Raw genomic sequence first — 72,089 nt, forward strand, 5'->3', positions numbered from 1 at the left:
CTGACATGCCTACCAGAGTCTTTTAGACCAAGATTTCATTTTAGACTTAAACAGCAGTGGGACAAGCTGCACTGAAGCTGATCTCACAAAGAAGTTCTGGACACAACATATATAACATTTGTTCTCAATGTTTCGCCAGTTGTACTGTTTCGAATTTAGAAGAGCTCAGGTGATGTTCTTCTGAGGCTGCAACTTTATTTTCTACTACAGAAAACTGCCATTCCCCTGCAAAGTTTCAGAGGGGATTGGATGTCACTTGCAAGCAGTGTAAAAGTTGATATTTTATCTTACAATCTTTTCTGGTCAAGAGACTGGTCAAGAGAACTAGGCCATCTTTTATCGTTGTTTTTTATCAGTTTTATCACTGACTATTGATCTCTTGTAAAACTAGTAATGAAAGATAATTGACAAAGCAGGCCAGAAGCCTTTGAGAGTAACTTGGAAATTTAAATACAGAAGAATATAATCCAGCAAGGTCCTGTGTTAGACAGTTCAGATGGGACAGAATGGAGATTCTGGGTAGGATGAAATGGAGATTTGTTTAAGAGTTAAACATACTGCTTTTGTTTGATGAGTACATTTTTTTCCTCTATCAGTTAAGATGGCACTATTAACTCCCTACAATATAATCACAGTTTAAGTACAGGACACACAGAGAATTGTACAATAATACCTGCTTTGGACTGAGCTAAGCTCTGCAATGTAGCAGTGCATCTAAGGTGGAGAAGAAGGTAATAAGTAAAGGGAGAAATGATAGTTTTTCTCCACTAAAGAAACACCACAAAGACAAAGCTAAGAAAATCTGCAGCACTACAGAATGAGAAAAAGGAACAGATAAATGGCAGCAAATGCACTTGAGGGGATGAAAACCAGGTTGTTTTAATTCTGCTTCTGTCACAACTCGATGTAGGAGTTGGGGAAATGACTTCTCCCATGACTCAGTTCTCTGCTGTTCAAAACCAGGATAGGAGCACCTCAGAAGTAAGCTCTGCTGCTGGATTGTGTGTCCCACTGGCCTTCCTGGTAGTAGCAAGTTAATGATGGATAAAAGTGCACAAGCTTTACACTGGGGCTTGCAGCTGACAAGAGGGGACACAGTGCCTGCAGTCTTCAAGTTCCCAGCAAGAAATGTAACACCTCCCATACAGCAGTGGACTTGATGTACACGAAGCAGCGATTTCCCCTGCTCCCTGTCCTGCACAGGGGATGCTTTTCTATCCAATGGAGTTGTGAGAGCTGACAGACACTCAGGGCCAGGCAAGATATTGGCAAGCACAGAGAAGCAGCAAACACGAAATGGGCTGTGACCACACTCTGGATTCACAGTGCTGGTGACACAGACACCGCCTGCGGGCCCAGGCTTGGCTGTCACCACGTGGAGCAGGCACTTAAGGGGAGAAAATGAACTGCAGTCGCTGCTGGGGAGTTTGATTGATGAAGCAAATGAGCTGCTGACCCCGGCTGTCCCTGTGAGGACGGTGGGCCGCCTCTGCAGCTCCCTGTGGCCACGCTCCTGACCGAACCGTTCCCAGGCTGCGTGCCATGGCCGGCCTTCATGAATAGTAAACAGCATCCCAAACCTCTGGTGCTACGCTGGGTATTTTGCTGCGTGTCTCCTTGAAAGCAAAAAACAAAGGCAAAAGCAAGTGTCCTCTGCAAGCTAAAGCCGAAATAAAAAAGAAGTAAAAATCCCTAGCCAGTGGAGACAGGATGTTAAGAGAAAGCTTTGTTGTAGAGCTGCGTTGCTGTATCTCTCAGCTACATACTGAAAACAATGGCAAATGACGTGGGAAAGGAGGTACCTCTGCTCCTCAGTGAAGTTTTAGACAAAACAAAAAATTTTTTCCTGCTCTTTGAGTTATTTACATTAGAAATATTGGATTTTTTTTTGTAGAAGATTTGCTAGGGAATCTGATTTCATATTTTATTCAAAATGTTGAACTGTTTTAAATAAATTAGGAGTGGGATATATATATATATATATATATATATATATATTTTTTTTTCCAATAGTAATCACTTCTTGTCCTTGGAGATTAAATGAACATGTCAAAGCCTCTGGTATTACAGCAGAGAAGGTTTTTTGTTTTGTTTTGTTTTGTTTTGTGTTATTTTTCCTAAGGTAAAATTACTGCAAGGCATCAGCATTAAGTAGCAACTTCAACATTACAAGGGGAATGAATTTGTTTTCAAGCACCTTTTATGAAACCGTAATGGGGAAAAAAAGAAAGAAAGAAAGAAAGCCAAGGTTGCTAGATTTGTTTTATTCTTTAAAGCAGAGCTCTCTGTAATCATTTCACTACACAGAACTGCCTGAATTCAGCAAATCACTTGAACTGCATGTCATCTTTAAGAAGGGATAACACAGCATTGTGTTGTTCCACTGCATAATCCAATGTGCTTGGATGTGCTTACATGTGTGCATATGTGTATGTTGAAGAAGGGACTAACAGCACAGATTTATTTGCAGCTCCACTGACATTTGTCAAAGTGTACATTATGGTGCCATGTGGTTTATGCTATAACTTGCCTTATAAGGTCTTCTCTGCTAATGTCTTTCTGTTATTAATCTGGTGAAATGCAGTTGTCAAACATTACAACCACAGCACTGACAACTCCCCTTCCTTCACGCTGCTCCAGGGGCAGTCCTGCTCATCTTCGTTATTTCTGGAAAAAAACACCGTATCCACCCCAAACAAATAATGTCTACTCTCTATGTACAGAATGTATTTTCTGGCAATTTGTAAGTAAATCCAATATTAACAAGTACAGCACTGTACTTCACAGTGTAAAGATGTAAAGATTAGTGGACAGTGAAAGACAAAAATGTCCTTTTTCCCACTCCCCCATGTCCTACTATTCGAACATACACAATATTAATGACTGAGAGCTCTGAGACAATAACTTCCAAAGGGTTAATAAAATGCATTTAACTTTCCACTGCTTTTACAAGAGATGTAATATAGATATGCACCATCCATCTCTCCCTCTCATTGCTTGTAGCAAAAGCAAACACATTTTACAAGTTTCATCATAATGATTTCTCCCTTTCCTTGCTGGTGATCATCACAGGATTGATAAGGATACCTGTAGGAACTTATTTGTCCAGTGCATAAATATAAAGTGCATTACTTGAACAAAATACATCAAAATGAAACAAAGATAGACTGATTTAAAACAATTCATTTAGTGCATGGCTGAGTTTGGTTCAGTTTTTTTTTCTTTACTAATTGTTCTTTACAGTCTACTCAAATTCTTATTGAGAGGTCCAACCAGACCAGAGGCAACAATAAAGCTACAGTAAATAAACGAAGAAAAATAGAGCACATATGTCTTTATATGTGCTCTATTTCAACTAAATCCTTTTTTCATTTACCATTGTCAATTATCATTATTTACTTGAGAAGACGTTTCCACATCTAAGCAGTAAAAATGGGCATAGGTACAATGAACAGAATGTTCCAGTCATATGAAATATAATAATGATAATGGGAAAACAGTGTGCATTTGTTAAAGCTTGTAGTTTTATCTGATACACACAGCTGTGTTCCATTAACCTTAGGCAAATGCCTCTCGCTGGATGCAATATTTGGAGACATGTAACCTCACTGGTGTGTGGTGTATACTTGTATCTGATCATGTTCTTCACATTCCATGAAGTGTTTCTTAATTGCCTCATAGCAAAGAGAAATTATGTTGCAGCTTAATGTGAGATTATTTTTTTTCCCTGACCTTCTTGATAGTTCCTCCTAGCAACCACCGTCACAGCCTTTTGCTTTTCTCCAGGATGTTAGGAGAAGGTGAAGAGTGGAGGTGAAAATCCAAGGATGTAGAAAGGAAAAAGGAAATCTAAATACAATGTTGAATTTCTGCATTGAGCAGTAGATGAAAGATGTATGTCTTCAGGAACCAGGGCTTAACCACCCTGTAACTATCTTCATCTCTGGGCAATATTTCATTACCACTTCAAATCTCAAATTTCGTCTTCTCAGAAAAACATGAAAAGAAAACAAAAACAAAAAAAGAGGTTAATAGCAAAAATAAGCCACAAACAGAAGAAATTTGCTTTCAAAGCTGTTTTAAGTTCATACCTCACAATGACACTATCAGTTTGTTTTTGTTCTGGCTGATACTGCATAATCTCCATGCATAATGCCAACTGACACTAGCAGTACCATCCATTAAAACACATCAGAGCCTGAGAGAGAATAGGATGGAGCTGTGTCAGGGGCTCACGGGGGAGGATCAGGGGACTGTTAGGGAAAAAGTCCTCACCAGAGCGTGGTGGGCACAGAACAGGCAAGTGAGCATGGCACTAGTGCCAGAGTTCTGTGAACGTTTGAGCAGCACTCTCACACACAGGGTTTGGATTTGGGGTGATGCTGTGTGCAGCCTGGAGTTTCTACTGTAGAAGAAAAATACAAGCTTGCATTTTCCTGCGTTCAATCTCTCACACTCTTGTTTCAGGAAAATGTTAAATTCATGCCTTATCAATTATTTATTAGGAACTGTGTTATTTTCAGTCCACATATGCAAGAAGTTAGTATTTAATGTAAAAGCACTAGCAAGGACCTCTGTGAGTTCACAGCAGTTACTCACTTTATTACCCTAACTGCAAAACAGGTAGTAGACATTTCCTTGTAAAATTGATTGTGCAGGAAACATCAACTGTCCATAAATGCTTTCCTGTTTGGAATGCTATTTTCAATATGTTGAACAATTTGAAAGAGTTATCTTAGTTTCTTCCCATTCCTGATGATGCTGTGCTTTCAGAAGCATTCATGACCTGTGATGATCTGGTATGAGACCTGTGTCCATTGCATGTTTTCCACTTGGGGATTCAGCACTTATTTCCAGTGCACAACAGTGGGTTTGCTCACTGGCTTTACAGGTAAGTGATTGGAAAATTACACCAAATTTCCAAGACATTGCAAGAGCAATTTTTTTTAAACCTCCTGAAATGTCATGTACATTGTGCACGATTATATGCCTGCTGTTACATGGCTATCATTTGCTGATGGAACTGCAAATCCCAGGTGGTGATTTTCTCCAGGATTCACAAGACTTAGAATTTTATTTTGCTATTTTAGATGACTTGGTACATCATATAAATTAAAATATATTAAGATTGCTGGCCAGGTCACTTTATTCAAAAGTGTTATGTGTGATTTGAGACACATCTAGCTGGCAGACATGATCTTTCCTTCAGAGGCAGGATGATTAGTGAAAACCATGTTTGACTGACAAAGAAATGATGGCCTTCTATTGATTTTAGTATGAATACATGGGACGTAAATTATCCAATAAAAAGAGAAATCAAAAGAATACTTGATTTTGCCCTCCATCTGCTTAAAGTTCAGATTTCAGGATCCTGCTGACAGTGGAATGAAGGAGTCCTTGGGGTAAAAAGCAGACGTGACAGTGTCAGAGTATAAACAGATGTGAAACACATTTCAGAAACATGGCAATATGAATTCTAATTGTAAATTAAATATTTACACATACAGGTTATAAGCACACTCGTGTATCATAGAATCGTAGAACCATAGGGGTTGGAAGGGACATCAAGAGATCTTTGAGTCCAACCCGCTGCCAAAGCAGGTTCACTACACCAGGTAAGTAGTGTAAACTTACACTTAGGTATACATCCTAGCTACAACATTTTAAACAGTAAAATAAAATGACACTCTATCCTGTACACATTTTTTCATTTATAAAATAAAAAAGCAACATAACTTCATAAATGCATTGCTGGGATAAAATTGAGCTAATCAAAACATTAGAAATATCTTAAGAGCAATCATAGACGTAAGCACACACTCGTATCTATATATAAATAAATATAGAAAAGTGTGTCAGGGATATTTATCTTAATGAAGTTGACACAAGTGCAAGTTTAACTGAACAAGCCATCTGCTTCCACTGCTCTCTCATCATAATGTCAACATTTGGCTGTTTTCTCTTATGTGCATATATGCATGGACACTGTGTATTACTTACAGTGAAAGAAGGTGCTGTGACTTACTTGTACTTGTAAAACTATAATTGCATTTAGTAATTCTGAAATTATATGGTTAATACAATCATGACAGAATTGCACCAGTTTGTAAATACACATCTCAACACTCATTCACCTACTTAATTATTTCCATAACAATAGGCTGGAGTTTATTCTTCCTTCAATACATTGCAATATACCACTGACTCAAACCTGACTTTATTGACATTTACAGCTCTCAAAAAGCATGAAGGATTTTGACGTATAAGTCACCAAAATAGCTCTTGGCTCTTTTTGAGCATCAAGCATCAGCATCTCCCTCCCGCTGCCATAAGTTGAGGTGCTGCTGCTCCACATGAAACATCTCCAGCTGAAGCAGTCGGAATTCTCCCCATTTGTGCCTTGGGTAGATGAGCTTCATAAAAACCTCCTTATCCCCTCTGATAAAGACTGTTTTGGGGATTTTCAAACACATGGGGGCCATGGTTTGGACAGTGCAAATGAGCAGTGTATTGTATTTATACCTAGGAGCACACTGCCCCCATAGCGATGCACACTAAGTTTCCGGTGGCTATGTGCAGGCATAAAGGCCACCTTTGAGGATCTCTGTGCACAGACAATCTGGATCCAGTTGATACTAAAGAGAAGAGGTATGTTAGGGGAATAAGACAGAGTCCTAGCTGTCCTTAAAATGGAGTAACTAAAAGCAGGCTTAAAATAGTATGCCTTTCAAAATTAAATATTTAAGAGGACAAAACACATTGACAACTGTGTAAAGCACACCATTGGACAGTGCTGGAGACTTTTTTCACAGGTAACAAGATGTCTCCACAAATCTACCTGTCAAATTCCATGAAGCCTCTGCCTTGTCTTCCTCATCCTTCCTGGAACATCTCCCCAGTGACGCCTCTATTACAGTTCAATCCCATAATGATGACACAGCTGGCAGGTGAAGACTGACCATTTTTATGCAAAATGCTTCTTATATGGGCATTTCAATCTCCCATCCACCTGTGCTGCACCAACCTTGCCTAATGTTTTGTGTAATCCTGCATCAGTTTATACAAGTTTATACAAGTATTAGATCCATCACAACTTAGTCTGTTTGAAATAAGAGCAGCAGTGTGGTGTTTTTCGTTCTAAAAGTACTTCTCACAATGTTCTCTAATATTTTACCAACTATTTCAGAATTTAACCAGGTCAGAATTATAAAATCCACTGTATAGGTTTTTATGAGTAACTGAAGAAAACAGATGACAAATTTAATAGCAAATAAATGCTTTTAGAAATCTGCACTGAGTAATGTTACTTAAAATTTTAATTCACTGATTTCAGTGGGAATATTGCCCTAAAAGGAGACACAAAACTGCTAGTGACATTGTTATTTTAGTTGCTGGGAAATTACCAAGGTTTTTTATTCCCTCCTGTAGTCTTCGTATTTAGTTACTGAAAGACAGATCTTTATCTGTCTCTCCACACTGAGCTATAAATCACTATCAGTTATGTTAGATGGATTCTCAGAAAAAGAAAAAAAAAGTTAATAATGATTCTGGTCATGGTTCAAAAAATATAATATGCCCATGATGAATTAATGCAGAGGCTGGAAGGCTAACACTTGGGTACCTGACACAGGATTCATTCAATAGTTTTCTAAATAGCACAGAAAAGGATGCAAGTACTTGCACATATATGAACATATTTACAATATTTTTAAGATTTTAAACTTAGATTTCACAGCATCTTTCAGCAACTTCTGCCTTTCTAAGTTATTTTCTGACATTTTGCAAAATCGGTCATTAGCTCATACATCAATTTTTCATTCATGGAGAAGAGACTTACTGTGACTCTAAGAGGTTCTGTGACTCTATATGGAAATATTTAAGATGGGTTTTGTTGTTGTTGCTTTCATTAGTCCAATGTGACATCAGCTCAGAATGTTTCAGAAAGTTTGAGGTATTGTCACTTGAGTAATGCAAATCCTGAAGGTATTTCGAACTCTTCTTCTGAAATTTAATACGCACTAGAAATTTAACTACACACTGTACATAAGTGAAATTTCAGTTTTAAAGGCAGGTTATTATTGGAAAAAACAAACAAACAAAAAAAACCTTATACCTTTACTCAGGTACCATATCTAAATTTAGATCTGTGGATTTATATCTTAGTATGCAGATGATTATCTAGTGAGCACTGAAATTATGCAGCAAAAATTATGGAAAGCTGGAAATGATCAGTACAGATATGCTTTCTTTTTTTTTTTTCCTTGAGGAAAAAAATGTCCAAAATCTATCTAACAAGCTGCATTGCAGTATGTTCTCTGTTGCACCTGTTCTTCTGATACTCTAGAGGAGATGGGGCAAGCTAGTGCTCTCTAGTGTGCTACAAACTCTGTAATAACAAGGCAAACAGAACGTTACTGCAAGTTAGCAGATCGTATGAACCTGACAACAACCTCAAAACGCAGAAGGTGGATGGGTGGGAATACAGAGGTCTGCCCTGGATGTGCAATATCATGAATTAGAAAGGACAGAAAGGAACAGTTGCTAAAAATACTGTTGTGGCAAAAAAAATAGAGAATTTTTAATTATTTGAAAATAGAAACTACTACATGAGTATTTGTTAATTCTGAAAATGATACATTCAGATGTTTTGTATTATAATTTGTGCTTGAATTATGCATAAAAATAAATATCTTCATTCCATAATGCACAGTAGAAAATATCATCTGCAGACACTTTGCAACTAACACACACTAAGTATGCTAGTAATAGAACACAGTTTACAAATAGCTTTCATCAAGTCATTTTTAGTAATAGAACAGAAAATACCTTTTTAACATCTTCATCAGTGACATCAACAGTGGGACTGAGTGCACCCTCAGTAAGTCTGCAGATGACACCAAGCTGTGTGGTGCATACAATACACCTGAGGGATGAGAGAGACCTAGACAGGCTCAAGCAGTGGGTCCTGGAGAACCTCATGAGGTTCAACAATGTCAAGTGCAAGGTCTTGCACCTGTGGCAACCTCCACAATCAGTACAAGCTGGGAGGTATAAGGATAGATCACTGCCCTGATGGAAAAAACATGGGGATACTAGTGAATGGCAAGTTGCACATTAGCTGCAATGAGCCCTTTCAGCCTAGAAAGAAGCCCAATCATATCCTGGGCTGGATCAAAAGAAGTGTGGCTAGCAGGTAGAGGGAGATTATCCTGCCCCTCTGCTCTGAGCTGGCAGGGCCTCACCTGGAGTACTCCATCCAGGTGTGGAGTCCTCAGCACAGGATAGACACAGAACTCTCCCAGAGAGGAGGGACATTATGGAGCCTGCTTTGGCAGGGGGGTTGGACTCGATGATCTCTAGTGGTCCCTTCCAACCACTATGATTCTGTGATATGAAGATGATCACTCAGAGGGCTGGAGCACCTCCCCTACAAGAACAGGCTGAGAGAACTGGGGCTGTACAGCCTGGAGAAGAGAAGGCACTGAAAGCCTTGATAGTGGCCTTTCAGTATATAAAGTGGGGCTTTTGGAAAGAAGGGGGCAAACTCTGCAGCAAGATCTGTTGTGGCAAGACAAGGGGAAATGGTTTCAAATGAAAAGAGGGGAGATTTATGCTAGATAAAAGTAAGAAGCTTTTCACAATAAAGGTCATGAGGCACTGGAACAGGTTGCCCATGGAAATGGGAGATGTCCCATTCTTGGAGACATCCAAGGTCAGGCTGGAAGGGGCTCTGAGCAACCTGACCGAGGGGTAGATGTCCCTCTTCATTGCAGGGCAGTTGGAACAGATGACCCTTGAGGATTCCTTCAAACTCCAAGGATTCTGTTTCCATAATACTAAATGATGTTCCACTCTTCTCCACGATTAGATATGCTAAATAATTCAAAGTAGTAGAGTATACACTAAAACAGCCTGAAGGAACTGTGATACTTCACAACCCTTCTGCAAGTGATGTGTGCTGTAAGAACATGGTAACCTGCATCATCCCACAGGACACATAATCACTCCTCTCTTCACCACTGTCATCAAATAGATGCAAGGTATGCCTCCTCACGTTTAAGATTCAGATGTAAAGCATTCTGAATGCACTGAAGTGATTGGGGTGCTCCTTTCCTGAAGAACTGTGAGAGAGCAGCTGTGGTCTAGAGAACAGTGGCGGGCAGGCTTGCTAGCTTAGTGCAAAAAGTAGAGCACACTCATCTTATGGCTTCTCTCCCTCTCATTCACAACTGGATTTGGTCTTGGCTGAATGAAAGGTTAAAAGCAGTGAACAAGTGTTAAAAAACAAACAGTGAATTCAAAACTAGTTAAAAAATCTCCAAGCAAGGCACCTAAGAGTCTCACTGGGAGAAGAGGAACTAAGGAAGGACAGTGGATATCATGGACTGCCAAAGATTGCCCATTATTTTGCATTACTTTTCTGTCTAAAAGACTGTTAATTTTTACCCAAAGTGCTCACTGTTCAGTAACAATCTCCTTAGGTTGTACTATTTTTGTGTATGATTTTACATTTGTGTTTCAATTGTTCATTTAATTATATTTCATAGTGACACGAAAAAGGTCTGACAGACTCTCAAGGACCAACACAGCTTTTATATGATTTTAAAAGCTTCTTAATTTTAGAAGGAAAAAAATTCTCCTTTCCTATATAGCTTATCATTCAAGCATGTAATGCAACAAAAGGAGATAAAGGTAGATATATACAAAGAACTGGCTCTAAACTAGCAGCAGGGCATTACACTACTGCAGTTGAAGAGGAGTCTATTTACAGCTCTGCTAAAAAGAACAGCATCCTTGACTAGAGAATCAGAAATTATCTCCTTAAAGAAGAATTCACCTTCTAGCAAAGAGGCTTCAATATTCTAACAGTACTGTTAAGTCTGAGTGGGTATTTCTGCAGCCAGCATCATTTCACTGTAACATTAAAGCAACATTAGAAAGCCATTTCGTGCTTGTCTTTTTTCAGTAAGAAAATTCCATGCATAAAGTGAGGCTTTTCTATGCTGACAGATGTGGTCTTGCACATTAGCAGGTCACAGTGCTCAATATACAATATCTTGTAATTTTTAATTCCCCAGGATTTCATGCTATATCACAAAGCTATTTGTATATGTATATATATATATATATATATATACATATATATATATATAAACCAGCTCCTAGATATTATTAATTAATACGACCATGGTTGGTATGCTGAAAAAGCTTTGCTTTTTTTCATTTGGAAGATCAGACATAGAATTCTCAGCCTTACTTGGAGAATATAATCCTTCCCACTCTGTTAATTTAACTGACATCTTTGAAATCTTTTCTGTGGCTTTGGACTGGCAACCTGAAGACAGTTCTGTTTCACGGCCAAGAAAATAGCACGTTTGCACTTAGGTTTAAATATTGCTAAAAGAAACACTGGACTGTAATCCTACTTACACTATCATTCTGTTTTATTACCCAGTAAGTCTGTACTTACTCTTGAAAGCTTTTTTCTGGGTCTCTGGAGCACAAAGTAATTCTGGTATAAGTGAAAATCATGTTCTTTGCATTTTGGCCCTAAGACATCATTAAACCCTCATACTTATTCATTAATGATCATTAGTTGTTTTGTCTATCATTACTTATGATACATGCCTCAGAGCAAGGTAATTGTTTATCTACTGAGAGGCTTAACACAGAAAAATCACAATTATGTGGAATTTTAGGAAAATGAAGCTCTGTAAGTATAGATCTGGCTTATTGGCCTATTTAGAATAAAAACTTATTCTCCTCATAGTAAGATCCTTTTCTTGCTAAAGCAGCGATGGGTCTGAACTGTCTGTGCACACCATACTGATGGAAGGACTGTGCATGAACAATGCATTATCCTTTCTCTTTTCCACCTGAATATCCTAGAGCACACAAAAACAGGAAGGGCACATAAAACCTTAGTTTCGAAAAACATGCTGATAAAGTAAAACTCAAATGGCTGATCTATTTTACTTCTCTCCCATCAATATCTATAGCAACAAGAACTAAATTAACAGTATCAATTCAGATGTGGTCATAGCAATACTCTATCCCATGGAAAGACTGCTCTATTAGAACAAGAAGGTGAAATGGAATCCTATGGCAGTGTACATTTACTTTATGAAAGAATAAAGTCTTAAAACCATTCACTGAAACACAATGGACCTTTTTAGGATCAATGTCCTTGCAATTTCAGAGATTAGAAAGTCTTACGAAGGGACTCACAAGGTCCTTCAAGTCCAACTCCTGGCTCCACACAGGCCCATCTAAAACTCAAACCTTACATCTGAGAAAATTGTACAAATGTTTCTGGAACTCCAGCAGTTTGGGGTTCTAAGAGACAATATTGAAAGCTTTGCTGAAATCCAAAGATTAACATCACCTAACGTCTCTTGGTCAACGAGGTGGTAACCTTATCATAAAAGAAATTATATTTCCTAAATAGGGCTTCCCTCTTGTGAACCGGTGGATGGCTACAGCCAATGACTGCATTGTGTTTCAAGTGTCTTTCAATAACTCTCGGAATAATCTGCTCTATAATTTTTTCCAGGCACTGAGAAGAAACTGACAGGACTATTATTACCAGGATCCTTTTTCCTGACCTTGTCAAAAACTGGGATAATATTTGCCAGCCTCTGGTCAACTGGCACATCTCCAGATTCCCAAGACCACTGAAAAATATTTGAGGGAGGTCTTGTGATGGTATCAGCCAGCTTTTTTAGTGCGCTGGGATTAATCCCATTGGGCCCCATACACTTCCATGCAACCAGCTGGAGCTGTACAGGTTTAGTATTGGCTGGGAATTTACTGTTACCACAGCCATAGGCCTCCAACTCAGTGCTCCAAGGGTCTCAAAGTTCATCACTGGTGTTGAAGGCAGACACGAAGAAGGCATTAAATGCCTCTGCTTTACTTACTTCACCACCTAATTCTTTCAAATGCAGAATCCCAGGGAATCTTGCTAACTAGTTCCCTCAGAGTCTCAAAGCCTGAATTCAGGCCTGGAAACCTGAATCCAGGGCTGGAATTTGGATGTCAATTTTATTTATATCACCAAGATTTTGAACTTCAATACTATGTGGTCACTATGGCCAAGATGGCTGTCAATTGCCATTTTGCCCGTAAGACCTTCTCTATTTATAAGCAACAAACCTAGGAAAGCCCTTAGTACCTGCACCAAGAAGTTACTGTCAAGGTGTTTAAGGAATCTTCTGAACCTGTTTGTATGAGCTATGTGTTGTTAAGTGTTAACATCCACCAAGTTGAAGTCACCCATAAAGACAAGAGAAAGCCCTGGTGGGCTCTTCCCACCAGGTTTCACTTATGTCAGTGTTGTTGTAGCTCTGGGACTGAGTTAAGGCTTCTATCTCTTCCTGCTTTTCCCTTGCACTTCATGTTCAGGTGTAGAAACATTTCAAATGTGTGGTCACACCCAGCATCTCCTGGAGCACACTGAAGGGCCTCATTAGCACGAAGTCCCTCAGATTTTGGCATGGCACCATAGCTTATGGTGAGCCTCATTTTATCCCTGTCCTCCTTCAAATCTAGTTTAAATCTCTATCAATCATCCCTACTAACTCCTGTGATAAACCTTTTTACATGGTGTGGGAAAGACAAAGGGCCTCCAGATCTCCAGATCTCTTGATGTCCTCTTGACCTCATTCAAGAGGTATAAAATGCAGAACATCATTCATTCATCACATAGTTGACAGTTCCAGAACAGGAAATGAATAAGCATTCACTGTAGATACAAGCCACATAAGCAGTTTCTATGTTACTGCTTTTGAAGAGACAGTAAGTGTATAAATTACGTATCTTTTCAAGAAAAAGCCAGTGGAGTAGAGGTAGAAAAGAAGCCAGGCATCCCCGAAGCCACACATGTTAGTAGGCAGCTTCCCAGATAACCTGAACCAAGATTACAAGGCATGAACAAGACACCTTGTAGGGAAGTTCTTTTCATGCTCTGCTAAGCCACTTACTATTGAGTATTTAAGAAAAATACGTTGCTATGTGTCTCGCAGCTGAAATACAGAATTCACCTTTTCAAGATCTGCCAGAAGTAGAAAGAATGAATGAAATGAAAAAAATAATCAAAAATACCTCACCTTTCAACTTGCAGTGAAAATGTTTTATTCTATATTATAAAGCTTTCATTTTACATCATATTGTTCATCAGAAACACATTTTTCACAATGACTTGTATATTATTCAAACATTAATCAAAGTAGGTACTTTATCTATCCCCTTTTATGATCTCCTTTAGAGTTTGGACACATCCAGTTTACTAGTGCATGAAGAGATGTTACAAACTTATTTTTCCACATTTCCACCTTCCCTCTTGACAAATGTGTTTATAGCAAACAGAAAAAAAAAGACTTTAATCTTGTAGCTAACAGCTTTTACTAGAGAATGCCCAGAATATTCCCTTTGAGCAAATTTTTGTTCAATTTTTATTGTTCTAGGAAAATATTACACTTTGCAAGGTGTTTTCAAGGATCAGGCCTACGTGAACTGATTTTACCAATGAATTTTACAGCAAGCTGATGCAGTTTTATTTACCAAAAAAACCTGAATCACAACTAGCATTTGAACATGATCCGAAGAATCTGATCATCTGACACTTAGGTGTTGCTGTACAATTCTGGTAATATCCTGAGTATGACCTGACCTGGCATATAATTTGCAGACACTTTGATAAAGGTCTTCCATTTGCTACTTCCTCAGTTGAGGCACCAAGAAAGATCTATGACTGTCTCATCAACATCTGAGGTAGGGGAAAAAAAAAAAGCTTTAACACTCTTCTTAGACAGTTGTTCATCAGCTGTTTAGAAACAGTAAGCAGAACTGAGGCCAGTAACAAATAAGGAAGAAAAAAGCCCAACAGCTGCTTCTGCCTTAGCTCTTGATATTGCTGGTTAAGTCTGGAATCGAAAGCTACAAACAAGAGCGCTTCCAAATCATGCCCCAGAATCTAAAGTAATCCTCTTCATAAACCACTATTCTTAAGGGATTAAACCAGGGACAGCATACTGTGTAGCTCTAGAAAGAAATTTGATACAGGCTGGTTGAAATACCTGTTGTAGCATTTGCCACAAGAGGAGCAATCAACCGGCACTCTGTTCAGTGCTGATTTATAAGTAGGATACAGAAAATTAGAGTACTTCTTTGATTAATATGAATTGTCCCAGTGAACGCACCTACAGTGTATGTTCCTTGTCACATTTTCCAAAATCCTGATGTCAGCCTTGATGAATATAGAGGTTTACTGCAGAAAAATAAGCTTCTAAGGAGCTGTATAAGCTTCTAAGGAGCTGTGCTAACCACACTTCACCACCCTTCACCTTTTCACTGTTCTTAACCAACACCCTACTGTTCTTGCTTCCCCATACTCATGTTTAGTACTGCATCATCTAAAACCTCAGGAATAGATCTAAGCCAAAAGCCAGCAATTCTTTGTTCTGCTACAGTCCACAAAGTACATTGAAAGGTAACTCACACTGTCCAGTATGTCTCCCAAAAAACAAGTATTACTATCCTACACTGGTATTCAAATAATATATTAATATTTGTAAAGAATGAGGCTATTATGGCAGCAACAGCCATAACCAAGTAGCTGAGTGCTACTATAATCTTATTTTTTCAATAATCACTCTTCCTTTCCAAGAGCTTAACTAGTAGTTACTGGAAGCAATTAATTTTAAGAGTGCTTGAATTTGGTTCCTTGTGTATTATCCCCATACTCCAACAGTGTTGGATTGTGCAGCCATTAAGTACAGATACACACATCCACATCTTAACTTTCTGTGTTCTAAAACTACCTTCAATACATACAAAAAAAAACTTTAAGGGACATACAGTATTAAGTAGACAAATACATTTCAGAAATTACAGTCTTTTCCCCTCTAAAACACTATGTGTAGCATAACTCACTGCAACAAGTGCAAAGACCAGGAACATTCATTCTTAAATTTCTGAAATAGCAAGTTATCATAACATCCATGTATTCAAAGTGTATTTTTCAACCAAATGCACAAGGTCGTTACTACCTGGTTCAGATGTCAAGACTCCAAGAGACAAAAAATATTTTAATTATACCTGCATTAGGAAAGCAATCCCACCCTGACATATATATATAAAAATAAATATACCTAGAAGAGAGAGAATGCACATGCAAGCAGAAAGGGCTATTCAGTAAAATGTTATTTAAACAAAACAAAAAAGAACTAGCTTCCCAGATGTTACAGATTCAACTTCTTAGCAACTCAGAATATCAAATGTTGAAGTTCCAAAGTTCATACACTCAATTCAAGACTTAAACTTAAAATCGGTAACAGCATTTGTAAAGAAGTCCAGGCAAACAGCAATTTAACAGCACTTCTGACGCCAGGAAAGAGTTCAATATAGAATAAAACTGAGATATTGTTCCATTGCATTTCCAGTGAAAACAAATTGTACTGTTGTCGTCACAAAGTGTCTTCATATCTGATGTAAACAAAAATTACTCTTACTCATTGGCAAATCGTTCAGTTATGTAAGACAGACTATAAGCATAGCTTCAGTAAGCTGCAACTGCACTGCAGTTGTAGGAATGCAAACACAAAGTGCCATATCTTTTTAGACAAATTTATCATAATATAAGCTTTAGACATTATAGCTACCAGCAATATTACTCTGAAAACTGAAAAAAGTGTACACATTTTTAAATTTTCAAATTGAAAACTAGGAACTATTTTATACCTAAAGAGTTGAAAAATTCTCGTGTCTTCTTTCGAAACAAATATACAATATACAAGGTATTTTATATATAATTTATTCATACTGTAATTAAATGCAATTAACATTTATTTTGGCAGTAGAATGTTTATTTCAGACACCACTTGAGAGCTCCTGTAACATTCTAAACAGAAAATGAGGAATCATCATCAGGTAGAATGGAAGCAGTGGCACCAGCTTCTTCAGGAAGCATAGGAGCAAGAACATGGCGACAAACAGGACACGTACCTGACTATAGAGAGAGAAAGAAGGACAGTTAACTTACAGAATTTGAATTCTATTCTAATGAAGAGCTGAAGTTCATGATTTACAACATATTTCAAGTCTTGATGACAAACAGCATCATCTCAAATTCAAATCAGACTGGACAGCAGACTAAAGCTAAGAGATAATGATATCACCTCTGATGGAAGATTTTTTTTCTTTAAACAGCAGGTATGTGACAACAGTAGCCCTGCAAGCTGGACTTCTTCAAAGAGAAGTGGGAACTCTGCCTGGTTCATATTCTACACTTCACTCTAAGGAAAAATAAAGCCCAAATCTAACAAGAAAGAAAAAGGTAACTATGGATGATGAAAATAAAATCTAATAGAACATTTATCAAAGGAAAGTGTTGCAGATTAATCTACATGTATTCCTGCAGCTGTTCATTTCTTCTGTAAACCTTAGTTGTCACCACAAATGGGCCTGACACCTTCCAGCAAAACAGATGAGATACTTGGCTGTCCTCAGAGAAAACCAAAGCAATATCTTCACTTAACGTAGGGGCTACAGTAAAGAAAACTCCTGTTATCCAACAAAAGCTTAACTTGTTTGTTTTTTTTTTAATTATTCTTTCCCAAAACAAATCATGCTTTCCATACAACTTCTTTCCCATTAAAGAATGTCATCACTACACTCTATAACTACTATAAATCCTTACACAAGTGTTCAACTGCCCCCCCCCCCCCAAACAGTTGGTAATAGTGTCCATCCCTCCTTCCCCATCTTCCTGATTAAGATTTGTAATAAACTGGTCAGACCAACATTAGGAACCGTTGTTTCCTAATCTCACACTGGGTATATGTATATCAAAGAACCTCCTCTTCCTCCTACAAATTGTAGGAAGACGCATTTTCAAAAGGTTGAAACTGTTCTTCCTGTAAGAATGCAAATACTCAAAGAAAATCCACCCAAAAAACAGCCAAAAAGCATACTGTTGCACTTACCTTCTGTAACCAAAGAGTGACACAAAGCTTGTGAAACAAATGATGGCAGGGTAGCTCTGTGATGATTTCATCTTTTACATATTCACTGCAACATATAGTGCAGCACTGCTCTTGACCTACAGCCATCAACCAGAAAAAGCATCAGCATCTTTTCTACACTTAAGATTAACTAAAATTAAAACTGATATATCAGCAGTATCACTGATGATTATGAAACAGAATCACACCTCATGCAGTAAAGATTTATTTTCCAGATGTTACAAATGTTCCAATCAGTTCAGTTCAAAATTCAGTAACTCACAGTGCAGTATTTAAACACACTGTGCAGCCAACAAGGATGTATCTATGCTATTTTAATAAGATAAATTTGTCCTTATAAGCATAGCATAAGTTAATTGTTTTTTCCATACCAGCATAGTCATCTGTGACAATAATCTGTGGTAGACAATCTATGCTTTCTTTAGTTGCTGGTGGATGAGCCTGTTCAACATCAACTGCCAAAGACTCCAAATGTGCCAGAGCATTCTGAAAAAGGTAGAAAGAGAGAGTTCTCTTACTCACAAATACAAAATTTCATATAAAAACAAATATGGAAGAAAAGGAACCCTGTCAGACCAACCATTATTTCACTTTTATTTTTGTAATGAAAGAGTTGAAAATGAAGGTCAAGATAGTATCAGATTGTTTTTAAGGCTTCTCAACATATCAGCACAGATGCACTACTTACTCTCAACGAATGTTTGTTCACATTATAAAAGAGAGCAAGTCAAGCACATTAAACCTTGCCAATATTAAAGTGCCTGAAAAGAAAAGCCCCACTGATACAATTTTTGGCTTTGAAATTAGTATTACTCAAATAAGAACAAAAAAAAATTAAGTACCTGGGTTACAATATCAATGTATGCTTTCAGGAAAAAGCAGAACCCACAGAGATGCATCTCAGCTGTATAATGACTTAGTATGATCTTCACTTTGACGTCATCTTATTTGAAACAAAATTAAATATTTCACCACATAAAGCCATTATGGCACCAATGCCAAAGCAGGCAGATTTGATGTTTATTTACACCATGTATTCAACCACACTACGGTGTAACAGTCTGAAGATATTTCATAGGTAGAAGTACAGTGTTTAATTAACTACTACAGCTGGGATAGCTAAACAAGATACAAGACAGATGCAAGACTGCTTACGTCAAAGTCTGTCTGTATCCAATATTAGCACTATAAAACAATATTTTACAGAAGCATTATTTGCTTTTTGAAAGCTACATAAAAGAAACACCACAGACAATAACCCTCACAATGACTCCTATGCTTAAACTACATCTTCAAAAACCAAAGCAGACTGAAGGAAAGGTTCATTCTGTAACTTGTATGACTTTGCTTATGAATTTGTATGACTTTTCTTCATAGATAACTCTGGTTTTCTTTCTCCTATTAAACACTGATTCTACCACTCCATGCTCCACAAACCATACGCTGGATGCTGCCAAAGACAACAGTGGTATGAGCTACAAGGATGTGGGCTTCTCACATCTGTGAATCACCACAGGAAATATCCATAAATGAAGTCAATAACAATGTAGAGACTTCTAACCTGTTCTACACTGTTAGTAAAGTAAACCAAATACAAAAGTAATAAATGACAATTAAAAAACAGCACACACATTCATTGAGAAATTTTTCAGACAAATTGCTTTAGGAGAACTCCAGTCTTACAGAATATAGCCTAATTAAAAATAAATGCTAGTCAAAGCTTAGATTTCTACATTATGAGACATACGGTGCAAAAGCATTTCCAATTATCAAGAAGCAAATGAGTTACTTTTTCAACTTACACCAAAAGCAAAGGTATATTTGCATCCATAATGTAGAATCAGATTAAGCAAGACTTAACCAACACGTGTGCCTTTAACCTAGATCTACATAAAACTGAAATAGTACAAATGATATATTTTTTAAACACTGTAAGACTCCTAGTAGCCTAAGAACCAACAAGTGTTCTCTTAGAAAGCCAATATAAATTGTGACAAAATTATAATTGTGATAATATGTAATTGCAGAAGGGTTCAAAGAGGGAAAGTTGCTTAAAGGGCAAAATGAAAAATGAATGCAGGCAGTAAAATCTGCGAAGTGATAACAAAAGATACAGAACAAGAAGGAAAACTATCTAGTGAATAGGAACCATATAACTGTAAAAAGAGAAGTGCCTAAAAAAAAAAAAAAAAACAAGTTCATCTCTAAAACAGAGAACATCAAGAAAAGATGAAATCTCTCCCTTTACTTCTGTGGAGAGGTAAGGAACACAAAACTAGAAGTCATTGTTCTTTCTCACGATTGCTTTAATTCTTATTTACCTAAAAGAGCTTTCAAGTCTCATCATCTTGACCTTAGCTCCTAAGATATCTGTTGTCAAGATCTCTCTACTTGAAGAATGCATGCATTTAACTGCAACTGTAAAGCAAAAATGGTCAGACTTTTCACATGCTTTATAGAAAAATTGCATTAAAATGTCATTAAAGTTGATAGAGAAGACATTTTCAAGGGGCTGTTATTCAATCTTGAAGTTTTCATTCAGTTTGTTCTTTGTATCATAAAACGCATAGGATTTTTAGTTTCAGTCAGCCCAGTGGAATACAGAGTTTTCACATTTCAGAGACCTCTGAACAGCTACTAAGACTGAAGTAGAAAAGATAAAGAAGAGGCTTCATAATGTCATGGTATCCTTAGATGCTTAGCTGTTCCAGTGAAAGATTACACATTCCTAAATTTGAAGCCTCCTAAAACAACTGCTCTGAAAGTAATGACCCCTATTTTACGATGTTGTACCACAACATCTGAGGCAGAGGCAATGTGTCAGTAGGAGGCTGAGCACTCGCACCAACTTTACATCACATTTTGTTACTGAGAAAGAGATGGCAGCAGTCTGACAAAATGGCATATGACATGGGAATGTGTATGAAGCAGAGGTGTTCCACTGAATTTCTCCATGAGGAAAAACTGGCATTACTTTCGGAGAGACCCATGTACATCTACAACTACACGACTACCAGAAAAGTTTGCTTTTTTTATTCTGTTCTGAAAGCTGTGCCTGCAGAAACGAATTTCTAGTTTCTGTTGTTCCTATGAGCGGTAGGGTTACATAATGTTTTATTAACAATTTATACAGGACTAGCGATTCATAGGTCTTGCTTCCCAGGAAGCAGAAGATACTGTATGCTACATCTTGCTGTGACTGATTTAAGATACAATCTACACAAACAATCAAAATTAATTCTGGACAGATAAACATTTTACTCAGTTCCTCTCCACTTCCAGAAATACAAATTGTCTAAGACAAATGCTGAACAGTTTAGGGTAACCCTTGCACTTATTTTCTGAAGTATTTGAATAGCAACCCTTCACACTGGGAGGAAAAGTCTTTTGTAAGTTGCTTGATGGTAATAATCCAAAAAAGAAAGGATTTAAATTCAATTTAATAAAATTGACAGCAAGAGAATATCAGCTTCAGAAGTTGCTTCCTAAGTCAAACTGTGAAAGCAAGAAGAACAAGAGATAAATATGAACTAAAAATGATACTCTGTACTGCAGTACTTGGAAGGGAAGGGAACAAATGGATTCATCAGCTACTGCAAAGCATCTTGCTGTTTCAGGTAACACAAATACTTAAGAATTTCTTACATGGTTCTCATTTTCTGCCAATAGTACAGAAATTAACATCTAGACATTATCAGTGTATTCCTAAATGATAGGAATTGAGAACATTAAATCAATCGCAAATTTAAGAAGTATCTACACAAGTACAATGCTAATGTATTCCCAAGTAAACTCTCGAAGACTTATTCTTATGGAGCAGCTACTAATTGCAGTTCCAACTATGCCAGGCTTCTGAGTTCAGGGTAAAGTTTCAGACATCCAAGTGCTAATTTCAAGCAGTAATACTATGTAAGAGAACTGGTGCTCCCTCTCCTCCAACATCTACATTGAGCTGTACCATTACCAGTACCACAGGTTCCAGAGAGTAACTAACTACTTTTGTACTCATCTTCCTCCTTGACAAGCAAGTTCATTGACACTCAGTTCCTGATGACAATAACATAATTACAGCAGTTTCCCTCTCAGTCATGCATACAGTCACATAGGATTGAATTTACAGGCCAGACTGAAAGAAGTTCTTCTGGCAGAGCTCAACAATGCTCTTAAATAAAAATGAGAAAAAAATATTAACTGTAATAACCTCAAATCAACTTTTAACAAATTAATAAATAGATAAAAATGGATGGGATTTATTCTCCCTCTCCACAAAATTCCTCTTCACTGCTAAGGAGGAGGTCAACTTGCTTCTGTAGTTCTGCCTTGTCTGGTGTAGTGAAAACTGGTAGCTATTGAAAAGACATGTATTTTTCCCTGTACAGCTTCACAATACCGATTTTAGAATAAGGCCTCCTACATAGGAAGAAGCAGTTCTGATGCATCTCCACAGAAGTAAAACTAACAAGATCATACAAAACTGAAGAAAACCCTGTGATAATCTATCTACAAAAAAAAAAAATACTGACTTCCAATATGGTCTAAATGACACATACTTAAAAGTTAGATTGTTAACTTCAAGTGCTACCCTTTGACTTCCTTGGAAAACTGCCATTAAGCTTTTTCACAAAAATGTTGATTTTATCACTATTTGTAAAGATAGAAAGCTTTATGATTGTCCCACTGACTAACAGCTTTAGAAAGCATTTTAAAATGTCCTTATATGCTAGCAGACATAATACCCATGACAGTTTAGCCTGTTCACCCCTTTTAACTAAGAGCTACCTGTCAAGCTCACTCTTGCTATCCCCCTAAACCTCTCATACAAGTATTAAATTTAATTTTTGCAACACCATATTATATGTCTACTCATAATTCAATTCTTTTTTTGGCAGATAATACTCTGTGGAAACTATTTCTGGCAGAGCAGAAACTGTCATGTTACATGAAACAGAATTTCAGCTAGCTAGCACTGTATTCATTCTGACAGCGACCAATATCATGTAACTAAGTTTAAAAAAAAAAAAACAACAAACCATGATCAGATCATAACCATGGCAGTTTATCCACTATGTAGTGGAGACAAACAAATTCATTGAAGAGTAGTTATGAGGAATAAAAATACAAGACTTCCACTGCTACTCTTAAAAAAAAGATTATCTATACACACAGATCTAGGTATTAAATTTCTTCTGGTATGTACAAAATTTGGCAACACTGAGGTGATGTCTTCACATTTAAAGGAAAACTGAGAACACTGTCACCTCTGCAAGAGAAAATTAATATACATTCTAATACTAGTTCTAAAATCAGTGCTGATCAATGATGCCTTGCTCTATACCATTTAGAAGAACTTATTTTCAAACTTGCAAACTTGCAAAGGTTGAAGACAGACTAAGAAAGGATCTTTTTCTAGACCTCAATGAATCTTTGTTCATGAGTTTACTAAGAAAAGCTCTTGTCACAATACCAAGGGTATAACACCACTATGGTTATAATACCTCTACCATTCTCATATTTTTCCAGTATTGATAAAATGTTTCCTATCTAAAAAAATATTATCACATCTAATATTAACACAAAAAGAGTATCCTTTGAAGTGAAAAATGAATCAAACTCAGTGACCTGAATATTTGTGTATTAAAATAACACACAGTGTGCTTTGATTTTAATTCATACAAAAATCAACTCCTATTCTTTAATACCTCCATAGCTTGTGCTAATCGCTCCTCTAGTGCCATGTATGTGAAAAACTGAGGATCCACATATGAAATCACTTGAGTAGCTCCTAGTCCATCACCAAACTCATCCAGCAACCTGAAAAACATGAGTTTGAAAGGCAGACCATGATTCTTAAGTTAATAGTGACAACATGAAAGACTAGATGCATTTAATTGTTCCACGTCAATAATACTCTCACTAGGTGGTTACTGCAGCAACCCTGACTGACTGCCTAGATGTGCACTCTGTCACTCTTTCCTTGCTTCATAGGGCAGAGGGAGCAAAAAACCTAAATGCTCCTGGGCTAAGACAAAGACAGGGAGATCACCTGCCAATTACTTTCCATTGGCAAAATAAACTCTGTGAATGCTAATTCAATTTAATATCAGTTAACAGAATTATATGGTAATATGTAACAAATGTCCTTTCCTCCCAAGCTCCTGCTGGGCCCTGCCAGAACCAGCTGAACAGTGGGCAGAACCCACTATCAACACCTATGCCCAGCACAGCTGTACAGTCACAGTGATATGGACATCAAAAGATTTTGATTTTTTACTGTTGACCACTCCAATGTAAAAGGGTAAACAGTTCAGCAAATAAATTTCATGCATATTTTATTAGGCTTCTATTAAAATTGTTGTTCAAATTGTATTTTTATCATGTCTAGACATTTCACAGCTTAACAATCAGGAATCAAACTTTAAAATGGGTACAAGCAAATCTGTTACTCTCTATAAACAATGAACAGAAAAAAAAACCCATGCTATTAGAGAAACATCCCTCTTTCTATTCTGATTATTTAAGCAGCTTACCAAAGCTGATCTCCGTAACAGAAAAATCAGTCCACACCCATATACAACAATTTTCTTGTTAGCTTGCTGCAGTAACTACATGCTTGTCCCTATAATAAGATGTACCTTATATCAACTTGGACTTCCATATGTTAGCTCACACTCAACTTCTTGTCAATGTAACACACATTCTTTATGAAGACACATATACATGGCAAATTTTTAATATTATTTAAGAAGAGAAAAAGCTTTAAGTCTTTTACTGAAAAGCATTCAGTCCAGCTTGCTTGCAATATACTACTCTAAGATTAGGTTGTGCAAGTAGCTCTGATAACTTTCTTCCTGCTACTTGCAGGACTTTTCTGATAAATATCACACTTTGTCAGCAATCTAAAATAAAAAAAAATAAGTGAAATATTCAAAATTACAATCCCACTGGGTAAGTACGTGGCATTTCTAAAAGAAATAAGGCATATTTTACAACATCTAGCTTACTCCACCTGCAAAGAAAAGACCGATTTGAAATTAGCGACCTGAAGCTTGACTACATACATACTGCCTTTTGTTTATTACTCCTGCTGTATTTACTGTCTTCAAAATCAATTGAAGAATTAAACACATCGCTCAAATACCTAGTGCTCCAGAATGTTTTCAGACTGCAGCCTGATTTAACAGAGCTACATCTACCTTCTAGCATAAAAGGAAACCTTTAATGCAGGGTGTTAAACCACATAACTCAGATTATCAGTCTTTGAAGCATGTACACACTGATAGCTGCATGTATTTAGATACCTTACATAAGGAAAGAAAACAGTCACTACAAAGTCTCTAAAACAAATGAGAGAAACCATCAGAGGCATACACACCTCCACTCCACATCCAGGTCTTCACTCATGCTGGAGTCATCCTCAAGGCTGTTTCCGTCCAACATAAAGAATCCAGGGTGCACAAAATCACCAGATGGGTAGTTCTCCTCATCACTGCTACTTTCTATTTCTTCATGATATTGTAACCAAGGAATTTCTCCTTCCTCCAAAAACATCTGCACCCTTCAAATAAATAAATGAATAGGTAAAACTAAGAAGCTATGACAACTTCTAAAGCATCTGCAATCAAGAGAGGATACAAATACTATATCAAGGGCTGAACCTATGCGTTTCCTAGAGTTTCGTATTAAATTTTGCTTCGGGGAAACAAAAAGTGTAATTTCTCAGTGTTATCACCTGGTCCATCCAGACTCTGAACCTACTATAACCCATGATGCTGTGACAACTATTTTCACAGTGCTCAAGGTTAGCCATACAACAAGCCATTTGGATTACATTTTCTCCAGTACAGGCAGTATCCCTGACAGGACTAGAAAATTTAGTTCTAAAGATTTTATTAATCTAAGCTCCAAAATCTAAAACTTAAAGGCTCTCAACACCCTGGAGCAGCCTGCCATGGGGAAGCTTGACCTAACTTCCAAAAAGTTATTTCTAAGTGAAGTCATGTGTTGCTCCTAGATTCTCTAGGGAACCAAAAGTCACAGGGATTAGGAAACTGATTTTCTTATCAAAGAGCAAATAAATAAGAATTGTGTTCGAAATTAGTACATTTGTAGGCTATCCACATCACAGAGAACTAAAGGTTACACAGTACCATTACTGCTGTTCTGAAAGAGATTAATTTTCATGGTGTTTTCATAAAGCCATTTTAACTCTCAAGACCTCAAAAGAGGGTGATGCTAACAAAGTGGTAACAGATTTAGACTTTTTGGTGCTAGCTCCTGTATGTCTGTAAGCAGCAGAAAGAAAACTCAGCCATGATTTGTTGCTTTATTGACCTTAAATCATTAGTTTGGGTCTTTATATTAGATACTCAAAAAATTCCGTGACAACATATAGGTACAATTTTGCCTTGCAAGAAAAAGTCTTTTGTTAAAAAAAAGTAAAAAAGTAAGCTCTCATCAAGCAAATGTTTCACATTTACTTTAATCACTTACAGGAAAATAAAGAAGAAATGAAGAAATAAAGAACAGCTGTTCTATTCACTGGAATATGAAAAGCAATGACTAACAGCTTTGCAAGGAGTACTGTGCAGTATCAGAAGATGTGCATAACGAGACATGTGCCATATAATTAGCTTGCCTAAACTGCCTTTTTTGGGTCAGTACATCCAGCTTGTTATCCCTATTGATGCTACTTTTTCTCATTATTAGAGTGTCAATGCCCTCTTATTTCTGCATCTTTCACAAAATAGCCAGCATTGTTTGTATGACACTTTCCCCTATTTTAAACGTGTACATTAAATTAATAATCTAGCTGTACATAAGTGACTATTGCTAAGACAGTAACTATTTTTAGAATTTATTTTATTCTGCATAGTGCCATGTGGCTGCTGTGACATTGCTGTCAGAATTTACAGGAGCAAAGTACTCAGTAAAAATAAAGATATACCCTCCGTGGAAACAAGGATCTGCATTCACTTCTGCACTGCTGCTGCTGCTCAGCGCTTCTGCTTCATGTTCTTCCTTTCCTGGGGGAGTTTCCCAGCTCTCATCACTCGAGGACTGGTCTTCTTCTTCAGCAACAAAACACATATTACTGGTTGCAGGCCATTGTCCATCACTACATTCTGAGCTACAATATAAAAAGGCAGGATCTGGATTTAAGCGCTGCTTTATAGGGAAACAACACAAAAACACACAAACATACACCCACTCAGTGTCTTCTTGCTTTTTATATGAAGATTTTTTTTCCCAGCATAGGGACAATTTTGTGCTACCTATAAATAGATTATAAATACATATATGTGTAGTTTATTCAAACCTCCCTTAAAAGGAAAGAAAAAATCCTGCCCACACTACTTAGTATTTTCTCGTTCTGCTTAGACATTTGTGAAGCAGAAATAAAAGTCCACAGCCCTAGATGCACCTTTTCCTACCAGTATCCCGATATGTAGAAAACCAATGTTTGTTTAGCAAATGCAGAAATGTCAGCCTCATATCTTAGTCACACAAAACATGAAGTAGAAGCTCTGAGGTCTCTACGCCATTCACAACAGTCCCTCCTCTCTTTTTCAAACTGTACAAAGGTACAATTGCTAGATACTGAAAATCACGTAAGCCACTAGCTTTAACAGATGAAAGATACAGAGTTCTTCAAAAGACAATACATCCTATGTCCTATCAACTAATGTCTAACGTTCTAGTATTTCCCCTCTTCACACATAAAAGTTAGTATAATGTAAGACTAACCCAGAGCCTCAGGACTATTCTTTCAGTATTCTCTATTTCACAATCCAGTAATGACTACTGACACAGATTACAGTAATAGGAGTACTGTTCTGAAAGTAATGCCTCCTATGTTATATGTTGGTCCATGACATCAGAGGGTGATACTTGTGGTATGTCAGTAGGAGGCTGAACTGTCCCACCAACATTCCATCACATTTTGTTGCTGTGTGACAGACGGCAGGAGAGGGGCAGACTGACAAAATGTCACCTGACATGGGAGTGCATACAAAGCAAAGTATGTTACTGAATTTATCCATGCAGAAAAACATGGCAGTCATTGTCATTCACTGATCTCCATCAATGTTCAGCAAGCATCAAACAGCAGAGATGAGCACACTGAGGTCATGGGCAGTGTGTTGCAGCAGAAGCAATAGTGATGTGAAAGACGAGCCACATTCTAGACATACATGCACATCTATCACACTATGAAATGACAAGTATCTCCATCAACTCACCCCCACAAATCAGTGGATTACAACCAGCAAACCGCTTAAAGAGCTGAGTGACAGTTCCAATTCATTGGAAGGAAGCAAAGGTGGCACAAAACATGGGTCCGACAAATGCTCACATGTGAGCAGAAAGAACTCCAAATGAGTGTTTGTCAGTATGTATTGAGCCAACAGAAAACTGAAGGTAATCCTGTATCACATTATTACCAGTGATGAGATGTGGTGTCACCACTACAAACTGGAGCCAAAACAGCAGTCTGTGGAGTGGTGACATGTGGAAATAAATGAGGCATTATTTTCAGAGTCACTTACCTATTACAGTACTGGTAGTCAAAGTTGTTCCAATACTATTCTGTTTTGGAATTTGTATGTACATAGATCTTAGTTTTCATTGAAAGGAATGTAGACATCTACAGTCATTAATAGCAAACAAAATAAGAACATCATATACATAAATTTCAAAGTTTAGGATTTAACACTAAGCCAAATTCTGCAGAGATGCAGGACTTCATTTAATGATTACTGAGCAATAGACCTGTCACTTACTAAAGCATGAGACATTAACTTAGCACAGACTTCCTGGGATCAGACAAGACACCTAGTTGAACTGGTTTCTGTTTGCCATACTATCTAACACCACATTGTGGGAGCTAAAGGACAGGCTCCTCATTCCACTATTAAATGCATAATTCCAGTTAGAAATAATTAAAATAATAATAATAAAAACAACTTTCCTGATCAAATTCTTATGATCTTTCCCAACTTCAGTATTTGGAAAAATACCAAAAGCATCACATTATACTACAGTAATGTAAAGTACCATTTCTTTAGATTATCTTGAAGAGAGTTGAAGGAGATTTGAGAGGAGAATTTGGTGTTTCACTACATGAACATATTCTGAAATTGAGTTATTGTGTTCCATCTGCTAACAAATCATGCAGAGCTGCACATTACTTGCACATCCAATTCAACCCAATGCAGATACAAAAATGGAACTTTACCTGTCATCATCTCTGTGGGACACTGGTAAGTCTCTGCTGCAGTCTTCAAACTCATCCCAGAAACTGCTACTATCTAGCATAAATTTTTGTTCTTGAGCTGATGTACTTCTCTTTAGGTCTGCTTTTGTGTTGCTTTGAGGATCACTGTACCACCTGGAATCAAGTAACACACTGGAGCCCAATTTTTCTTTGTCATTTCTGAAGGAAAACTCAGCGCAGCCTTGCTGGATATCATCAATGTCAACTTCTCTCCTAGACATGCTTTCTTCCTCATTACTTGGAAGCCTCTCTCTGTTCAAATGGCTTGTGGGGTTTGGTTTTCTTATTTTAGGCCTCACTATTAGTTCAGGTGAATTACTTTGTTCATTCTCCCCATTGACATTTACTTCATTACAAGTTGTTACACAGGTCCTGTTTTCAACAATCACCGTGTTCACCTGTTGTGTCTCATGACTGCCACCTCTCAGGTTACTTTTCAGTATGGCTTGAACTTCAGCAGATTTTTTATATGTCCTGTTGTTAGGATGGGTAAAGTCTGAATCTGTACTAAAATATCTCGTTAAAGGCACTGGTCCTATTTCCTCACGATATTCTCTAGAAACTCTGTCACTGAGAGTAGATAATTGAGACTGTAAATGTGTAAAAGACTCTACATCTTTTTCTAACTGAGAAGCAATGCTATCTAGAGTTTCCTGAAATACACTTGCTTCTTCTCTCACCAAGAGAAGTCGGTCTTGACCATCATCATCTTCTCCATCACTGCTATCAGGTTCATAAGAATCAATGTTTACAAAAGCAATTCCATTGCAACCATTCAAATCTTCACATTCTCCAGAAGAATATTTTGCAAGGCCCTCTGAATTTTTATCAGGGCTCACAACGTTCCCTGCGATTTGGCTGTCTTCAACACCATAAAAAAATGATAAAGGGTTTGCCTCTGAAGTTTGTGTGAACACAGCTTGGCAAACAGGCTCTCCAATTCCAATATTTTCTAACAGAGGCTCATCCAATAAACGTGGAGAAACATGAACCAATGGTCCAGAACCTCCACAGAAAGCTGTAAAAAAAAAAAAAAGCAATTGAATAACTGAAAACAATGGGTAATCCCACTTACAAAACTGGCTCATTAAAAAAAAAAGGGCAATTCACTACAAATGCAATGCAACTTGTTATGGAGAAACATTTAGCAAAGGATTCTTCATTAATATATTTACGTTCTCATTTCTATAACCAAAGGCTAAAGAAATAAATTTAAATGATAAAAGTTCAGCTTAGCCTTTGATGGCTGAAACCAAACCTTTACTTTGTTCAATTAAAAGAGGATGTTAAGATGCAAAGAGAAAACCTGCAAGATGCTAGAATCTTTAAAAAGCTGCAACTTCTTTTTCCATATGTTAAAACTGGACTACTCATTAACTAGCTGAACTGTGCTCCTACCACACTCAAATAAAACCACTTACTGCTATCATAAATTACATACTAACAACACAATATTTTGTACAAACAGCCGTGAATGCTACTCTACATAAGGAGAAATAGCAGGGATGAACATAGAATTTATAGTTTGTAGTCATCATAACCACAGATTCCATTTGGTTATATTGGACACTGCTTACATGAAGGGACAATAAATCCTGAGCTCAGCAAAGTTCAAAGGAGGTAAAAATATAAATTCTGGCACTACCACAAAATCAAGGAGTTACCTGCAAGCTGCTTTTGAATACACAATTGGCTTGCATCACTTGATGTAAATACTTAATTTTAGGTTGGTAGTAAAGAACTTAAACTTTGTTAAAGGAGAAAGAAATGAGAAGCACAGTTAAAGGTAGGGAGTCCATAACATGTTATTTTAAACACATGCAGGGTTTGGAAACCATGTGAGATAACTTTTCCAGGGTTTAAAAAAAAAAAAAGATCAGCAGTTTGTTAATCAATGAAGTGAAAAAAAGGAAATCATTCAAGTTCTATTAACAGAAGAGAATTTTTAAGATCTTATACAAACTTAAAATAACTTTCATTGTAACTACATTGAGGTCAAAGATAATATTTGGTACGTGATGCATCAAATACTTCACAGCCTGGTTCCACTGGAAGGAAAGAACAGATTTCCTTCCAAATGCTACTTCCAAAGAAAAGTCTTTCAAGAAAGAATCCCATTATTTTGCCTATCCTATGATTATACAGTTGGTTAGGACACACTAACTTATGAATAAGTTCAAGCAAAATTGAAATATGAAAGAATACTTCAGTTTGCTTTAAATTTCATTACATGAAACCATCTGAAGTGTAGTTTACACACTCGATTACTTACGTAGACACTCTCCTTCCTTCTCTACATTTCTGTGTCTTCCCTCCCCAACCCCTAAACACCACAGTTTGAAATAAAATGGAATACACACAGACAAGTACATACATAAAGAATTCTGTTCCTGATCATCATCCAATTCTAATCCTTCGTATTCTCCATTGTGATGGTGTTGATTTTCATCTTGGCTATTCAAAGATGGTCTAAAACTGACACAAGCATGCCTTCCTCCATATCTTCTACCAGTAATAGTCTGATATCCTCCTGTTGGTTTTAGCCTTGCAGGTTTGCCAGCTTCTTGACCCATTGCTGCATGAGATTCTGGAGGGACAAAAAACAAGGAACAAGCAAACAAAAAGATTATATTAGATAACAGTATGTCTTCCACAGTTTTAACCCTCCCCAAAACTTTCTTATTAAAAAAAAAAAAAACATTTCCCATTTCTGGTCTACATAGTCTTGTAACTCACAAGCAAACAACTTAAAAACTTCAAGTGCTCTATGCATATATAAAAGCACATAATTACAATTTTGATCTACAGTAAATATAAACAAGGCCAATCTTGCCCTCATCTTAACAAGTCTGTGATGAATAACATTTTATAAAAACAACTGAAACTTCATACAATGCCAGAAGACCTACTTTCTCCTTTTAAAGCAACTTATTTCTGTAACTGATATCTATGCCATCTCACACAAGATATTCACAAATATCATAAAGCCTTCATGCCATACAAAGCTATAGTCCATGCACAGTTGCTATTACTGCAGTAATAATACTTGAAAACCAATGCAGAAAAGCTGCAACACTGCAACGAAAAGTTTCTAATACAACAGTAGGATCACCTATGAAAAATCTAACACAAGAGCTTATGTCCAAAGGTTTGTACTAATTCAGTTAAAAGTCCAGATTTGAGATGTTTAATGGCCTTCACATGTTCCTTTGTGTCACTTTTAATCTGCATTACATATAGAGGTGAAATACTAGGTTTTCTATTCCTGACAGTCACCAAATTGAAAAGGAGAATTAAATCTAAAGAGAAGAAACTCTTCATCTATTAACATAGTTTCTGATCGAAAGATGTAATGTATATGTACTACCTGTCGAAGACTTTAAGCAGTATTTTTTTCCTTTTTAAATGAGCATCACTTTTGAAGTTGCCATTTTGCTAGGTCTGACATAGCACTAAAGGTAGCTTCCTGTATCTACTTAACATAAATCAAAAAATAAAAAGAGAATCAAGTATTTGAGGGGGAGAAGTAGGCTTACAATAGTCATGTAATTCCTTAGAAGCTTTAACTCATGGGTGTTCAACCTTTTCACTTGCTTGCACTGAGTGAAAAGAAAAAAATACTGGGCCAAGAATATGTAGGTTGCTTCAAAAGTAATGTCTCCTATGTAGTTTCCATGAAAATATAACAGATGCAAAGAGTATAACACTATTTGATGGAGGAAATTCTCAGCCACAAAACCCTATTTTCCAACACAGTCACCTCCATTAGCTGTGCATTTTCATCAGCAGTGAAACAGCATGCATGCTAAGCTAGCAAAAATCTGAAAAGAGGAGGTGACTCACTGTCACTATTTCCAGTGCTGGAACACACCATCTACTGCCTCACTGAGTTCACATCCATTATTTGGTCTCCATAAATGTTCATAAAGTTTCATTGTACACCAATGGGTACCTTTCTTCCCCTCACAGAATTCAATGACATACCTTTGCTTCACATACAGTTCCATGTCAGACACCATTTTGTCAGATTGCTCCTCTTCTGATATATAGCAACAAAATGCAATGGAATACTGGTGGGAAGTTCAGCCTCTACTGCCATACCACCAAAATGGACCTCTGGTGTTGTGGGCCAACATAATAAAATAGGATGCATTACTTTCAGAGTAGCCCTTGAAAAATCTATAATGCAGTTAAAATGTTTAAGTAGCAAAACTTGTACCAAATTTAATTATTTCTTACTAAAATAAAAACAAGAGCAACAAAAACATAACAGTGGGATATTTAATCTTGCTTCTTTGAAACTAATGCATCAATCCAGTTCAGCGTCGGCAGTTCAATTCTTAGTGAGTTCTCAGAATGTTTGTCAGTGATTTTTGAAGAAATTTTACTTCATCCCTGAAAACAGTTGCTTACAAATGCACATACTGCCAAAAAGTGGCGATATGAATAAGGTGTGATGGTGAACTGAGTGTTATTTCTCTCCGATAAGAAAGGGCTTATGAAAGCCCAACTAAGAGGCATGTTTGGATTGCAACTCTATACACGCTATTTAAAAATATGTAGGTAACATATTTATGTTGACTCAAAATGGAGTTACAAATAAAAAAAATTGCTTTTTTTGCAATCTTGAAACCTGTTCTCAAGTTCTTTCACTAAAACAGAAAGCACAGCTGCATATTTTTTGCTGTTCATAGGACTGTGCTTAGCCAGCGTATCACAATGCATACAATGACTCGCCTCAGCTTCAGTTAGCACTTCACCTTTCCTGTGTCCTGGTTTCTGCCCAGACAGTGCAGACTGCACACCAACCTGTGGCTGTTGTGAGCAGTGGGTGTGCCAACGGTCAGGCAGGGCTGCTCAGTGGGATAGAACCACCACCATTATAGTGGCATGGGGCAGCTATAGGATGGGCTGGGCAGTACGTGGCCCACAGCCCAGATCTGCCAACTTTATCTGAAACAGCAAATACAAGTATCTGGTTATTACAAGGTACAATTTTGAGTAGAAAGTACCATCTTAAGAAGTTTGGGATTGCCAGCATTGCACCTCCAAAGAGTTTTCCTAGCAACTCCACTTAAATTATGCGAAGAAAGTTCAAACACCTCCTGTCTGATCCTTCCCATAGGAAAAGGGAACAAAAAAAGCCAACCATGAGAAGGAGAGTAATGGTGGAGAACGTAAGGCTGCAAAAATAGGCAAGCTTATAGAAAACAAGAATTTAAATATATTATTTCCCCCCTCGAAAACCAGGATAAAAGTTAAGGGTGGAGTAAATTAAACAAAATTACAAACACTAAGATATCTCTCACAAGAGTCTGAAGAGTTTTATTCCCAGGTGAATTTACAGCAATAATAAAGATATTTGCAGTCCTCAAAATTGGAAAGTAAATAGTTGCAATCCAATTACCCACAAATGCAATGCTTAACTTAAGCAAACATAAGGAGTTAATGTTGTCAGCTTCACTTTTTGTGATCTTCAGACAATTCTAAAAAGCATTTACTAGTGATGTTGCTGTAACTTTAATAACTGTAAATATAATAACTGTAAATCTATAGCTCTAAATCTCCTCTAGAATGTATGATCCTACTTACCACTCCTCCCTGCCCACACATGAAAAGTCTCCACAACTATGGCCCAGATCCATTAACATTGTATAAGTTCAAACATATCTATCACTAGCAGCATTGTGGCAAAACTGCTTATTTCTACAGATCTGGGATAAAACCCAATTGAACCTCAGCAGAAAAAAAAAAAATTGAGCAGGAAGAGATTCTGTTCCTTTAACTATGTAATTTTGTTACATATAGTTTTTTCCCCCAATTGCATGCATTTGTCCACAGCTGTTCATACCATATTGTACAACAGAAGCTGAAATGGTAAATTCATCATTAACTACGCTATTCCTGAAATCCTTTTCAAATGCTGCCATTGGAAATGCAAAAACAACCCTTTAACATCCTTGCCAAAACAATGTCTACAACTAATGCAACAATAAAATAAAGTGGGAGGGGAGGAGCTGACAATTTTCTTAATAAGTTGACCAGTTAATATCCTTAGTAAGTCAATCAACAATTCCTGTTTATTCAAGCAAGTCCCGAACTGTTCAATTTCCACAGATTATAACACGACTGGTAAGCAGAGTGCCAGAGGGAGATGACAGTAAGGAGCCAGATACAACAACTTGTAGAACGAAATTCCCTTAGATTACTAAAATTACTCTTTGATTACTAAATCAGCATAGCAAGACAGAAGTCAGCCCTCAAACATGCTAATAAAACTCAATGAAATAAAAGGTAAAACATAACACTTAGTTTTTAATTCATCAGCATTCATGTCCAGTCAGAAGAGTCAAACTCTGAACACAAACACTAATATTCTTTTGTTTTTAAATTGATGTGCACAGCTGGTAAGATCATTAAAGTTGCATGCAATGCCTTTTGTGTTCCAAATAATTCTTTCATACTCATTTTTTAATACAACATCCTTAAAAGCTGCAGTTATTCTGCCCTGGGAGAGGTTTATTACATCAAACTAGTGATAAGTTTTACCTTTTACTGAATGCTTGGATTTCACGTTTGGATTAAGGAAAGAGATGACTTCTACCTAGAAAATGAATACGAGCAGGCATCACATTTATTAATCTTCATGCCTGAAATGGGTAGCACTTCAGCACCTAAATCTAAATATCAGTCTACAAGCAACCCTTTGACCAACAAAGTTCTCATGACATATACATTTTCTCTACTTCTCTGGCAAACCCATCCTTCACAGTGAGCATCACTCTGCCTGGCAAACAAGTTCAACTTACTCAGCCTGCTCAAAGATCACCAGTATCTGTTGACAAGTCAGACTTCTTCTAGAGAGATGAGTGATGAACATATCCTCACAAAGGCCAGGGCCTGGGTGAAAGGATGAGTTTCCTTCCTGATACCACACACTTGTCACTAAGTATGGGAAACTGACTGAAGACATCAGTGCGTTAGGCTAAAGATGGTTATAGCCACACTGCCACCATTTGTGAAGGATGCCTGAACTCCTCAAAGGTTCATTAGCACCAGTCAGGAAGCAGAATATTAAGTAGAAAATTATTTCAGGTTACCAGAGCTGGTTTCAGGAGAGTCATTCCTAAAACACGCAGTGAAAAAACAGACGGGTGGGCTCTGCAAGGTACTGTCTTAAACCAGTAAGAGTGAAGCAGCAGACCATTTTGCATCTGTAACTGCTGCACTGAGGACCCCACTCCCTACAGCCAGCTGATCACAGGCTGTAGCACAGAAAGCCTGAGCATCTGAACTCAGTCCATTTGACTTCCCCAGCAAATTTAGGTCACTGCCTTCCCTCCTTTATACCCCCACTCCCAAAACAAAAGAAAAGAACAACTACACAAAGCACCTCTTTTTTCCAGAAGAAACACTGTGTTAAAGGTTAGTTGTAGATGTATCACCAAGGTTGGAAAAAGACCTGCAAGACCATCCAGTTCAACCATCTATCTACTACCAATACTTCCCCACTAAACCATGGCTCTCAGTACAACATCTAAACATTCCTTGAACATCTTCAGGGACATTGACTCCACTACCTCTCTGGGCAGCCTGTTCCAGCACCTAAACGCTCTTCTGAAGAAGAAACTTTTCCTAATGTCCAACCTGAATTTCCTGTTGTACAACTAGAGGCCACTCCCTCTCGTCATATTGCCAGTTACACAGGAGAAGAGGCCCACCCCAGTTTTGCCACAGTCTCCTATCAGGGAGTTGTAGAAAACAATAAGGTCTCCCTGATCCTCTTCCAGATTAAACAGTCCTGGTTCCCCCTGCAGCCCTTCCTAAGACTTGTGCTCCACTCCCCTCACCAGCTTCTCTGCCCTTCTCCGGGTAACACTCTATGTTTTCCTTGTAGTGAGGGGCCTGAAACTGAACAGAGTACTCGAGGTGCAGCCTCTCCAGGACTGAGTACAGAGGGATGATCAGTGTCCTGCTCTGCTGGCAGCACTATTCTGATACAAGCCAGGACACCATCAGCCTTCTTGGCCACCTGTGCAAGATAAACATCTGTTTACAACCCAGTACCATAACACAAACATTCAGAAACAATCCGTTACCTTGATCACAGTCCTAAACACAAATCAGTGAGGTTTATGGAGCCAGACTAGATCAAGCTGGAGCCTCCTGCCCTGTGACTCAGTGAGCTCTCAGCAGGACTCTACACCTCAGCACTACATTCCCCAGCAACCCCGTTCACTCTGTGTTACTTTCCATTCTTCATCAATCTTTTGACTCCTCCACATCCCATACCCTACAAAGAGGAGAAGCAATCTCCTGGGATTAAGGAGTGCATGGCCTAGATCTGCAGTACTACTTGAACTGCCACCATCTGGGTAGATCAGAGACATGATGTACCCAGCTCCAGAATGGGACAACCGGACACAAGTGCAGGCAGCCTTGTCTGATGTGCAGTTCTCTGCAGCTTACTGGGACAGCATCATATTGTTCAGAGTTTAACTGAGAATCACTGTTAAAACTTATGACAATGAAAGAAATCAAGGCCTATCTAAGCCACTTTAGTAAAATCCTGCTTTCCTTACAAAGTTGTAATATGCCCTTCTTTCTGCATCTAGTAATTTATTAGTTTGAAGATAACTGAGTTTCTGAACTTGGTCTGCATACATTGAAACACAAGCAACAAAACAGGTTTGAGTACACCACAATCTGCATTGACTGTCCTCATGCATAATCTTGGCCCATCATGAATGTGATAATCTGTAAATTAGATTAACACTCATTTATGAAGTACACAATTTAGAGTATTTTATTCCCTGTCAGTGTATGAAAATCACCCACACAAACCTCTGAACCTCCTGAAGATTCTGTTCACTAGCAATTAAACAGAAAGAGCAACCAAGAATTCATATATGCCAAATTCCAGCCTGTACCTTATATTCACTGAATTTGACAGGTTCACCTAATTGCACTTGCATCTCACCTACAGCCTTCATCAATTCAACATTTAGTTATTTTCATTAATCTCCATTTGCTCCAGCTGTCTGCTTTCCAAAGCATGTGACTGCACTAACCAAATGAATGCAATTTTTTTAATTCAGGATATTTTATGATTGCTGTGAAACAGTCTGCAGTGATGACTACAAAGATTAGCAACAAGAAAAATACGGAAAAACTCTAACTAGATACTTTAGTTTCACCCTTCCAACTAGCTGATATAAAACCAAATTTGTGCTCAGACAATTTTAAATATAAATTAATTCTGACTTTCAACCTCAAAGGAGGAGCCTGCCCTCCCAGTGGCCACTAGCATTTGCCTTCCCATTACTGAAGTTAATGAGCAACACTATGAAAACCTGTACATGCTATTTGTAAAAAGCTGTACAGAAATGTAATACTGCTGAAGATATCTATGCATTATTTCAGCTGAAAATTGTGGGCACCTTGACAGAAGCTGCATGTTCAGAGCAAAAAACATCTGTAAACTCTTGACCATGCAGTAGTGCATAAGGCTTTCTTTTTCAAGTAGAAAGTTTAGGCTCACTTAAGAACTGGCAAGAGATTAGGAAGGAGCCTCTCCAAATAAGAAACAAAGAAGGCTTCTTCAACAAAGCGAGCCAGGGAGGAAGTTATATCATGAACAAATTGTAGCTACTGTTCTGTTTAAAAACGTAGAGACCTGCTACACTGACAGACTTATCATATTAAAGTCATGGAGAGGGGAAAAATAAAAATACATTAAAAAGATAACTTTTCACCACCCTTCCTCTTCCCATTATTCTTACTTGGGGAATTTGTGATGAAATACTTGTTACTGTGGCAGCTCCCAGAAATGACCATTACAATTGACCAAGATGAAATAGATCACATCTCCTTGAAGACCTGCAACTAAATTTATGTTGAGCAGGAAAAAAACCCACATTACACTTCCTCATTGATTCACAGCGATTAACAGTGAAACTGCTGAAGCTGCTAATCCTCCCTCACCCTTTGTCTCACAACATATTAATTCAACTACATTATCCATAAAAAAGAGTTCTGAGTAAAAAAGCCTGTTTTCAGAAATCTTAATAAAAATCTAAAATCAAACTCTAGCATTAGCTAACTTTACCTTGAAGAGGTAGAATAAGGACCTTTTCTTTGGCAGTTATATCTGAAAGCTGTTAGCCCAGGTAAGACACTTTATTCCAAATGCTATTAGCCATACGCCCCTGCACTTAGGCTTGCTTCTGCATCTGAAATTGCCTAGATGGAGAGAGATTCCAGTTACTCACCCTTGATTTCCACAACAAACATTCAGTTTTACAAGCAGCAGTGCTCTGGACAAGAGAGATTTCTTCACTGCAGTTCACAGAACAAAGTCAACAAATAAAAAATGACAGAAATGTGAATAATTTAAAACAACATGCTATTATAGGTTCATAGGTTCATAAGGTTGGAAAGGACCTACAAGATCATCTAGTCCAACCATCCTCCTATCACTATCCCTACCCAACTACTAAATCAAATCCCTTAGCACCTCATCTAAACGCTTCTTGAACAGCGCTAGGGATGGTGCCTCAACCACCTCCCTAGGCAGGCCATTCCAGTGCCTGACCACTCTTTCAGAAAATGTTTCCTCAGGTCTAATCTAAATCTTCCTCAGCGCAACTTGTGGCCATTCCCTCTCGTCCTGTCATTATTTATCAGGGAGAAGAGGCCCACCCCCTCCTCACCACAACCCCCCTTCAGGAAGTGGTAGAGTGCAATAAGGTCTCCTCTGAGCCTCCTCTTCTCCAGACTAAACAATCCCAGCTCCCTCAGCCGCTCCTCATAAGACTTGTGCTCCAGACCCCTCACCAGTTTTGTTGCCCTTCTCTGAACACGCTCCAGGGCCTCAATGTCCTTCTTGTAGTGAGGGGCCCAAAACTGAACACAATACTCGAGGTGCGGCCGTACCAGAGCTGAGTACAGGGGGATGATCACCTCCCTGCTCCTGCTGGCTACACTATTTCTCATACAGGCCAGGATGCTGTTGGCCTTCTTGGCCACCTGGGCACACTGCCGGCTCATGTTAAGCCGAGCATCAACCAACACCCCCAGGTCCTTTTCCTCTCTACATTCTTCAAGCCATTCTGCCCCAAGCCTATAGCATTGCATGGGGTTATTGTGGCCAAAGTGCAGGACCCGGCACTTGGTCTTATTGAACCTCATCCCATTGAGCTCAGCCCAGCTGTTCAGCCTATCCAGATCCCTCTGAAGGGCCTCCCTACCCTCAGGCAGTTTGACACATCCTCCCAACTTGGTGTCATCTGCAAACTTACTGAGGGTACACTCAATCCCCTCGTCTAGGTCATCAATAAAGATATTAAACAAGATGGGCCCCAATACCGACCCTTGGGGGACACCACTCGTAACAGGACGCCAGCTGGACTTAACTCCATTAACCACTACCCTCTGGGCACGGCCCTCCAGCCAGTTCTCCACCCAGAGAAGAGCGAACCTGTCCACACCACGGGCTGCCAGTTTCCTTAGGAGAATACTGTGGGAGACCGTGTCAAAGGCCTTGCTGAAGTCCAGGTAGACTACATCAACAGCCTTTCCCTCATCTACCTGTTTGGTCACCCAGTCATAGAAGGAGATGAGGTTGGACAAGCACGACCTGCCCTTGGTGAACCCGTGCTGGCTGGGTCTGATCCCTTTATTGCCATGCACATGTCGTGTGATTTCCCTCAAGACCATCTGCTCCATAACTTTCCCTGATTCTGAGGTCAGGCTGACAGGCCTGTAGTTCCCCGGGTCTTCCTTACGGCCTTTCTTGTAGATGGGAGTCACATCGGCAAGCCTCCAATCTTGTGGGACCTCTCCAGATAACCAGGAATGCTGATAGATGGCAGAAAGTGGCTCGGCAATCACCTCTGCTAGCTCCCTCAGCACCCTTGGGTGGATCCCACCTGGTCCCATGGACTTGTGGCAGTTCAGATGGAGGAGTAGATCTCTGACCGTCTCTGCTTGGATCACAGGGGGTGCATTATGCGCCCCATCCCGGACTTCCAGGTCAGGGCAAGTACCGTGTGGACAACTGCTCTGTCTATTAAAGACAGATGTGAAGAAGGCATTGAGAACCTCAGCCTTTTCCTTGTCATCTGTGGTTACATTCCCTGCCTTGTCGAGTAAAGGAGAGAAGTTTTCCTTAGTTTTTCTCTTGCTGTTAATATATTTGTAAAAGGGTTTCCTGTTCTCCTTTACAGCAGTAGCCAGTCTAAGTTCAAGCTGGGCTTTAGCATTTCTAACTTCCTGCCTGCAAATCTTGGCCAGTTCTCTGTAGTGTCCCCAAGTAGCCTGTCCTATCTTCCAGAGGACATAGCCTCTCTTTTTCTCTCGGAGTCTCAACAAAAGTTCCCGGTTCATCCACACTGGTCTTTTGCTCCTCCAACTCGACTTACGGGACTCCGGGACAGCCTGCTCCTGTGCCTTTAAGATTTCCATCTTAAGGAGCATCCAGGCTTCCTGGACCCCTTTACCCCTCAGGAGCGATTCCCAAGGGACCCTTGCAACAAGCATCCTGAACAGGTCAAAGTCTGCGCTCCGGAAGTCCAAGGTAGCAGTTTTGCTAGTCACCCTCTTGACATCACCCAGAATAGCAAACTCCACCATTTCATGGTCACTCTGGCCAAGACAATCTCCAACCTTCACATCCCCTACTAGTCCTTCCCTGTTAGTGAAAAGTAGGTCAAGCAAGGCATCTCCCCTGGTAGGCTCTTGCACCAGCTGTGTCAGGAAGCAATCATCCACACATTCTAGAAATCTCATGGACTGCTTCCTCTGTGCAGTATTATATTTCCAGCATATATCAGGGAAGTTGAAGTCCCCCATGAGAACGAGTGCTGGCCATCGTGCAACATCTACGAGTTGTTTATAGAACACCTCGTCTATTTCTTCATCCTGACTAGGTGGTCTATAACAGACCCCCACCACGATGTCACTCCTAAAGACCATCCCCCTGATCCTTATCCATAGGGACTCTACTTTATCATTTCCAACCTCAAGCTCTTCAACATCAAAACACTCTTTGATACAGAGAGCTATGCCACCACTCTTTCTTCCCTGTCTATCCCTTCTGAAGAGCTTGTAGCCATCAATCCCAGTATTCCAGTCATGGGAGAGGTCCCACCATGTTTCTGTAATAGCCACAAGGTCATAGTTAGCCTGCCTCACAATGGCTTCAAGCTCTTCTTGTTTATTGCCCATGCTGCGTGCATTGGTATAGATGACCTTCAGCTGAGATATCTGCCTCCCTCCTTTCTCCAGCACAGCCTCCTTAGGCTCTTTACTGGAGAGCCCTGTTTTATCCCCTTCCCCCATCACAGCTAGTTTAAAGCTCTCTCAATGAGTCCAGCTAGCTCCTGTGCTAGGATTCGTTTCCCCCTTTGAGATAGGTGCATCCCATCAACAGATAACAGGCCAGGAGCCAAGTAAACTGCCCCGTGGTCAAAAAACCCAAAGTGTCTGTCTCTACACCAACCTCTCAGCCGATTATTCATCACCTGTGTTTTCCTAGCACATTCTGTGTCCTTCACCGCCCCAGAAGGTATGGAATCAAACACCACTTGTGCTCCCACCCCTTGAACTAATGGCCCTAATCCCCTGAAATCTTTTTTCATAGTTCGCAGACTTCTCTGAGATATTTCATCGCAGTCTGCCTGAACTACGAGTAACGGGTAGTAGTCGGTGGGGCGTATCAAATCCGGGAGTCTTCTAGCAATGTCCCTGATCCTGGCCCCAGGGAGACAGCACACTTCCCTGCGGTTTGGGTCTGGTCTGCAAATGGGGCCCTCAGTTCCCTTTAGAAGGGAGCCACCCACTACGATCACCTTCCTTTCTTTCTTAGCAGTAGCAGTCTCAATGCACGGAGGTGACTGCCTTGCCATTGGTGACCTCCTGCAGGAATCTTCCTGCACTTCACCCCTTATCACCTCTTCAACATCCAATGCTGCAAATTTATTGCTTAGGGGTATCTGGGGACACTGGGGAGGCAGAGGGGGAGATTGCCCACGGTACCGAGCAGGGACTCTCTACCAGCCCTCCCTATCCCTCAGATATCCCCCTTCTGCCCTACGGGGACAGGTCAGGGAGTCCACCACCAACTGCGGGGGATCTCCCCGGCGCCTTTCTCTCTGGCGCTCTAGGGAGCTACTCCACCAGTCAATCTCCCGCTCACAGTCCCTGATGGCCCTCAGTCTCTCAACCTCCTCTTTCAGTTCAGCCACCATGCTAAGCAGATCTTCCACCTGCTCACACCTTGCACAGGAGAACTGCTTGCCACCCTCATCCAGCAGTAGCAGGCTCTGGCACTCCTTGCAACCAGAGACCTGTGTAGCCACGCTTCTAGGCAGACATTCTGTCTGGGTCGCCACAGCCTTTTTAAGGCAAGCCCTCTGTCTAGTAGAGACCATGGCACAAAAAAGAATAAAAACAAATAAATGAAAAATTGAAAGTAAATAATTAAAAATAGTTTATAATAATATATATATATGAATTGTAATAACTTAAAAATAAATAAATAATAATAATTATATATATATATATATAAATAAAGTAAACACAAACAAACAGTGGGTAGTGACACTTCGCTGCCCCCCCTGAGCCCTATTCAGCTGAGGGCACTGAAACCCTGGCAAGGCCTACACCTCGTTAACGCCTCGTTAACCTCTCTCGAGAACAGCCTAAGGGTCTGTCCGCTCTCACTCGGTTCCCGAGAGACAGGAACCTCCCGAAAACCCGCCCTGTACCTCAATCAGCCACTGCAGCTCCGGCAGTGCCGATTTCAAAGCATTTGATCATGAAGACTGAGCGATACTTCCGGGTTCTGACCACTTTAAATCCCCCGCCGTTGCCCTGGCAACGCCTACGCCACGTCAGCCTCTCGCGAGAGAGAGCTGCCGGGATCTGTCGGGACTGGCCGCTCTCACTCAGCCCCCGAGAGACTGGAACCTCCCGAAAACCCGCCCTGTACCTCAATCATTCACTGCAGCTCCGGCTGTGCCGCTTTCAAAGCAGTTGATCACGAGGACTGATCACTGTCACAGTTCCCACCTCTTCCCCCACTACAGCCAGATTAGCACTGAAATTCTTGAAATATCTTATCATGCTCACAAACTCCAAATAACAAAAGCAAGCAACTTCAATTTTCAAAACAAAGAACATTCAGAGAATTTAGCTTCTTTGATTGGGATTTATCTACACTGTGGAAAACCATATCAGAAATAAAAATTAAAGCATTTTATTAAACAATTTGATTTGCTTGTACAAAAGTTCCTTCTTCAAAGTCTTTGGTTTAGCAGTGACTTTCCACTGCTCATTAGGATATTTGAGAATACAGTGTTATTTCCATAAGCAATATACACGTAGTTGAGCTGATACTAACAAATAGAATATGCTTCAGGGATTTATTTTTCAGTTATTAGTTATTGTCTTTTCATTAACCTTCCAGGTCATTTTGTACTCTCCTTTGAGCATAGGAATTCCACTAAGTCAATGTTTTCACTTAGCACAGCTCCTTATCTTTGCCTGCGGCTGAAACTAGCCCACAGTCCCAGTTCAATAAGCCATCGGTCTGACTTTCTACTGAATTCAGACTAAATTAAACTTTTTGTTTACCTCTTGGATTACATAAACTGATTATTTTGTTGCTGAAACATCAGCTGGCTATATCTTCAAGCAGACTGACCAGTTTAGGTCTCTGGAATCTCAATAGTGCAAAGGATCCCTTTTGTAAACACAACCACATTTTTTTCACTGCGTGCCTAACTTCCAAAATGCAGTACAAGCAATTAAAGATATCTGAATGTCTTTGTGAGGAAAAAAAGATGCTTACTGTCACCTTGATCACTTTAATGACAAAGCAACTCTGCATTTAACTCCACTTAGTCAAGAAAAACATCAACTACATCAGATTTACACATTGTGAACTCCAAGAACACTGCTGGGCTCTTCACAGTCACTTCAAACTAAACTAAGTATTTATGCACACTTAACACCATCATGTTTAGGCCTATTGTGCTACCAGTCAACCAATCTGACCCTATCAATTTTGATAGAATCAGTGCCCCTGACAGAAAAATAGTAATATCAAGGGACTATACAACTCTAAGCATACAAAGTACCAGCATCAGGTTCTGACACTTGAGAGACATAATGCTCCACCTCTGCTCTGTGCTGTCCTCAGGCACACTTCCAGCCCAGAGCAAGGCTTTTTGCACAGCCTTCTGACTCAAGCAGGAACAGGGTAAAGAGATAAGGACCAGACACTACTTATTCCTTTCCTTACAACAGCAACAGCTGGAAAGCACAGCTGTTTGCTGGAAGAGTAGTATGAGATTGTTCTCTGGGAATACATAGAAAAGACAGAAGGAGGCCTCCAAAAACATGCCACCTATGAGAGAGAACATCAGCATACTGTTTTGTGACACTGTCTGATGCTTGGTGATAATGGATAAAGCACATTACTAACCATGTGCATTTAGGCACAAAGCAACAATTTAGAGATAGAAATTCTAAAACGCTGCTTCAGAAAGAAAAGCTTCAGATTTCAAAAGAAGAACATAATCTTCCTCAAGTTTATGTTCCTATTTCTGTTACCCATAAATAAAATTAGTGTTAGATAGCACAGTATCATGCAAATGCTCAAGTGTTAGACTATGGTAACACAGTAAACATCGTTTGGAATTGCAAAAAAAAAGGTAATAAATATATGTTAAAAAAACCAACTACTAGCAAATAGAAGTTTTCTTCCTCCACAGTTTTAAAATGAAAGACGCCTAAATAAAGACCAATGCAAAATATTCTGATACTGATCTGAATCGCTTCTCAAATACCATAAGAGGGGATGGACACCAGTGAGATATTTGTACTGACAGCAGCTTCCTTTTACTTCAGTTTCTATTCAGATTTCCCTTAAGGTTTGTGGTTTTGTATGCATTTTGTGCCACAGTTGCAAAATGGAGGTTTTGAAATATTCCAGTGCAGTTAGAACCATTTATGTTCCTAAATCTATTTCTACATTAGTCAGTATGCACATTCGCATGCCGCACAGGTCAGAACAGCTACAAACCCCTATGTTGTTAGAGTTCCTCTCTCTCCCTAGACACTGTCCTAAAGCTGAGGACCCTGCACAGATCCTAACCAACACCGAGGCTCTCCCTGCCAGCAGGGTACAGGGAATCCCCACAGATGCCTACAGCCTGCTCACTTCAGCCAAACAGACAAGGTCAGGCAGAATCACCCTGCTACGGCTTCAGCTGTCAAGCTGTGAACTGGATGGAGTTAACTTACTCAGCTTTAGCAAATCCCATTCTTTGAGGGTCTAATTTTTTAAAGCTCAGGTGACAGTTCTATCAGCATAACTGAGGTGACAAAACTAAGCCAGAAGAAAGCAGCTAGAATGAGGAACCACTGCACAAACCCTGCTGCCAAGGTCCCCATATTCCTCAGCTGTGGACTCGCTCTTCACTGAACTCTGATCTGCAACTATTCCAGCAGATGTTTCACTGTCCTCCTGACATTTAACCAGTACCAGTTCATATTCAATACTGTTGAGTTTATCTGCACTGCCTTGATAAAATTTTAGGCCAGAACTAGAAATAGTTTGAATGACTTTCTTCTACCTCGACTTCGCCCTGATTTTGGTAGGACATGCAAATTTGCCTTGCTGACTGCCAGCACTGGCTTACCAGAATAATTGCTTTTTCAGTTTTTATCCTGAGGAATAGCTTCAGCAAAAGTTCTACATTAAAACTGAACTCAAGAGACAGAAAAGATTAAGAAACTGAAGCACTAAGAGCTTTTAAAGATAAGGACAGTGTATGTATCATATGCCCTAACCAATTAAGAACAAGACTCACCCTCCCTTAGAAGAGAGCATTACAGCTTGGAAAAACAAGAAGCCTGACTTTCGCAGCAGTCCCTGCAGTGATGTGCTCTGTGCTTTAACTGAAGGGCCACTGGGCTCCAACACATCTCCATCTCCCTTCCTGGGGCAAGGGGAGAAAATACAACAACAACAACAACCAGCTCATCAGTTAAGATACGGAGTTGCTTAATTAAAGGAAAAGTAAAATAGCAAAGGCTGTGTAGAAGCAAAAGTATAAAATAATCACTCTCTACTTTGCATCAACAAGCAATGTTCAGCCACATCCCAGGAAACAGACTTGATAAATGCAGATTTTGGGAGGACATGCCTTCACAACCAGAGTCCCCCTGCTCAGCTTCTATTGCTGAGCCAAACATCACATGCTGCAGGATATTCCTCTGGCTGGTGTGGGTCAGTTGCCCTGGACATGCCTCAACTCACCTCTTGCTTCCACTGCCTGCTGGTTCTGGGGAAGCTGGAGAAAAGCCCTGAAGCTGTGCCAGCACCAACTACCAAAACATGCTTCAATATAAAGGCTTCTCAGTTTCAGGTGCAGAACCTGGTGCTGTGAGGGGGGTGTGGGGAGGGGGAGCCAGACACAGCATGATGCATCTTGCCAGCGCAGCTCACCTCCTGGCTGCAGCTCTCAGCTGAGCTCACCCAACTCTTCTCCTTGTCCCAACAGTGATTTTTCACTCTAAATGTGTACTGAACTAGAGACAAAGACATGAAGTAGTTTCTCATGTTTTTTAAAAAGTTCCAAGTTTATTCTTATTTTTAAATAAGCCACGTACTGGTATTGACTCTTTTTGTCACTTAAAACTACACAAAAAACCCTCCCTTTATCTGTCCTCTTCTCCCTTTGCCGATGACCTTCAGGTTCTTTTTTCAGCTTCAGCTCCCATTACAAACTTTCTAGATAAGGATACATTTCTTTTGAGCTGAAAGGTCATAAAAAGAAGCCAGTACTAAAGCAAAATACCAAAACTTTCATTTAGCTTAAGTAGACTAGGTTTGGTTTTACTTTTGTCAGCGCAGATGACCTCAACATACTTTAAGGAGTCACAACAGTCACTTCCTTTCTTGCTGATAAACACAGCAAACACAAGATAACAGCAGAATCCCAGGGTGGAAGTTCAAGTACTAGACACTCTCAAAGAAAACAGAATTCAGATAATGCCCAAAGATGTATTTTTTGCACTGTTGTCTCTAACAGAGACAGTTACAGAAGATGAAAGTCAAGTTAACCCCAAACTGAACAAACTCCTACCTACTATCAAAAGTAATGAAAGTCATTATCAAAAGTGCTACATTTTTTCCCCCTCTGTGAAGAACAGTGAAATTTTACTGCTTTAAACATTTTTTTTCTTCACACAAACATCCCTTTTTGGATGTAGAGCAACAAAAGCCTCTGATTCAGGAGACAGACAGAACACACCTGCAGTCAGCCCTCAAGATTAAACTTGAAAGTTTAAACAAGGAACGTGAAGAGCTTCTCATAGACCTGGGAAGAAGACAAGAATTCCCAAGAAGAGCAAGATATTGCTGACAAGTAGAAGTAAACTGAGCAGATTACCAAATCAGAAGTAATTCCTCATGTGCAACTATGTAAAATATACACAAGGTTATAGAGGTCCCCACGTTGCAAGAGTCAACACACTGCTGTAGCAAACAGCAACATACCAAGTTGTATAAGTGTGAAGGCGACACGATCGATATACATAGTTAATACCACTATCCTGAGGAATGCCAAAACTGGACCTAGCAATCTGCACATAGTTTTTAACACCATACATAAAGATGAAACAGCAAGACTTCCCTCACATTCAGAAGAAACACATGGAAGCAACGTCATAAATAATATATAATATATATAATAAACACATAATTTATGGCAATACCATATAACTTAAGACTGCCGAGGGGGACTAACAACTGCACAGCAGTACCAAACATGAGAGCTTCAGGAAGGCAAGGTTGGGAAGGGGAAAAAGTAAATAAATCAGACTTAAGGTCTTCACAGAGTGTCTCCCACACTCACCGCCGTAAACCCACTTGAACTTCAGACATGTACTCTTCTCTCAGGGGCTGGGATCACAAACACACAGAAATGGGTTTCATACCATTCTCAACTATGCTAGGGTGAGAAGAGGATCGCAACACTTTTTTTTTCAGACCCTTGTGGGTAGTGCAAGATAGGACCTGCAATGTTATTCCCAACTACTATTTGTTTACTTCCACAAAACTCAGATTCCAAATAACCATTTATCTACTGATCACCTTCTCATCTGTACTGCTTTAGTCATCTTCTCTTAAGAACTTCCTAAAGATCACAGTTGAAATGTTCTATGACATGACACTGGTTCCACAGGATGTGGCACAAATGCCTGATTTTCTCATAATTTCCTTTTAAAACACAGCTACCTTTACTTGAAGACTCTTCTGCCCGTCTTAGAGGTACAGTACAGATGCATTAGGTGGGAATGAGTTTTTAGGGGTCAAAAAACCTCTTGTAGATTTCTGACTCTAAGGGCAGCTTAAAATTGTTGCTGGACAACTTTACTGAAGCTGTTATCGAGTTACAAATATCTTCTTAAAACACATGGACATACACCTGTATACAACGCACTATCAGCTACAGAGAGATTGAAACAGAACGCTTATTTAGTCATTTGAAAATGTTTTAATATCACTTGAGTTACTGAAATTTCTCTTGATCATTTCAGTGTTAGAAGTTAGATAAATCTAAGCTGACATCGAAAGACATTCTGGTGCGACTGATTACCACTAATTTCCTGAGCAGTCATCCACAATGCACCATCAGGATTAGAAAAGTGAAATATAGGAAAAGGATTCTCTGTTATCAAGTATTATTTCATATTCATTCAGTTATCATTTGGGTTTTTTTCTTCTTGCACACTATCTTGGAGGAAGGTGCTGCAGATGTTAGAGCAACACCCAGAAAACTACAGGAAAATTTAGCATCTGAACAACTGCAAACTTTTCAGATTGTTTTAATAACTAAGTACATATTAAAGAACAGTTATGTGCCAAATAGAATTTTTCCTGCTTCCAGTAACACACTTACTTACCTGAAATGCTCTGCATGGGTCTAGCACCAAAACGCCATGCATGAAATTAATCAATTTTGAAAAGCTGTTTTATGATTAATGCCATTGGTAGAATAGTCTCCAGGTATCTTACTTTACAGTGAGCCATAAGCAATTAGCAGTTCACATGTACATGGTTGTACACTTTGTCACTCTTGCAGAGTATTCTACTCATTACCACAAGTTTGCTAATAATCACCCATTCCCAGTGTAAGCAATAACCAGCTCTACAAGTACCACAGAAACAACCGACCAGACACAGCCTTTAAGGGAACAAAGGTTCTTGCAAGGACTATATTTTATACTTAAGAGGTGCCCTTGTATTAAGTAAGTACAGCATTACCCCTCAAACACTTCAGGATTTTCCTGCGATTAACAGCATTAAGTGTGTTTCATCCAAATGAGCCTATCAAAAATCACAGAAGCTGGAACCCCAAACACTGATATTAAGTACTGCCTACAGCACCACAGAAGTTAGCACGTTTTTAAGGGCATGCATAGCATCCCTCCTCCACTGTTGCTGCGACCAGAACGCTGGACTTACTGTTCCATCTTCCAATGATTTGGAATTTATGACATACTCAGAGTTGTACCTACAACCTGAAAGAACATGCGAGTGAAGTTTTTAAGAACATCCGTCAACCAAAATTAATGCAAAGTGGGCTTAAGGGAACTGTACAAGCACACTACCAAATGGACAGGGCTGCTCCAAAAGTCATGCCTCTTATTTTTCTGATGGTGGTAGTACAGCAGTAGAGGTTCAATCTTCCCACCAATATTCCATTCCATTATTTTATCACGTGACAGATGGCAGCAGGGGGAAAAATGTGACATCAGCAAGCATATAAAGCAAAGATGCGTAGTGAATTTCTCCACATAGAAAAAATTTCACCCACTGACACACGTTTGCCTGCTGAACAGTTATAGGGACCAAACAGTGGACATGCACACTGAAAACTGGACTGTGTGGACAACAGTTTCCTAAAAACAAAGCTGCCACTGTGAAACAGCAGGTTACTTCCACAGGTAAAGAACTTACAAACATGGCATACAGGCCCAAGTTCACAACTGGTGAAAACACATAGCTAATGGTGGTGACTGTGCTGAAAAAGCATTCTCTGGGAAAGAATTTCCTCTATCAAACAGTGTTAGTGTATTTTCGTATCTGTTGTATTTTCCATAGAAATAAATACTTCCATGGCATTACTTTCAGATCTCCACAGAAAAGACTGCTGACACTTCTTTACAACACTACAGTGGACAGTATCAGACTCCTGCAGCACTTCCTGTGAAAACGTGGGGTAATCATTACCATATGAGTGAATAAATGAGTTAGAACAAGTTTACTCAATGTACTTTATTCAAAGTATTCAGAGATACTACCATAAACATTTACCAAAATTCAAATTTTATGCTTAGAAATTCAACTGCATCCACAACTCTCAATCCCTCAGATGCCAAACAAACACTACTTACACTGCCAGAGACTGTCTTACACACTGTCCTCAGCAGAATGTCCCCTGCAGAACAGCTACTTTTTTTTTCTTTACTTTAAACCAAGCCTTCTGAAACCTAAGAGACCAAGAACCAAAATGTAGTCAACCCAGCAAGTATCCCTATTTATCCTCATGGATATTCCTAAATAAAAATGGCAGCCAAGATAGTTTAATTTATCGATACAAATATCCATCTCAGTATTTTAGTATATTAATCTCCTATGTCACATCAATATCCCTTAACTGCTATTATGAATTTTTTTTAAAAGGAGCAAACATTTTCACAAGAGTGAAAGAGTTTCACAAGTTGACTTAAGGCAGAGATTTATGAATTACTTTTTCTGATGGGCCCTTCACATGTCAGAAACCTGTGCACACTATCAACAGTCACTGCATCAGCAGAAGAATCGAGCAATTGCTGTATTTCATACAGTTGCCTCAATCCTGCATTTTAATGCCACTTCAAAAATCATACTTTTTTTTTTCTGAACCTTTTTTCTTTCCCCAGATGTTTTCTTTCGTTACAGGGTGAGAAAGAACAGGATATTAATTCCTGGCAAGTATGACTCAACAAGAAATAAGCTTACTATTTGCATTTGCTTAGCCAAATTTAAATATACGTACCTTTCCCAAATTAACTTCACATTTATATAGTTTGTATTCATGATTTGCACATTAGCAAAAAACAGTCTGACAGAACTCTTTATTGTTACAGAACTTTTTTTCTTAACACAACCTAGAAAAACTTTAATAAAAAAATGCTTTTCTAAATGCCTTAAACAGGCATGCAGGTGAGCGCAAATCAAGAATCACACGGAAGGACATGTCTGACGGTAAAAGGGGCCTAACTGAGTCTCTCAACGTACCAAAACACCCTGTGACGTTTCTGCCATACATCACCGCTCGCGACGAGAGCAGGGACACCAACTCCGTTTCTGATCACGAGAGCTCACGTGCTACGTCACAGATGCGCATTATCCACACGCGACGCGCATTCACCACCCGTACCCCGGCTCCCAGCTCCGTGGGACACCTCCAGCCCGGCTCCGGCGACCACTCCGCCGGCAATACGTCTCCCAGGAGGAGCCCCACGCGAGGGCGAGGCAGGCCGCGGGGCGAGCCGGCAGCTGCCCGGGGTCTTCACATTGCCCAGCGCGACCCCGCTCGGCTCCTCCTGCTCCGCGAAGCCGCTCTCCCCGCCGGAACTCCCGGCCCGAGCCAGGTCCACACTCACCCCTTCCGGGCCCGGCTGCACACCTCCAAACGCTCACCGCAGCCTGACCTCCGCGCAGCCAATCCTCTCTGTCCCGGTCTTAGCGAAGAGCAGCCAATATGCGGCCGGGGGGAAGAGGAGAACACCAATGCCGACGGAGGGGCGGGAGTTACGAGCGCGTCCCCGCGGATGGCGGGGTGGGGCGAGCGGACATGGTGGCGGCACGCGGCGGGGATGGGCGCGCCCCGAGGGGAGGGCACTGCTGAGGGGTGCTGGGGATGGGAAGTATACGGTGCTGATTGGAGCGGGCCCTGCTTGCGCTGGGGAAGCTCCATCTTGTCAATTTTTGATGCTTTTTTTTTTTTTGTTTTTTTCCTCATTGCAGTGATTAGTTTGTTTCTCAGTTCCTCTCGCATCTGCTTTGTCCAGAGTGTTTCAGCTACCGTAGTTCTGTGTCATTTCCAGGCGTACCTGTGCTCCAGTAATGGGTGAAATTTCTGCACAAACAGGATGAGACAAGAAGCACAGGATGATGGACGCAGCCTGCTTCTAACTACAATGGAACAAGTGTTCTCTTACTGCTGTGTTTTGTACATGCTGTGTAGGTAACATATCCCCTTAGGGGTGGATCACATACAAACATCAATTCTTGCCTGCTGACACGTGGCAGCCAAGACTGAGAATAAACTGTTTTTGTTTGTTTGTTTGTTTGTTTTTGTCAAAGCGGAAAGCAAGTTTATCTGGACAGGAGGTCTGATGAAACTGGGTTTCCATGAATCTGTCCCATGTTCCGGCTGCTGCCCAACAGCAGCCATTGCCAGTCACCCATTTTCTTACAGCTCTTTCACTCGTCTCTTATCTGCTCAGTTCTTGCTCCTTCCATGTTTCCTCCCATGTTAAGCAAGACAAAAGACAGTATGTGCTGCGACTGGTTATTGCACTTCAGAGTGCAAATTGTTTTGCCTGTTTGTACATATTGAAAGCCAGGAAGCCATGTGAAACAGCAAGCTGATAACTTCATGTCCAGCAGAAGTCCTAACTTTGCTTTCTCCTCTACATGGCTTCTGATGTTTGAAAAACTTGCAGAACTCTAATTATTGCCAGCTTCCTTCCTGTTGTTATTATTTTTTTTTTTTTGCTAAAATCAGCTAGCATTCAAAGCAAGTATGAAAGTATGCTGGTGGGTACATAGGCAGACTGATGAACAAACAAATCAAACAGGTATTTTGCAGTAAAGAAAAGGACCAAGATAGGCTAATGTCAATTGACTGCCTCTACAAACGTTAGAGCTTAAATCCCTCAGCAGCAGAGGATATATATCTTCAAGTTATGTTTGTGTTGTAAATTATCCCTTTGCAGAGCCCAGCACAGATGAGCATTCAGGGAGCAGGAGAAAGTAATCACATGGGTTATAATTAGCCTTTGTGAGTACTCCTCTTGGTACATCAAACCAGCAATCCATGGAAATATAGCAAGAATTTTGGCAGGAACTGTCCATCTAATTGGAAGGATGCTACTCTTGTGCAAATGTCTCGAGATTGTGTCTTCACCTGAGGAGCAAGAGTGAACTCTTCTGGAAAACCTTCTTTGCTGATGGATGATTATGTTTCAGTGAACAATTAATCCAGAAATTCATGAAGCAAAACAGTTTCTAACGAATTTTAAATGGTTGGATAAGACATATCCACACTGCCAAAGCATCCATATTGTATTTAAAATACTAAGTAAATACATAAAGATTTGCCATGTGAGTTGTCTTTAATACATCCAAGTGAGAAACATATAGAAGTTTTTATTCTTAGTAATCTTTAAACCAAGTTTCTTTCTCATGAAGTCATGTTGTAGCTGCATATACTGATGCTCTGCCCGGGGTGAGCACAAAAAACACTACCACATCCAGGAGCATCGTCCCTTTTCACAACTCCAAATTATTAGGTTTTATAGCAAGAGAGGAATGTTATAGTCATCCATCAAGTTCATCCTCCTTCCTAGAGATATTCAAATAAAAATATGACAGAATAGTAAAAGGCAGATATGAAAAACAACAGGATGATGTGTTCCTGTAACAAAATTCTATTGCAAATTGTAAGGGTGCGTGGAGAGAGTGCACCTAGTCCTTGATGGATATCTGGCCACATGCCTTTTTTAGTGCAACAAAGGATAATGAGAAAGGGAGGAAACCATATATAAAAGCACACAAGGACGTGGACTTGACAATGGATAAAGTATTGAGACCCAAATGTGCTCAGCCACACGGATTGATGAGGGCATGGGAGAGGGTGTGAAGGTGGAAAAAGTGGAAAAGGGGGTACATATGGGACGTCCACATCTGCTGGCAAATTGTGAGCAGAGCAGGGGTCCAGTGCTTGCACTTGTGCTTAGGGGCTACAAGTGTGGGTGTTCATGGGATGAAGGTGTAGGCACTGGTGTGTGCAGTCAGCTGTGGGTGCAAGCAGCCAGTGAACAGGGTCCTGTGGGTGGGCAGGGGGTCTGGGGTGCAGGCAAGAAGACAGTGCGTCCATATCCTGCTAGGGGTGGTGGGTGTGTGAGTGCTGGTGACCAGGGGACATTGCAGCAGGGGCTGCTGGCAATGTTAGCCCTGTGGCAGGGGTTGAGGATGGGCTGTGCCTTGTGGGTATGGGTCCTGTGTGTGGGGGGGGCTACAGGTACCCCCTTATCCTCCATTCATAAGGCTGTAAATTAAGGAAAGCAACGTGTGTTTCAGTTTAAAAAACAAGACAAAACAAAAACAACAACAAAACAGGTAAAACTTGAGAAAAAGAAAAGATTCAGTTAATAAAATGGAGACAGAAAATTTTAAATTAGTTAAAGTAATTTTGCTGAAGCACTGAAAAACAGCCAAGGGGAACTGCTGAAAAGTAGTGTTACTTAAAATTAATATGATTTGTATCTGAAATGGTCACAATAATTGATGAAGTTTGTAAGCTCAAAAAACAAACCCTTGAATTAGCTTTAAAATACATACAAAAATGTTTTGTTAGTTCATTTCAAGAGTTTGTGCTTACTCTAAGTTAACCAGCAGAACTGGAAAATGCCTAACAGCTTTTCTAAAATGCTTAAGGTTTGCTCTTCAGAATAGAATACAAAATAGTTCAGATACCAAATCCCAGAGAAGCTGAAGTAATTCAGTCAGTGTTTAGTGGAGCTGAGTGAAGTACAGTGTGCATGTACTAACTGAAGTACAGTGTTAACATCTCAAATTTTGGTACAGATTCTAATCTGTCAAGGCTACAAGCATGTCCCCCCCTTCTGCTGCTTGGTGAATAAAATCAAGGCTTTTAGCCAAGACCTGGACCCATGTTTAAGGTGGGTTTCATCATTGATAAAGGCAAACAAAGCTGGAAGGAAGGACTTGGCCCTCCTTTCCTCTGGGTAAGCCTTCCACTGTGGCTGTACAAGTGGCCTTACTCAGTCCAAATCTGCAGCTGTGCAGAGGCCAGTCTTGCATCTCTGCCACTCTACCCTAGCCAAGAGCTCTTTAGAGATAAATGAGTTTTAATCTGTTAGGAGCAAAATGTGTTAAGAGGTATGCTCTATTATCACTGTTGATATCATGGAAATTATTAAATTAAAAAATAAATCCTAGCCTAGTCAAGGAGAAACATTTTGGAAAGCTCTCTATCTCCTCAAAAGCTCAATAAAAGTATCTTCTGAATTTGTACAGTGCAAGGATTTTAGCTGTTCTGAGAAGATAAATATTGCCATACCCAAACTCTAAGAAGATAAGGATTACCTTTCCTGAGCAGAGGTAATGGAAAATGTGCCTGTGTCTCGGAACTCCAGCCCTCAACCTGGCATTTTAGCTTGAACTATCATGAAAGGGGAGTTTGTCTTAGCATATTGGCTATCTGTCAGATGTATTTATAAATATCAAACCAAACTGTGCTCTTAGGTGGGGAGATGCAAGTTCAAAATTAGACAGTGTTGGTACATTTTTACTTCTGACTTTATTTTTGGCAAAGACATTATGATCCTGGTATTTCTGACACTGACAGTAAAGTTTGGACTTTGTATTTTTCCAAATGATTCTTTCAGCCTTTGTATTGGCTCTCTTGAATTCACAGTTGCTCAAAATGCTTCTTTTCCCTTCTTGAAATAATGAAAAAATTGATCTGACAAAAGGCAGATCTAATGGGTTAAGGCACTCACAGATTTAGTAGGTGCTATGGATAAAGACTGAATCCTAAAAAGGGAAAAAATTATGTGAGTCATACAGTTGGGCAAGTTTGTGTTTCAAACTCATATATGCAATTGTTTTTCAGAAAGTACTGTAAGAAAGAAACATAATTTTGAAAACTGCCCGCTTTTTGTGAGGTTTTCTATATTTGTGTCAACAGGAGTTTGTTTGTTTGTTTGTTTGTTTTGTTTTGTTTTTCTAAATAGTTTCACTACTCAAGTTAAATAAATCCCAGCCAGTATAGTGATGCCAATGAGTAGGGCGTTTAATCAATATTCTCAATATTTCAGCTTTCCTTCTTTGCTTCTATCCAAGAATTTGGATACTTTAAAGTTGTGGTGGTTGTTTTGTTTACTTGTTTTCTTTTGTTGGTTGGTTGGTTGGTTGGATTTTTTTAATATCTACTGTCACCACAGTCATCTGGCTTAACAAAGAGGAGTAAACTTATTTTAGATAATGATTATCTCATCACCAGTGGTAATCTGAGCTGTAGAGTAACAGAATCACAGAATTGTAGGGGTTGGAAGGGACCTCTAGAGATCATCAAGTCCAACCCCCTGCCAAAGCAGCTCCCTAGCCCAGGTTGCACAGGTAGGTGTCCAGGTGGGTCTGGAACATCTCCAGAGAAGGAGACTCCACCACCTCTCTGTGCAGCTGTGCCAGTGCTCCGTCACTGCACTGGGAAGGAGTTCTTATGCACGTTTGTGTAGAACTTCCTATGCTTCACTTTGTGGCCATTTCTCCTCATCCTGTCACCATACACTGCTGAAAAGTGTCCGGCCTCGTCCCTTGTCCCTCATTCCTTTTCCTTCTACACCTTAGATATTTATAAATGTGGATCTTTCCTTTTTCGAGGTTGAACAGATCCAGGTCACTCAGCCTTTTCTCATTAGAGAGGTGCTCTTTATCATCTTTGTGTCCCTCTGCTGGACTCTTTTGAGGAGCTCCCTGTCTTTTTTGTACTGAGGAGCCCAGAAATGGACACAGTACTCCAGATGAGGCCTCACCAGGGCAGAGTGTAGAGGGGGAGGATCACTTCCTTTGACCTGCTGGTCACACTCTTTTTAATGTACCCTAGGATGCTGCTGGCCTTCTTGGCCACGAGGGCACACTGCTGGCTCATGGCCATCCTGTTGTCCACCAGGACACCCAGGTTCCTCTCCACAGAGCTCATCATCAGCAGGTCATCCCCCAACCTGTACCGGTGTATATGATTATTCTTCCCAAGGTGCAAGACTACACTCTAGATACTGTAGTTCCTTCAGCATTAAAATAAAGCAGTTTATGTTTAATAGTTTCTGGTCTCTTATAACCTTTAGCAAGCACTTTTTTCCTCAAAATCAAGACCACTTGAATCTTTACAAGTTACTTTACGTGTATAGTGCTATAGAGCTATAGTACGTAGTAATATAGTGAGTTTTCATGTGAACAGCTAAGGAGGATTTTTGGTGTCTCCCTATAGATATCCACCCTGAAATTTTAAAGTCTCTAGTTCTGCTACCCTAGAGAACTTACACTGACTACCTAACACTGATAGTCTTGCTGCACATAGAAAAGCGCAGGATCCTCCTTACTTAGTACCACAGAAGTGTGTCAGATATTCTTTCTGGAGTTACAAACTCTGCACTTGTATTGGAAATAGAAACAAACCTTATGGTTTTTTTCACTATCATTTTTATCCCTTTTATTAAAATAAGTGTAAAGAAGGCAAATATTTTTGTGAAGTAAGCTAATTTAGGAAGAAGATAAACTATGACTGTTCTCAGATATTGTTTCATTAAAAACTGAACTGATCCAAAAATTGATGCTATTGACTTTGTAGAAAATTCTAATATTCAAATTCCATGGTTCAATAAGTCATACCTGCAGCTTGATTTCCCTATACATCTGACTGGGTCTGTATCCTTCAGTTTTAAATTTCTGTGCGTTTCAAAGGCAGTGAGTTTTACAGGCTGCACTGAGAAAATAACAGCGTAGTCCACCGTGTCAGATAACTCCCATGTTAGTTCAATATCATTTTTTTTCATCCACAGCAGACCAGACCTGCCAGTACTCTCTTCATAGAACAAGTGGTTTTAAAATGATACAAGCATCCTAATTAACAAAGGGGTTGAAAATTCAAAATATAAACTTCCCAAAATAAATAGAGTGGTATAATTCATTTGCAGGAGATTGATTTTTTTTGCCAACAGAAATCTGTCAGGGAGTTACTATACAAATTATCTTGCTACTTATCTTCATTCTGTTTCAGTAACAGCACCTGTAATATTTTATTGATGTAACTAGCAAACCAGATGGCAATTTTACTAAATCTTGAAGAAAAAAATAATAATTGATTTTTATACAGTCATTGTGTATGACAACTAGAAAATTTTAAACTGGATATATATATTGATCCAATCTAGCCATCTTGTTATGTGTGTTGATAGTCTACTATCCTATTAATTGCTAGATACTTCCCTGTCTTCCAGGAACTACTGGCTGTCACCATATCTTTTATGCGTAAAAGTTTAGAAATTGTTGGCAGAATCTGAAAGTTCTGTGTAACTTCTACAAGCCTCACAGATCCTACTGTAAAAGCCAAGCTTACTTTATTTATTCCATTAAATGTTTAAAGCTAATTTGTTTTTTGGCAAAGAAATGAGAACACATACATAGCCCGAATAATTTTTTATTTATTGAGCTCGTAATCTTCCCTGGCCAGTTGGATTGCTTATTCAAATAGAGCCAGTTAGTGGGGATACAAAGCACAATTATCACACTTAAAAGAATTGCTGTAACATGCAAAATTAATGCAGAACTTTTCTTTCTACCACTTCCCAACACTTTCAAACAAAATGTGAATATTTTCCAGTGACAGTATTCTAAATTTTATTCTTTTACCTAGAAACTGGGTAGGGAAGAACTTTTTTTCTGCAGTAGTATCTCATCTAATTTCAGTGGAGAAAAGCAGCCATTCTACCTTTATAAGGATGTAGGTTCAGGTATTTTCCACCTGCCAAGTTTATGGAAAATTTATCAGTCAGTTCTGATTTAGAAGCTGCACCACTGGGCAGATTTAAGGAGACAGCAGTCAGTCCTGTGTGTTGCAGAGATAACGTAAAAAATGAGATCCAGTAAAGTTGTCCATGCATAAATCAGAATAGAAAATAAATATGGTGGCAGTAGTCTTGACTATGCCCTCAGAAAAAGGTTTTATAGAGAAACTAACCAACAATTCACACAGAGTCTGGCTTTCATAATTTCCTGTATCTTACTGCTTATATTAAAATAAATCATGGAAAATACTGCAACATGTAACATTGTTATATGTAGAAAATTTGCATATTTTAGTAGCTCACTGATTGTAGTGAATGTAGAAAAAATAAAGCCTATTATTACCAAGATAATAAAATAGAAGGAGATATCTCACAATATTTGTAGATCTTCACAATTAATTTTGGTGTGCTGTTCACTCAAGCAGATGATGCAGAAAATTTATTGTGATCCACTCTACCTGTCTGTAGGTCCTTTCAGTAATACTTTAAAGAGACAAGAAAAAAAAGGGGTGGAGTGGAGGGTGAGGGGTGTGTAGGAGAGTAAATGATTCAGAGCAGTTTGCAAACCAAACCAAATCATATTCCAAGTGTTCAGAGTTTTTATTATGCACAATTAAAAAATGACACCATGCAGGGAAAAATTAAATATTGCTTCCCAAGTAATTGATGTTTCAAATTTTCACTTTGTGCAAACATTATTTTATTAACTTCTTTCCTTGTCTCTCCCCTCCCCTCCCCTCTCCTCCCCTCTCCTCCCCTCTCCTCCCCTCTCCTCCCCTCCCCTCCCCTCCCCTTTTCTTTTCTTTTCTTTTCTTTTCTTTTCTTTTCTTTTCTTTTCTTTTCTTTTCTTTTCTTTTCTTTTCTTTTCTTTTCTTTTCTTTTCTTTTCTTTTCTTTTCTTTTCTTTTCTTTCTTTTCTTTTCTTTTCTTTTCTTTTCTTTTCTTTTCTCTTTTCTTTTCTTTTCTTTTCTTTTCTTTTCTTTTCTTTTCTTTTCTTTTCTTTTCTTTTCTTTTCTTTTCTTTTCTTTTCTTTTCTTTTCTTTTCTTTTCTTTTCTTTTCTTTTCTTTTCTTTTCTTTTCTTTTCCCTTCCCTTCCCTTCCCTTCCCTTCCCTTCCCTTCCCTTCCCTTCCCTTCCCTTCCCTTCCCTTCCCTTCCCTTCCCTTCCCTTCCCTTCCCTTCCCTTCCCTTCCCTTCCCTTCCCTTCCCTTCCCTTCCCTTCCCTTCCCTTCCCTTCCCTTCCCTTCCCTTCCCTTCCCTTCCCTTCCCTTCCCTTCCCTTCCCTTCCCTTCCCTTCCCTTCCCTTCCCTTCCCTTCCCTTCCCTTCCCTTCCCTTCCCTTCCCTTCCCTTCCCTTCCCTTCCCTTCCCTTCCCTTCCCTTCCCTTCCCTTCCCTTCCCTTCCCTTTTCTTTTCTTTTCTTTTCTTTTCTTTTCTTTTCTTTTCTTTTCTTTTCTTTTCTTTTCTTTTCTTTTCTTTTCCCTTCCCTTCCCTTCCCTTCCCTTCCCTTCCCTTCCCTTCCCTTCCCTTCCCTTCCCTTCCCTTCCCTTCCCTTCCCTTCCCTTCCCTTCCCTTCCCTTCCCTTCCCTTCCCTTCCCTTCCCTTCCCTTCCCTTCCCTTCCCTTCCCTTCCCTTCCCTTCCCTTCTTTTTCTTATTCTTTTCCTTCTTCTCTTTTTCTTAGTCCTTTTTCTCTTTTTTTTTCTTTTTTTCCCTCTTTTACTTAACTCTTTCTTTCTCTTATTCTATTTTTTTCTTATTTTATTTTTTTCTTATTTTATTTTATTTTATTTTATTTTATTATTTTATTTTATTTTATAATTTTTTTTTCTTGAATGAAGACAGTTCTGTATGGATTTTCCCTGTGAAAGTGTGACGTTTTAACACTGAAACATATGCACTGGAGCACTTCCTTAGCCTGTACGAATACTTAGACATCATAGCACCGTACTTATCTGTTATCTGTTCTGTTCTACTGCATGCAATTATCTGTTATGTTCTACTGCATGCTTTCTATTTTCTTAGGGAAAAAAAAAAAAAGCCCACATAGATGTCCTGAAGAGCTCGTGGTGGATAAATGTCAAGGAAATTCTTATGGTGGAAGAGAACGACAGCTTGTGACTGGACACATACGCTCCCTCTAGAGCTGCCGTGGTGTGTCAGGACAGTTGCTCATGTGCTGCAGGGAAGCTCTGCAGGAGATGGAGAAGCGATGCCATGCCATGTCTTCCAACACAGCGTCCATGCAACTTGACCCCTGCCTCTTCCAGGAGTACCAAAGGATAAAGCTAAACATCTGAAACAGCTGACGGATTGTCCCGATGCTCTGAATCATCCATCTACTCAATGGGATGAAACTGAGAGATGGTGCAGGGGCAACAGCAGCCGGTGCCTCCTACGTTTCTCAGTCAGGCAGCGTGCTTGGAGCAAACCAGACACCTTCATCTGCGGAGGAACGACGCGCCCGGCAGGCGGAGCGCGGCTCAGGCGCTGAGCCGGGGCTGTCCTCCCGCACCCGGCCGCCAGGTGGCGCCGCGCCTCTGCGGTGCTTCCTCGGGCGCCCGGCGGCCGTGAAGCGGCGGGCCCCGGCTTCGCGCTGCAATGTGGGGCGCCTCCGGAAAGCGGGGGCTTTCCAAGCGGGTTTCAGGAGGGAGTTGCGAGCCCGGGCTGCTGGGACGGCAGAGGAAATCCGTTGAGTGCCAGATTGCATGGATGTTTGTGCTGCTGAGCTAGCGAGGGCAGCAACAATAGCTCGTGATGTCACTTCTTATCTCCAGCGCCTTTGCGGTAATCCGCAGCTACAGTTGCCCTGGGATCTGGACATATGGTTAGAACTCATAAAGGCAACGGTCCATAAGGTCAACAGACATATGTCTGAAAGGCCAAAGAGTTAATGTGCCGAGAGGTCTGTAGAGCAGGAAGCTGAAAACAAAACGAGTATTGCTGTTTCCAAGAAGGGGAAAAGGCTGCATTTGTAAGGCTGGTGAGAATTGTACTTCAAAAACAGGTTGTTTGTTTGTTTGTTTGTTTGCAGATTTTCTTTTTTTTTTTTTTTTAATTAAATGAAGAATGAAGTTTGTATGCACTTCTTTAGCTGAGTAAATTTCATGAAAACAACATAATCAGTCTTCTAAAAGGTAAGAAGAGCTAGAAACAGTTTTTCTATCAGTCATATGTTGACTGTTTCTTACTTACTGACTTCTGCATTCTTCAAAATGTTTAAATTTGCTTGATGCCAGCATACGCATTGTGCCAGCATCAGTACTGAGAAGTGCTTACACTGCTGTATTAAATACAAATCATAGAATCACAGAACCATAGAATAGCCTGGGTTGAAAAGGACCTCAAAGATCACCTAGTTTCAACCCCCTTGCTGTGGATGGGGTCACCAACCACTAGTCCAGGCTGTCCAGAGCCACATCTAGCCTTGCTGTGAATGCCTCCAGGCGTGGGGCATCCACAACCTCTCTGGGCAATCTTTTAGGCAAATATGCACCAGCATTAGGTATTTAGGACATTTTTAACTTTACTGTACTATTTCAAACTCAAGATACATTTTTAAACTAGACACGGGTCATTAAACCAGAAGCTTGTTAAATAACATTGTGATTTGATTAGAGTTCCCTCTGTCGGTTGAAGAACTCGTTCACAATTAGCAGGTAGTGTGGATAGCAGGCAAAATGTATTTGGTTTGGTAATTTATTCCTATCCTGGTTTCCTGGCTTCATTTCGGACCCAATACCAGAAAGCACTGTAGATAAAATATAGTAGATATATAATATAATACATAAAAGTGAGGAGAATTCTGAGGAGACTGCTGCTGTTTTACATATCTTTGATCTGAAGCAGATCACCTTGAAATGACTCCTCAGACCTTTGAAAAGCCAGTTCACAAGGCTCTTTCAATAATCTGCCCAGATTCTTTGCCATTTACGTCAGGCATATAACCCCTAACTATTCCTTCCTTCCTTCTTCCCTCCCTCATTCCTTCCTTTCCTTCTTCATTTCTTCTATTAACTTGCTTCTTTTTTTTTTTTTTCTTTTTTTCTTTTTAACTTTGCAAACTCTGCAGCCCTTAATGTCAACATTTTCTACCCTGCGATTCCTGCCATCTGCATCTTGCTAAGTTAACACATCTCCCCTTCTTTCAAATACGTTGTATAACATATCCTCTTTTCCCCTTTCAGTGCCTCTGGTTGCTTTCTGTCTCAATTTTGTCTAGAATGGAATAATTTGTTCACTAAACTATGTATTAGAAGTTTTCTGCAATCTATATCTTTCATTATTATGCTCAGCATATAGTTTTCTCCTTACAGCTGACGGATTTAGAGAGTTGCAAAGTATTTTAACCACGAGCAATCAGGCACTGAGACTCAGAAACAATTTACCACAGTGGCTCTGCACCATAATCTTTTTCTTTTATAGTTATCAGAGCTCTTCTGTACCATCCATATCTTTGGAAAATTGACTGGAAAGTCTACTGGGAGCAGAACTCTGGTAACAGCTGTGGTAGCTAGTGCTGACATTCTTCCAAATGTCTTCTTTTATAGTCTCCTAATGGGTAAGAGTTAGAGACTGAGTCAAGAAGGAAGCAGAATGCTAAGTGTTTGGATCCTAAGATCCAAACAGTTTTTTCCTGATTCCCCATGATGGATGTTCAGTCTAAGAATAAGCTATTTTCTGAACGTTACAGCCAGGAGCAGTATGGAACAATGGCCTTCCTTGAAAGTGGAAAGCTGCTTTACAAAAATACTATTCAAAATAAATCAAGTATGCTTTTCCTATATTTTGTTGATGAATATATGTTATATACATTGCATGGTATCCTAATGCTAGATGCAATACTGTGTTTGAAAGGAAGAACACCAGTAGCAGTTCTTGCACATGTGCTTTGCTATAGATTTGGTCTAACAAACTCACATTCCCAAAAACATTAAGAAGACTTTTCGAACATTTGTTCCCCTTTCGTCATGCAAATACCCAGTATAGTTACAGCTAATTCCCTCTGAATAGTTCTGCTGTATTCAGGAACAGTAACAGGACACTCAAACTAATAATCTATCCATATTCACAAAAACATGAAGAATAATTGAAGAATAATGGATTTTTACAGCTGTTGCTTTGGGCATCTTATCTGCAGATTTAATGTTGTGTCTTTTAGTAGTCTGGGGTTTTTTTTTTATAGAACTTGTTTTAGGACTTTGTTTCTTATGTAAGTTTTGTTTGCAGTGTAGGTAGAAACTAAGGAGAGAGAAGTGCTGCTACTTGCTGTGGGAGAACAGCATCTCATTTTCAGTGCTTGTATCCATGAATAGTGATGTCCTTGTGACTCAGCACTGCTATACAGGAAATTACTTTTTAATTTTAAGGAGCATATGTGCAACAGTTATGTTCACTGGAAATAAGACAGTGATTTATTTAAACCTACAACAGATACAGACTTTATCTTGTCCCTAATGCAATGTCAGATTTAATTACATAAAGATTCATTTGTAATCAAAGAAAAAAATATTTGCAGAAGGTACCGTTCAAATGGGCAAAAGAACTAGGTGATATAATGCTTTATAAAGATGTTACCTCTTCTGAAAGTTCTCTGAACTGTTTTAAGTAATTACATTCATTTTCTCAGGATAGCCTAGCAGAACGCGTTCTAAAAGATTATTTGCCCTTGTTTTTCTTGCACATTATGCAAATCTCAAAAGATGTGGAAGCTCCCCCAAAGAATTCATAAAACACATGGAGTTCTGTCATCGTTTTAGTTATGTGACATTCTGCAAAGCTTGGCTTACTTCTTTTCAACTCAGGAGAAAGCTTATGCATCCCAAAGCCAGAAAGAGGTGTGTGTAGGTGGACGTAACTTTTTAGGCCTTCAGAAGATGTGGGGGAAAGTGAAATAATAACACGTGGAATTTAGACATGTGGCTAACTTTGCAAGAGGATCAGGTGGCATTGTGAGATTTCTTTGTTAGTTTCATTTCTGTGTTTCAGCCATACCAGTCTGTCTTCAGAGAATTACACTCTGAACTTTGAAGAAAAACTGGGGTATACTGTGATGTAAAGTGTTATAAATGTTCCCAGACCAGCTTTTTGTGAGGTAGCTTGGAATCTGAAGGAAGGTGGCCAAAGCAAACCTTCATATGGTTTATTTTCTCCTCATGAAACCCATTTAAGGTGGTCTCTGATACGCTGAATCTTCCTCTTACTAAAACTGTTTTTTTTTTCTTAAATGACATTTTTCTCCTAAATTTTCTGCAGTTGTGTTTTATTTTGAAGTCACAAATCCCGTGACCATTTTTAATTTTTGTCTATATAGAGGACATTTGACTTTGTTATAATGCAGCATGGGATATGGAGGAGAGTTTTTTGGCCCAGAGAGAAGATGAGTAGGAATTATTCACAGAGGTCAGATGTTTTATAATAGGTGTGATAAAATACAATAATATTTCATATAGATCCTTCTTACCTCTTACTTTTCTGTCATTACAAATAAAGCACTTTACTGGATTCTTCAGACAAGAAACACCATTGTTCTACCTGGCACGTTGCAAGCACATTACCAAAAATGATGCAAATTGTGATATATCTCTAAAGAAGCCCAAATTCTATATAATTTACACGCAAACATAACAAGCATATACACATGCAAATGCAAGTTTGTACTACAGGCTTATTCAGCACCCCAGCTGTCAGTGTGACAATGGATGAAACTCACAGTAAACAGAGAAATTCATTTTAGAAACAATATTTTTCTAGTTGAGCTATTCTGTCCTACTCTTATGTTTTGCTGTGAGACTTCTCTAAATATTTCCTCTTCTCCTGTGTCTAAAAGGGAAAGTGAATAAATCTTCACTCACTCCTTCAATGATGAGATGTCAAAATTGGAATGACTTCCTTAAACAATGTGTGGTCGGATCTCTCTATTGGCATTACTGCATCCAGAGTGAAGTAGAACTCAGCACAGGTTAGAGCTTAGGAAGTGCTGTGTTCTGTCACCTGCCTCAGTAAGCCCAGCAGGCCTCAGGGCTGGCTTTCAAAGGACAGTGTTGGTGCAAGGCCACCTGTGTAAGTGTAAGTAAAAGTGATCTTATGGCTTTCTGTATAACCTGGGCAGACTGCAGAATTTCTGTGCTTAGGCATGATGTAGTAACTGAAAATCCATGGCTACTGTTTTACGTTTTGCTGAGGGAATCCTATGTGCACTTAATACTGAAATAGTCTACATTTCCAGTAACGTTGGAAAAAATAAAGAAAAAGAATCTTGCATTCCAAGGCTGGCAGGGGAACAACAAGATGACAGAAACACTTCTGAATTTGCACTATTTTTGGCATAGTAAGACTTTCTCACCCAAGGACCTTGGCTTATTCTTTTCACCTTTGGCTTTCCTCGAGTGTTGTGAAGAATCTCTCCTGGAATTTCCATTATCCACTTATCCTCTACACTTGTATTGCCTGTCAGCTGCTGAAACCCCTGTAATACATTTCAGACAGAAGTTGACATTTGAACTAGGAGCTATGGTTGCAGGTAATCTGCCTTGTTCTTGATCTAGAGGAGCTACAAATTAAGGTAGCTTTCCAGCATCTGCATAAGCATTGCCTTTCCCTCATACAAATATCCATCTTTGTTGTGTCCACGTTTACTGATTTACCAAACAGTGTAAATTTGCATAGGTGAGTCTGTAGAAGACAGATTATACTCCTGCTTTGTAAAATATCTTGGGCTTTTTCGTCTGCTCAAGGATTGTTTTCTCATGCTTTTACCCACTTCCTTTCCCTACCATAACACTGACTGTGAGTGAAAGAATTAAAGAAAGTTTTATCTAGAAATCATACAGCTGATGAATGTTTCCTTGTAAGGAACTCTGGGTTAGAATGTGTCTAAGATTTGTTTAAATTCAAGTATAGGCTGTGCCTCTCTGTGAGGGACGAACTAGAATAGCAGTAAAATGTCATCTAATGCACACCTGATGAGTTTGAAATTGATCCCAATGGGAAAAGGAATTAGAAATGTAATTTTGACCTTTCATTGAAAGGAGCATGGGCAGATGTTTACTTGTGTTACACCATATATTTTAGTGTTCAAATAGATTTGTTCCTTGAGCCATTACAGGACATGAAAGATTTTCTGGAGCTAGGAAAAAGTAAAAAAAAAAAAAAAAGTGCAATTTTTGCTGTATATTGCACCCAGTACTCTTTTTTTCAGGAGAATAAAGTGTTGGTTTAACAAAGAACAGAGAACATGGGGCAAACAACTTCTAAGCCTGCTTTGATACCAAAGCAAGGTGAGCCATGAATTTCAGTATTTCTGCTCTCCTTACATTAACCCTTTAATTTACAGTCCTCATGCCTCTTGCTGTGATGAAATGGCTGGAAGATGGATTCTTTATAATCCTACTCTTCTCCAGTCTTTGCTGGTATATTTTCAGAGCTCATTTCTGCAAATGTCATCTTATATAATGATCTTCACTGAATGAACAATATTTGCAGCCATTTGAAACCTTGAAAGCCATGCTGTTATGGGAGGCAGTGAGCTTATCGTTTTGTACGTGCAAACCTTATGGGAGAATTTGACTCCTAGCAGACATATATTATTGAACTGGGCTGTAGCTATCAAACTGTTTTACTTGGAAAGCCTAACTGTATTTGTATTGCTACTGACTGCTGATGAGTTTTTTAGACCAATGGTTTGTATTCAGTACTGCCTTCTTGTTTTTACTCCGTGGTTACTGTTAAATTCGGCAATCTTTATCAGTATTTACACATATAATCTGCTCTTTTGTGTTGACCTATGTAAGTCTGATCCTTCTTATCTTGGATACCAAATCTGAATGTCTGTAATCTTCTTTTCCAAAATTCCTTTAGCAGTGGGCAATGTCTGTGATACCATTTGCATCAATTTGGCAAAGAATGTAAGGTACATCAATGATGTTGTGATAAAAAAACAGTACTATTTAATATTAGTATGATTACTCTGTACCTTATTTACAGAACTCCAAGTCTTACTTTGAAATTTAGTTGAATAAATAGTTGACAAAAGAAGTAATATCTTACATGAACAAACTCCAGAAGAACAACAGGAGAACCTGAGGTTTTATTTCACTAGGGTTTCTACAGATTGATATGTGTTTTATACTCAAGATTATTCAGAATAATTGTTGTATTTCATGCTGGTAAGAAGCTCACTCTGAAAAGACTGAAAATGTGCTCACCTTTTACATACCCACCTTGTAAACCTTAATTTGCATGGCATCCACTGCTAAAACCTGAGACAATATAAAAGCTGAACTGACATCAGCCAATAATATGGAACAATATTAATCAAAATGTGCCATGAAAATTATTCATTAGAGTTTACAGGATAGCAAAACTCACCAAGGGGTTGTGTATGTGTATGTGTATGTGTGTGTGTGTTTGTATGCACAATCTGCCAAAGCTGAAAAAAAACAACTGCTTGATGAGTGTTTCTTCCTTTGTACCAGCCTACCCACTGAGCTGGTAATTATTCTTGCTTTTTATCTAATCATTATAAGACAGCAAACAGTCTTTTCTCCTGCTTCCGTCTCTTTCACAAATGACACACAAGAAAGTTTCCGTATTCTGAATCCATTTTTAATTTCCTTCTATCCATCACAATTAATTTCAAACATTAGATTATATATGTAGTTATTAACGCTCTTGAAAAGATAATACTGTTTTTATGATATAGTTATATCAATTTCTTATTCCTTCATAACTGACAAAAATCTGAGTAACAATCCATAAAAGATAAAGTAAAAATCACATTTGTTCAACCAGAGTATGTCAGAAGACAATAAGAAGAAATGGCTAAGCCCTTACTTCACTCAAACACATCAAGTTGATTATAGAATAACAAAGAAGGGCAATAATGGTAACTTATCTTGGATACATAACTCTGAAACATTTAACAAAATATGGTTTTAAAAATCACAACTCTTGAATTTCAAGAGAGCCTAAATACCACTAACAGTATAAAATCCCTTGTTGAGAGTAAAAACTCATTGATTTCTCTTCAGAAGATATCTTTTTGAGTCATTCTGAATGGACAGCATTTATTTATAGATAACAGTATATAAAGTCCATGTAACTTTATTTGTGAAATATATATAACTGAATGAAATTGATACAAGTTCTTTGAAACACATAGAGTTTGTTTCCCCTGTATTTTTACAGAGCACAGTGTTATCAGGACATTACAAAACCTTAGTAATGGCAGTAACAGCACCATTCATTTTGTACTCCTTGTGGTAAATTATATTCCTTCATAATTTATCTTATATTTTACAAAGCATCGTATAATGTACATAAAAAATAATTAGAAAAATTCTGTGGTAATAGCAGCTGCAGCAATAGTAGTAGTAGTATATATTCCTGTCAATATGTTGGAACTACAATGCAATAGGTTATCATTTTGTTCAAATGGAAAAACGTGTGCCAGAAAACAGCACATATAAATCATATATATAAAAACCAAATCAGAGGGAAAGTGATGCTGAGAATTGTTCATAGTTCTGTGAATCTGAGTGCTTCTGTTACTGAAACACTAATATGAGATGATGTCTTAGATGTCCATGCTTGTAGAATACATTATTTTTTTTCTTCTTATAGTAAAAACAAAATGAGATAAGAGACCTGTGGTATATTAGGAGAGACTGATAACAATCAATAGCTAGAAATAAAACAAGAAATAGAGAAATGTTCCAGAGAAGAAGATAGAGGAAAAAAAGAGGAGTATGAAAAAGCAGATGTGGGAGAAAGTTGAAATGGCAGATGCTCAGTAAAGGAGGAAAGCAAAGCCAGCAAACCAGTATTTTGGATAAAGATTTCTGTCTGAAGTTGCTTTAAGACTATTTTAGTCAGTAATATATTATCCTTCTTATCTGACATTCTTCTTACGCAGCTTCTGAAGTCTTGCAGATTGCTACTTCTGGGATTTTCAAACATCTCTCAGGTTTGTCATGGAGCTTTATGTCTTACCTGTAACCAATCATTATTCCTCCCATAGAAAATTATTATTTTTCTTAAGCTTACTGAGAAATCTTACAGTTATCAAACTTGATTTATTCTATGTAAATTGTTTGTGTGTGGAAGATATTGAAAAAGTCATTTACACAGTCTGTTAATAGCACTGGCACTATAATATCTTCTCTCCATCCAATCATGCTTGAATTCATATTACCAGTATTCAAAATGGCTTTGGTGCATCTAGATTAAAAGTAAATCAATTAATATCATCATGGCAGTCATCACTTTTGAAGTAGAATTATGAACATTTTGTGGTATAATGCATCTAAAATACTAAACAAGATGTACAGAATCAAAAGACAAAATGAAATGAGTCATGTATAAATGCTGAGAAACAACAAAGCAACCAACATCCAGAAAGAAATCCAGAGAAACCACATGGCTTGAAACAAAAGGAAACAAACTGGGTAATGGAAGACATGCTGTGCAGAACAAGCAAATACAAACAGCATACAGTAATGTACAGAAATGACTGAAATAAGATGTGAAACACAAGAAAAGAATTAATGAGGCAGGAAGGAAAGTAGGGTCCTGAAATGCCTAAAAATAGCAATGAGAAGGGTGAAGGAAATGGAAGAACAGTGTGGCTAAAGCAAACATGCTGCACTGAGCCTGTCATTCTGCTGTTTTTGCTTGACATTTCTTTAAAACAGTGGAGTTATGTCGTGGAGCCTAATCCTAGAAATAAGGATAAGAAAACAAAATCTCTGCGCCCCAGTAATTTGTGAAAGAAATCTAAATGGAATACTGAACTCTCATTTTGAGAGTATGCATGCTGTAGAGATACAGTGGTTTTGTTCTGGCTTTTTTTTAACCTGC

The 72,089-nt window shown here is 39.0% G+C and overlaps 1 protein-coding gene across 2 annotated transcripts; it reads right to left on the reverse strand.

Moving 5' to 3' along the window:
* Nucleotides 1–16,365: 16,365 nt before the first annotated feature.
* On the reverse strand, nucleotides 16,366–53,042 carry PJA2 (praja ring finger ubiquitin ligase 2). Of its 2 annotated transcripts, none has more exons than XM_065744234.1 (9): nucleotides 52,797–53,042; nucleotides 31,670–31,882; nucleotides 29,257–30,313; nucleotides 26,968–27,150; nucleotides 25,396–25,578; nucleotides 23,723–23,834; nucleotides 18,395–18,509; nucleotides 17,985–18,100; nucleotides 16,366–17,008 (listed from the first exon to the last, which is right to left on the reverse strand). In XM_065744234.1, the coding sequence occupies exons 2-9, from the start codon at nucleotides 31,866–31,868 to the stop codon at nucleotides 16,901–16,903; spliced, it is 2,073 nt and encodes a 690-aa protein (XP_065600306.1). In that variant the 5' UTR covers nucleotides 31,869–31,882; nucleotides 52,797–53,042; the 3' UTR covers nucleotides 16,366–16,900. The 2 variants fall into 2 exon arrangements, with proteins under 2 accessions (XP_065600306.1, XP_065600305.1); XM_065744233.1 differs by lacking the exon at nucleotides 52,797–53,042 and adding an exon at nucleotides 39,567–39,660.
* Between the last annotated feature and the right edge of the window lie 19,047 nt (nucleotides 53,043–72,089).

The sequence above is a fragment of the Cyrtonyx montezumae genome, unplaced genomic scaffold (assembly GCF_038088225.1).
Source record: "Cyrtonyx montezumae isolate F1298 unplaced genomic scaffold, pur_monq_1.0 scaffold_30, whole genome shotgun sequence".
Classification (NCBI taxonomy): Eukaryota; Metazoa; Chordata; class Aves; order Galliformes; family Odontophoridae; genus Cyrtonyx; species Cyrtonyx montezumae.

What these genes read in the sequence shown, in the direction of transcription:
- PJA2 (XM_065744233.1), bottom strand. Translation starts at nt 39,588, where the DNA reads ATGTTTGTTGTGGAAATCAAGG. An exon ending in TCAGGAACAGAATTCTTTAT is followed by an intron (nt 30,314 to 31,669) that starts GTATGTACTTGT and finishes TTTTTTTTACAG; the next exon opens with CTTTCTGTGGAGGTTCTGGA. An exon ending in TGTCACAGATGACTATGCTG is followed by an intron (nt 18,101 to 18,394) that starts GTATGGAAAAAA and finishes TGATGGCTGTAG; the next exon opens with GTCAAGAGCAGTGCTGCACT.